Below are 71729 nucleotides of genomic sequence, written 5' to 3' on the forward strand. Positions count from 1 at the left end.
ATATCTTCCTTAGCTTTGCTCCGATTCATCTCAAATAATATTCTTGAAAACATTCAGAAAATCAAATGAAAGAAGAACGAATAAAATATTTACAAACGTTATAATAAGTGTGACGTTGATAAGAAGGATCGTTCCTTTTGTTGATGTTGCTGTTCCCCATAATAGTAATATTGATCGGAAATAAGTGAAGTGAAGAAGAAGGTGAGCTATGAACCACTGATTTTGGAAATCAAAGAAATTTGTCAGCTTTAAGCTTTAACTAGAAAGAAAATATTTTCGAAACTAACATAATCCGCTGACAAGTGCTAGTGAAGTGTCAAGGCAAACTTAAATATATTACGTATTAAATCTCTATCAAAAACCATTAGAATGTGCACGGAAGTATATTCTTTCCAAATTGGTTATCATTTATATAAAGGAATATGGGCTAGCATGCCAAAAGGAAATATAAGGTAAATGGATTCGAATAGTAGAAAAGCTATGAGTGTTTATGTATCAAGCTGTTAAATTGAATTACGGTCTTGACACGGCAAAGTATTCTGATTTACTAAATGGAGTGAGTGAATCTATAGAAAAATGAACTACTGCACGTAAAAAATAGCTCTACACATCCACATATATCTCTCGCAATAAGTTAAAACGCATTTGCCTTCCATAAGGAATTTCACTCTCTACTTTGTACTCTACATACTAACGTGTAAAGTAATCCTCCGAAGGATTCCTGTGAACTTGCTCCCATTAGACTAGTAAATCTGAAGTGGCTGCTATTCACACGTGGATACATGTAGAAGCGACGACGAATTCGACTAAGGTTCAATTATGAAGCATCACGCGATTTGCTTAAAAGGACGAACTTGACACACCTACATACATACTCGTATATGCACAATATAGATTAGCGAATCTTTTCATGGCTTATTTTCACCTCATATATTTCACAGAGTTAAGGGACGTGGGAATATTGATTTCAATTGATTTATCAAGGTTCTACCCAATTTACCCAAATGTCAATATCGAAGGGCATCGTTACTTTTACGACCTTTTTATGTTGAAGAAGCGTGTTGATACCTGATATGAAATCCTTGTTTCTGCAGAAAACTTATTAAGCAAATAACTTAGTTCAGTTGCTGGGCGATTCAACCAGGATATATCTAACGATCAAGATATTATGATTAGAAGCAATACAATTATACAGGAACGATTTGCTAGCGCCTCACAGAATTTCCCACATTTTATGACTACAGAAGGGCAAGGATCATCATCATCTGGTTTGGTTGGTTGTTTGGAATTCATAATCCTTTAACATCCCTTGCACGCATTGACTTTATTCTCTAATTCTCTATTTCCTAGGAGCTACTTTTGATAGCGTTACTTTACGTTATAATTACAAAGCTGATACTTCAGCTGTTATATTTATAATAGAAACTTTTGGTAAAAAGTAATGACTTCAAATTAAAGAAAAATATATATGAAATTTTTAAATTTTTTACACAGCTACTTTTCTAAGGTCAATAGCAATTTTTTTCGAGACTTTTGGGGATACAAAATCTTCTTCTGCGGCATTATCTTATGGTGACTCTTCAGTCTGCCTAGCTGTTGGCCAAATCCTTATTAAGGTCGGCGGAAATGCTAGACCGCCTGAGATACATCTTAGAATTTTAGACTTAAACTCTAGCAGATTGAGGTTGATGGTTTAGTAAGCCTGTATGACAATTAACTTACAATTCAGAAACAATGGAGAATTTTGTTAGGCAACCGTAAAAACTTTCTGAATCCAAGTGTGAGTTCGCTTTTATGTGTCCCACTCAGGCGAGCCTCTTTCGTAATATATTCCTAGGTATTTCATGTCCTTTGATTGAGGTATTGCGATATTGTTGATTTTCACTTGCTGACGAACTTATCTGTCTGCCTGACTTTAGTTAGCGGAAATCTTTTTCACGCTTTGGAATCATTGCCACAATTGCATTTCCCCAATAATTTGGAAAGTGTCTAACTTTCACACTAGTGGGGAATAAGCGCGCTCGCGGATTGGCCAGGCGGAACTCTGCTCTTTGCAGTCTTTGGGGGAGTACAGTCTGTGTCTCGCTGGCGACTGTTAAGGGTAGAATCTACTCGCACTACTTAGGAGCCGCGGGCCTCAGAAGGCAAAGTCTCACGACCTGTACCAAGTAAAGGATGATTTGGCCCGCATATGATTAGCCCCGATTGCGTACAAGGTTACGGTTGTCTGCATGGGTCCACTATAAGGGACCATTGTTACATCGATATAATTTTCCTAGCCGTTCTCGAGGTTTGGAAATTCAAATTTGAAATTTCAGATTTCCGTCGTCAAGCTTGGCCACGGAAGGGGCGTTGTGGCTGCCCTACTCTGCTTTGCCGCGCTACATTGTTGGGGAATTTTGTTTTTGGAGGGGAAGAACAAGAGGGAAAAAAGTGGGAGTGCCGTCGTGCAAGGATGAAAAGCGAACAAAACACCTTCGGACAATCTGAGCAGGCGATTTTATAAATACCGCTCATCTCCTCTACCGTTTTTCGATCTTTTTCCCCGGCCAGCTGGGATTTTAGCTGGTAGATACGGCTTGATCCTATCAGCTGTATGTTTTTCAATGTCCTTTGCATGTGTTTAGACAGATTTGAGAAGGTGACACTTGATCGTTTTTGAGCGATTGAGGGTAATTGTTGGCTATAGAGTGTAGTGAGATTACTACGTTCTAACCTCCGGGTGTGTTTCTTAATCATTGTGTCTATGGTGGCGCTGGGGTACCCGTTCTTCATAGCCGTGTCCATGATGTAGAGTTTTTCGCTCCGGTAGTCTTCCTCTGTGAGGCAGCAGTGAGGCAGGCCAACCTTTCGCACGAAATTACTGCATTCTCAGACGTAAAATATCGGTATCACTTTAAAGTGAAGTCCGGCGATAGTCGGCCATACTTAACACAGTTATAGAAGAACTATGTGCAAATGGAACTATCGTGGACCGAAATACTTTTATATAAAAAATCCACAAAATCTTTTATATCTGAAACTTGCGACGTGTTCTATATGTCATCATCACTCCACTTTAATTCATATTCCCTTCGACTTCAACATATGTTTCAGGATGTTTCCGGGTGTTAAGTTTGTAGCTTTTGATTCCGTTCCTTGAATACCAAAACTCAAGCATTAAGCAGAGAGCAATAGGACTACAGCATAGAGCATGATCCTGCCAAATTTGGTGAAAATCCCACTATTACTAACAAAGTTATACTAGGTCAAAACTGTCGCTTCTCTGCAAATTCAAGGCTGTGAATGTCAATATCACTTGAAAGTGGAAATTTTCACATAATGTATGCACATTTTAGATGCTACGTGCTAATAGGACAAATGCACACTCAAATCTCTTTATAAAAGAAATACACAAAACCTTTCATACATAAAGCATCTAGCTTCCGGTTTCCCGACTTGTTTTATATTTCAGATGTGGAATTTCTAGGATTTGCAATGGGGATGATGTATTTTTGGAGTGCGAGATTGCTATTGCATATTCGTGGGGTAGGGACGAAGTAGCTAACTGGTCTGTGCCCCTTGTGGTTTATGTATTGCTGTTCTTGTATGTGTTTCCTCATCACATGTGACAAGCCATAAACGACTGTGCAATGTCACATGCTCACAGCCGCATGCTCGTAACCACGTGGCCGCACACCAATGCAATACATGATATCCAATGATTTTTTTTCACTATACAACTTCAAATAATAAGCCGGGAGATGTGTATGTGTAGCCTTCTTGCAGTAGCCGAATCATACCGGAAGTTGCAAGAAAAATCGAACAATGAACATGGCCTGAATGGTCTAGAGGGCACAGAACATGTCTTATTGCTCTCTGCTTAATGCTTGAGGTTTGGTATTCAAGGAACGGAATCAAAAGCTACAAACTTAACACCCGGAGACATCCTGAAACATATGTTGAAGTCGAAGGGAATATGAATTAAAGTGGAGTGATGATGACATATAGAACACGTCGCAAGTTTCAGATATAAAAGATTTTGTGGATTTTTTATATAAAAGTATTTCGGTCCACGATAGTTCCATTTGCACATAGTTCTTCTATAACTGTGTTAAGTATGGCCGACTATCGCCGGACTTCACTTTAAAGTGATACCGATATTTTACGTCTGAGAATGCAGTAATTTCGTGCGAAAGGTTGGCCTGCCTCACTGCTGCCTGGTTCACTGATTTGATGGAGGTTCACATTTACAACCTCCCCCCAAATTTTATGTTAACAGGTGGAACAATTTCTGAGAAAAGTACGTGTAACAGACGGACGAATGGAGAAGCAGGAAGGCTCCTGACTCTCGGCATAGTGCAGATAGCAACAAATGCCCAGTATTTAAGAGAGCCTTAGAGGCAATGAAGAAATGAGGTTAGTACAAATCAACTCAACCATTGCAAAGCAGCGCAGGATCTACTCTCACAAACTATAATATCTATGAAAAAGGAATCGAAGTGGCCAGAATCATCATCATCAGCGCACAATACCCGGCGAAATAACCGGTATCCGGTCTAGGTATGCCTTAAAAAGGAACTCCAGACATCCCGATTTCGCGCTGAGGTCCAACAATTTGATATCCCTAAAAGCTGTCTGGCGTCCTGACCTACGCCATCGTTCCATCTCAGGCAGGGTCTGCCTTGTCTTCTTTTTCGACCATAGATATTGCCCTTATAGACTTTTCGGGCTGGATCATTTCATCGTCATAGCTGTAATCGGTTGCGATTTTCGACACTAGTTAGGAGAAATTATTAACGGTTTCAAAGTTGCAGTCTCCTATCTTTATTCTTCCCATTTGATCAGTGCGGTTTGATTTTATTTATTGGTTGATTTTTGGTGCTGACGTTGCCACCATATATTTTGTCTTACCTTCATTGATATGCAGCCCAAGATCTTGCACCGCCTGCTCGATCTGGATGAAGACAGGCATTGATTCGCTGTCCCACACCTTGAGCAGAAATTGATGAACCACTTGGTGTAATTGGTCACCTCCATATTTAACCAATTCAGCTACAATTTCATCGGCTCCTGACGACTTATCATTTTTAAGCCGATGAACTGCACGGACTGTTTCTTCTATACTTGGTGGTGGCAGTATTTGTCCGTCGTCTTCATTTGGCGGGACCTCCAACTCGCCGATATTCTGGTTGTTCAGAAGTTCATCAAAATCCTCAACCCATCGCTTCAATATACCCATTCTGTCGGAAATCAGATTTCCCTCTTTGTCTCGGCAGGATGAAAGTTCCGCGCCTGGTGCGGTTACTCCCTGTACCTTTCGAGTTGAAAGACATATTGTCTGTTGAAGCCGGTCTCTCTCTAATACATCTCTTGCAACGCTGTTGCATCAGCTCTATATTGGGACGAGGTATCGGTTGGACAGCTCCATCTCTGTAGAGGGAGCGCACGTTCCATGAGAAAATGCGCAAATCGTCTTTCCGTTGTCGCTGCCGAGTTCCGCTGGCAGATTTTCGTTAAGAAAGAACTCCCAGCGGGCACCACGTGGAGGTGGAAATAGGGTTTGGTAGTAGAGCTGTTGGTTTTGGTTCAGCAGGCGTTTCCCAGGTTTTGTGCTCCATCGTGGGTACCAATTCACGTTTCGCCCTGGAACCATTACGACCCTTTGACCACCAGAATCAGTCGACTGGGAGGAAGCATAGCTTACTACCTAATGACGCTAAGACGCTTTCAAGACCACGTGAAGCAAGACAACGTGTGATATTGCCGGTATGCTTCTGATGAATTTTCTAACTAGTGAGGAACGCTGCCTGTACGAGATACTTGAATCTATCTAGAAATAATATAGAATACCGATGCGGTCGATGATCTCGCTGTACCTAATTGTTTACCTCGTACGCACAGAAATCTCTTGTTATGGCAGAAAAGATTTCTCCAGACACATCAAAAACGATATCGCAATAAATTTTCTGAAATAAACTCGCATTAACTTAATTCGATTTCGAAAGGCCTCATCAATATCCCGACAAAACTCATATTGCTTGCACAGAAATATCGTCGCCTCCAACTCGCAATATCAAGCTAACAATAGCAAAAGTCATCGAAATAATTCGTAAAACTTATGATAGCTGTGGAGCACGTCACTCAAATGGCGCGAAAGGAATCAGATAGAAATCAAAATTGAAATAGTGTGGGCTCAAAGGAAATCCTCCTTGCCTCGTTCTCTTCTTCCTGCCCTCCTTCGAGTAATGTAAGGAATAAAACTAACTCCTGGTGCCCTGCTGACTTCCTGAGTGACGTTATTGCCTTTCGAAGAAAGACATCCTCTCCCATTAATAAGTTGGATTAAAAGCGAAGTAATTGAAATTTAAAATTAGAATTCAGGCAAGTGTAGTGTGAAGCCAAACGCAAATATGATATCAAGTGGTACTCATGCAATCATTCAATCGATTCTCACTTTCCGTGCTAGGCAGTGGAATGGCAGTTAAGGAGGCTTTTCGGGAATAATGGCGGTATAAAAGCGAAGCTCAAATGTGGATAATTCGTGAGTACTTATTTCGAAGTGTTTCAATCCACACGAAAGGCGCGAACGATATTTCTGTGCGGTGACAAACTAGTGGAATATGGGCTAAAGTTTGCGCCATAACTTCAGTAAAATGAGTTCACTTTTGCACGGAGCCCATGGTGTTCCGATCACGAAAGAAATAGCTGTTGTAAGTTGTCGATATTATTTTAACATTGGCCCTAAATTAAAAGATGTTATTTAAGTTGTTTTGAGACAATCCTTTATGTACATTTAATTCTACTGTCCAAACTTAATTTCTTTTTGTGACCAACCACGACATTCAGGAGCTTCGACAGCTGGTTTTTGGAACAGCAGCCGCACCGCCCAGAGGTGAATGGACCCGCACTGGCCTCACCTTCAACTCTCCCAACCAAGATTTGGCCTATGGACTTCGCAATCAACGCAATGGGACCAGAGGATTGTACACAGTTATTCAGGGATTCATCATTAAATACTTGCTATTCGAAAGACGCGTCCATGGCAAAAGGCCTAACGCAGAAGAGTAAAGTGCTTTAGTGTTTAGTGTTCTTGGTTATACTGCAATTCCTAGTTCTATTGTTTTGTTTTGTTTGTTACTGAAATATTATCCCGGAAACTTTCCGAGAAAAGTACTAGGAGCTGTGCTATAACTCTGAATTAAAAAGTGGTAGCTCATGGATTATTTCATGTTGTCTAGGTTGCTCCGACCAAATGCGCAGCAGCAGACTGAAGCACTCCTTGCAACAATGGTCGAAATCCTGATGATTATCGCGGAGAAGTCCAAAGTAACTATCGTCTTACCTGGTAATGAAGCCTATATCCCACATAGTATCAGTTATTTCCAAGATTCAGTGACGGAGAAGGTATTTTTTTCTATGAATGCCATTCAGAACAAAAGTTTTTCAACGAATTTCATTCCAGCTCCATCTATATGAGATGAAAAAACCAGATGAAATCCTTGCTTTTCTACGCAGGAACATATCACATGTATTCACCACTTCTTTCTACCCCGCTTTCATTTATTCAGGAACCATTTCTCATTTTTAGTTTACAGAAGATCCCGGACCAGGCGCGCTCTTATTTCTTTATAGTGCTGTCTTCACGCGCACCCTAGCTAAGTATTTAGAATAGCCAGCACTGCCAACATTCTCTTCGGTCTCACGCATAATGTTTTTCTTACTAGAGTTCGCACAGACCTGGATGGTTCCAAAGGGTCATATTTAGTTGGACCACTTGAGGAAGGCTCGCTTAACATAGTCACGTTGCTCTTGACGGGGCGGGCGACTCCTTACCTACATAATGGCGTTGTCTACGCTGGAGACGAGCAGAATTACGTAAGATGGCCCACTCCCAACTTTTCACATTCATAATTACGTTAAATTTCAGGCAGCGCCTCAATACGGTGTGCTCAACAGAAGTGCCTTGGGATTACTTTTGTGGGAAGGCGATAAGCGTAGTGTAAGATATATTCAAATTTTCAGTTCAACGAGTTATTAAAACTGAATCCAACAGTATTCTGGACGACAACCAGGCTCACGCTTGAAGACACCATCGCTACCTATATGGGTCACGCTCTGCGGAACCCACTACGGCATAGTATTCAACACCAACTCAGATCTTCTACGCAATTACCATGCTGAAAGTCGATTTGATCTTCATTACTACAACTGCTCTGGATGTCATGTCCTAGTAACTGTCGATAACCGACATCAACATGAGAACGCTTCGTTCATGCTCCAACGGAAAACTGTCTCATCGCAGAATCGAGACCATCCGTTGCAGCAACGGGACGATACAGGGTCGACACCTTTAGAGCGATTAATTCACACTAAATGGGAAGACGCTAGTATCAAATGCCAATCGCAGCCGATCACATTAAGTTATTTATTTAATGCGACCAGCTGAATGGCATTCGTACTGAGATAAGCGGTTTCCGCCTGTAGAATTTGCACTGCATTAAAAATTAGCAGAAATACAAATCCAATGATTCCTTCTAGGCATATCCAGAAAATATGTATAATCATAATATAGCATGGAACCCTGCCTATGTAAAAGAAAACTTTATTAAAATTGGTTCAATATCTGTCTGTCTTCTTTTTTCCCTTGCAGTAGTGAAAATCTTCCAAAGGAATTGGCTTGGGCACGCTACCCTTTCGCAGTTTGCTCTGCGTAGATCCGCTCATGGAATTAATCGCATCCCAATCCTTCTGATATATTAGCATTCTCCGCACCAGATTTTTCGGTAAAGGCATCTCTGGTAGAGTTTCCTCCAGGTTCTTCCTTTCTTCCATGAATGTTGGACAGTGAAGAATACTTGCCCACGGTCATCTGTGACTCTATTGGATTACATATTGGGTATATCTGTCTTATCTGCCAGGATGTCAATCGGCTTCTATCCCGAGATGACGAATACTGCATCATTTGAGAAAGTACTGAAGGCAGAAAACATCCTTATCGCTATTCTTCTGTAGACTCCACTCATATTATGACCATCGAATGATATCTGTAATGAAATCCCAAACTGGGGTTACATAGAGCAAGATCGAGCTCATCACATTCGGCATCATCCTCTCCACAGGCGTACTTGTGTGGACGCTTTTTGACTAGCGCACTGCACGTGTTACTTATAATTGACCTTTGCGTCTATCATTACTCCTAAGTATTTAATGGCCGGCTTGGATGTGATGGTATTTTAATGCGGGCATAATTTCTGCGCACGGTGGTTGTCAGCCAACAGAGCCTATTTCAGCTCACAAAAACTGTTCCGTTCGAAACGTCTCACCATAGGGTCAAAGCTCTTACTGTATAAGACAATGATCTTGCCAGTCCCTATGTATTCCTCGAAGACTTGGGTTCTTTGCAAGAAGAATTGCGAACTCTTGGTCCCGTTCGAGAGAAGAATGCTCCGAAGAATTTTTGGCCCCCTACATGAGGATGGACGATTTCGTAGTCTACATAACGACGAAATCTATGAGCGATACCATGACCGTCCAGTTGTGGATAAAATCCGGCTCAATAGGTTACGGTGGGCAGGTCACTTAATCCGTATGGATGAGTATGATCCCACCCGGAAAGTCTATAAGGGCAATCTCTATGGTAGAAAAGGAAGACGAGGCAGACCCTGCCTAAGATGGAACGATGGCGTAGGTTAGGACGCCAGACAGCTTTTAGGGACATCGAATTGGTGGACCTCGGCGCAAAACCGGGATGTCTGGAGTTCCTTATTAAGGCAGGCCTAGACCGGATACCGGTTGCTGCGTTGTTGATGATGATGATAATTTCTTTTACGACATTTGGTGATGAGAACACTTCTAGTTTTTTCCTCCCCCTGTGAGACCTCTCAGTACTTTGTGGTTGGCGTAGCTCAGCGCCGTATTCCTGAGATCCATCATCGGTGTCAAACCAGAGTCTGATTTCTTGTAAATTGCTATCAACAACAGCAAAATCCAGTTGAGGCTGTTTTTTGCCAATGAGCTTTCTATATTGCCATATGGTAGTAGCACACGGAAAGTGATCCCCACTGTAAAGAATAGTGAGAATTCCTTTGCTGGCTATGGTGTGGAACACACCGTTCCAAGATCGCTGACGAGTGGGTCAAGTATTGGTGGCCAGCAGAGGAGGAGTGCAAGCATCTCGGGAAGTCCTGGACGGAGTTGAAGCGCATTTTAGTGTAAATGTGGTTGCCGTCCCACATCCCACCAAGGTATGAATAGAAATAATATATCCCATTTTGTTAATTTTTCCGCCTACTCTTTCTGTGGAATGCAAGCGATAGGATTTTCCGCCCGATGACATTATAAAATCAAATACACGATAGTTCGCCGAACGTTCAGTAATTTTGATATTTCACCTCCTGACAAAACCTTGCGCGCAATTTTCTAATTCTTAAATTGGGCCTTTTTCCGGATATCAAGGGTTCGGCACTATTTTATACCACAACTTGTTCCTATGCATACTGACTAATACATAATTACGGACCCATTGCATGCCCTTTTCTCACTCTTTTTTATGTGTTTTAGTTTACGACCCACTGTATTTAACTCATTGCAATTTTGGTTATTTCAATATGTGCTCTATCTGTTAAAAGTCAAATCGACCTAATTCGTTGAGTCGCTCCAAAAATATAATATAATGTCGTTCACTATATCCCCTAAGCCATTAAATATTTTTTTAGATCTTAAAACCCAATATAAATCATACGAATTGCTGGCAACTGACTGCCAAAAAATAATACGAGTCGAGATCCCTGGGCACATCGACCACGTTCTTCCTGGGTCCTTAAGTAAATGCAACCCCGTATACCAGCTCTGCTGGGCTTGCAACAAATTCCTTGCGATTGACTGTCCGGAGGCCAAGTAAGATAAGTTGCAGGACTTGTGGCAAAGATGGACCTTTTTGTGCCATTATAGAGGCAAACGGGTTAACTACCCCGTCGGCGTAGTTAACACCAAGTGGCCAAGGAGAACCTCCAGGTGGTTGAGTTGTGGTAGAAGTTTTAGGTGGGCCTTGCATGAATTCCTTCACTCAGTATAAACCGCACAACGGTACCAGTCTCAGTCACAGCGGGGCTCTAATAATGGTCACCAAATCAATGAAGAAGTACTTCTTTGCAGAAATCGGCCAAGATTATATGTTGAGCCGAAATGTGTATTTGGAGTTGCTCCTAAGGCTCTGAACAGCTGCCTTGTCCTTCTGCGATTGTGCGAAAGCCAACGGTGTTGGGAATCTTGACCTCTGCAACACATGAAAAAGTGTGGGCAACTACGTTATCCTTTGCAGAACACGTGTTAAATGTTGGAAGTATACTGGCGTTGTTATCTATTGGACGTTTTGGACAAGAAACGACGGTAAAAGTTTAACATGCCCAAGAACCTTCTCAGATCCTTTGGACGCTGGAAGTTCGAAATCGCTTGCACTTTGATTGGGTCCAGTTGAATGGTTTCAAGGGTTGAACTCTATCCAAATAAATGAAACAAAAGTGAAGTGATGAATCTCTGAAAGATTTGCGCTGTATTCCATAGTTCAAAAGTCATCCAGGTGTGCATATTGCCATGTCTTCCGAAACCACAGAGTTTTGGTGATATGGCCTAAGTCCAAGCTCGAGAAAAAACGGCAGTCTGTGATAGAGTGCATAAAGCCGTGGATGAATAAAATCGTGTATCGATCTGAAATCGTCTGAACATTTCGACGTCTGTAATCCCCACAAGGTTTCCACTCACCCTTGAGTTTAGGGATCATGTGAAGTGGCAAAGAAGTGGCTGGCCGAAGATCTGCAAAAAATATGTTTAAGAAGTTCTGCGAAGAAAATATTAGGGAAGCAGTAGTGTTGATGGTACTGGATATCATGTTTAACTGGCTCAGAAAGACTACACTCCATAGTGATGTTGTGGTATTTATGAAGAAGTGCGCGCATGCCTCAGTCCGCGATATCTCCAAAAACTATGCGAAATACAGGTTAAGATCTCTCCTGATGACCTAAGAGAGTTTGTGCGGTCGAAAGTTGATCTGTTGTGTAAATTCACTAGCAATCCATAAGGGCATACGAGGTCTGCGCCTAAGATAGGGCTGCTGATATTCGCAATAATGAAGCGCCATGAGAACGTACGCCAAAGTCATAGACTAATATCTACTTGCCTGAAGCCATGAGTGCGGATCGGTGAGGAATTTGCCGAGAGTGGTAGAGCTTGCGGTGTTAGATGATTATTACGGGATGCAGTGAAAATCGAGACTTCAGTTCCTATATCTATTAGGTAGTGGCGTCGACTCAAGAGGTAATAAATTGTTCGATGAGAGCCCGCCAAGTTTTTTTCAGGAAAAGAATCTGGTACATTTAGTGGTATTGTCGATTAAATTTCGTTGGTACCGGCATAAGCCGGCCATTGTCGAGGGTCCTGACAACCTATTACCAAATCGCTCTCCGCAGGAAGCAAATTTAGACCGTAATCTAATCCTACTTTCCCCTGGGCTACCTGGTTGATGTGCCACACAACACCTCGCCAACCACGGCGGTGGCAGCCAACGTGTCCAGAGACCACGAATCCGCACAAGCCAAGATAGTCTACGTGCTCTCCAGAAGTCTCTGATGCCACAAAGACTGCAGCAGTTCCGTATTGAATTTGTCACCACCCAACTACTTCATTTCGCACAGCATTTGGCTTAGCGCAAGATCACCGAACGTTAAAACTCTCCGAGTAAATGATTTATCAAAAAATAAGCTTCAATTGAATATGTATTCAATATTTTAATTTATCAATGAAAAACTTTATTTTCTCTTTAGTTATGAATATCGCTCACTCCACCACAACCCTGCGCCCTATTTTATTATTTGTAGCTTAACTACCAAGCGCATAAGAAGCCATCAAACATACAAAAGAAAATTCAAGTCCTCACCAAACCGTCCACGAAAAACCGTTAAAAACCGTCCGCACTCATCCCATTCAGCATTGCTACTTTTCCTGCACTTCGTGCAGTTCATCTAATTCTCTCTCGCTAATTCAGCACGTTTTTGAAGAGACGCTCCGACCAGCTGTCAATCTTAGATGTCATTTGTCAGTTCGACGTGTTGGTGTAGATTTTCTGCGTCTCGGGGTTTTCGTGATCGTTTTATTTGGAAAAGAACGGAGTGAAAGCCGTAAAAAATGGCTCAACCAATTGAAATCCCTTTACGGGATACTGACGAGGTTCCGTCTTGCAAAGTTTTACGTATAAAGTGACTTGTTTATATTTGTGTCCAATTTTAGGTCATCGAGCTCGACCCGGAGCAATTGCCGGAATTTTCGGAGGTTATAGGCATCCTGCGCCAGGAACATGCCCAACTCAACACTTGGGTGAATGTGGCGGTAAGTAGGACTTTGGGCGGATGAGTTTGCTAGTGAACTATTTGGTGCTGTTAAATTGACGCCGAAAAATCTCATGATTCGGTTGGAATGAGGACCTAGCGAACGTCACCTTTGAGCCGGCTTCCTTCAAACTAGTGCGTCGCGTAAGGCAATTTCTCCAAATGACTCTTAGCACTTAACATCTGACGGTAACTTCCAAGCCCCCTCGAAAATAACGCCAAAGATAAGGATTTTAGGTTATCTCTCGTATTAGCATCACAAGAGAAACTAAATATTGCACACTCATATCTGCGATGCTTTTTCACTTCCAGTTGGCCTACTACAAGCAAGGGAAGACCAGCGATTTTGTCAGGATCCTCGAAGCAGCTCGAATTGAGGGCAACATCGAATATCGCGACTATGAAAAGGACCAAATGCGAACGTACGACATGCTCGCGGCGTACTACGTCCAGGAGGCGAATAAGGAAAAGTCGAAGGATAAGAAGCGGGAACTCTTCATGAAGGCGACGAACCTGTACACCACCGCAGATAAAATCATCATGTATGATCAGGTGAGTTCCTTATCAGCAATTCTCAGGGTTTGATTGTACTAATCCGGGGTCCTGTTTCTTCCTCGCAGAACCATCTTTTGGGCAGAGCTTACTTCTGCCTATTGGAAGGGGACAAGATGGAGCAAGCGGATGCCCAGTTCAATTTCGTTTTGAATCAGTCGCCGTCGAACATTCCCTCGCTGCTGGGCAAAGCGTGCATTGCATTTAACAAGAAGGACTACAGGGGCGCGCTGGCCTTCTACAAAAAGGCGCTACGCACAAACTCAAATTGTCCAGCGGCAGTACGCCTGGGCATGGGCCACTGTTTCCTGAAGATGAACAACCCAGAGAAGGCAAAGTGAGTTGGACGAGTCTGAATTTCCTTCGAGTCAATAACAAACTTCTTTCCCTTGCAGACTTGCTTTTCAGCGCGCTCTCGATCTGGATCCGAATTGTGTCGGCGCACTTGTAGGCCTTGCTATACTCAAATTGAATCTACACGAACCTGAGTCCAACAGAATTGGCGTTCAAATGCTTTCGAAAGCGTACACCATCGATTCGACGAATCCAATGGTCCTGAACCACTTAGCAAACCATTTCTTCTTCAAGAAAGACTACCAGAAGGTGCAGCATCTCGCGTTACATGCGTTCCACAACACTGAGAACGAAGCGATGCGCGCCGAGAGCTGCTACCAACTGGCACGGTCGTTTCACGTGCAACGAGATTACGACCAGGCCTTCCAGTACTACTATCAGTCAACACAGATCGCACCGCCAAACTTTGTCCTGCCGCATTTCGGCTTGGGACAGATGTACATATACCGTGGGGACGCAGAAAATGTAAGGTGCTTCTCCAAATTGTCCGCAGTTTCACTTTGTTGACTCTTATCCTTCCACAGGCAGCCCAGTGCTTTGAAAAAGTTCTGAAAGTGCAACCCGGAAACTATGAAACAATGAAGATCCTTGGGTCGCTTTACGCGAACTCGACTTCACAAACCAAACGCGACATGGCAAAAACCCACCTCAAAAAAGTCACAGAGCAATTCCCCGACGACGTAGAGGCGTGGATTGAACTCGCCCAGATCCTTGAGCAAAATGACCTGCAAGGATCGCTAAATGCCTATGCGACCGCCACAAACATCCTCCAAGAAAAAGTGAAAGCTGACATTCCACCTGAAATTCTAAACAACGTAGCGGCGCTACATTATCGGCTCAATAACTTAGAGAAAGCCAAAGCCAAATTGGAGGAGGCTTTGGACAGAGCAAAACAAGAAGCCCAGCACGACTCACAGTACTACGACTCGATCTCCGTCACGATGACTTACAATCTAGCTCGCCTGAACGAAGCCATGTGCTCCTTCGACGTGGCTGACAAGTACTACAAGGACATTTTGACCGAACATCCCAACTACATCGACTGCTATCTGCGGTTAGGCTGCATGGCGCGTGACAAAGGTTTGATTTTCGTAGCGTCTGATTTCTTCAAAGATGCGCTCCGTATAAACACCGAGAACCCAGACACCAGGTAAGTGCGGAAGTAGTCCTAAAATTTCCCAAGTCACCCTGTATTCCGAACCATTCACAGGTCTCTGCTGGGCAACTTGCATTTAGCCAAAATGCAGTACCTCCTGGGTCAGAAGAATTTCGAAACAATTTTGAAAAATTCGGCCACGTCAACGGACGCGTATTCGCTGATTGCACTGGGCAATTTCTGGTTGCAAACTCTCCACCAACCCACAAAGGACAAGGAGAAAGAGAAGAAGCACCAAGAGAAAGCTTTGCAAATTTACAAACAAGTGCTCCGCAACGACCCCAGAAATATCTGGGCGACAAATGGCATCGGAGCAGTTCTCGCTCACAAGGGTTGCATCATCGAAGCGCGCGACATTTTCGCACAAGTTCGCGAAGCCACAGCCGATTTCTGTGATGTTTGGCTGAACATTGCGCACATTTACGTCGAGCAGAAGCAATACATCGGTGCCATTCAAATGTACGAGAACTGCCTGAAAAAGTTCTACAAACACCACAATGTGGAAATCATGCAATACTTGGCGCGTGCTTATCTTCGTGCCGGAAAGCTGAAGGAAGCGAAAATGACGCTTCTGAAGGCGAGACGAGTGGCGCCACAGGACACTCTGTTGTTGTATAACATCGCGCTCGTTCTCCAGCGTTTGGCGATGGCAATTCTAAAAGACGAGAAATCAACGCTGACAGTCGTTCTACAAGCTGTGCATGAACTTGGACTGGCCCATAAGTATGTTCATAAATGGCAAACAATTTCTATTTCCAATTCACGACCCTCTCCTTTTCCAGGTACTTCCAATATTTGTCGGTGAACGGCGACAAGACACGTTATAACATTGAGCTAGCGGCCATGGAAGCTAATCAGTGCCAAGATCTTCTGTCTCAGGCTCAGTATCACGTGTCCCGCGCTCGGCGAATTGATGAAGAGGAGAAAAGCTTGCGTCGTAAACAAGAGGAGGAGCGTGCTGCATTCAAGCGGAAACAGGAGGAAGAGCGTAGGAAATTAGAAGAAGAGAAGCATAAATCCAAGGAAGTTATGCTGCAGAAGCGACAAGAGTACGTCGAGAAAACGAAGAACGCATTGCTCTTCAGTGAACCGCCTCCGGACAAGAAGAAAGGCGGACGTGGTCGCAAAGATGAGTACGTTTCAGATTCTGGTAGCGAAGGTAGACCGCGTGGCGATGATGTTGAACGCCCCAAGAAGAAACCTAAGTTGGACAAAAAGGAGCGCAAGGGTAAAGGTGGCCGCAAACGTCGTGAGAAACGCTCAGACGATAGTGACTCTGACGGTCCTCCTGAGAAGAAATCGCGCAAACAAAAGGGCGAGAAGAAAGGCAGAAAAGCAAAGGCGAAGCCTGAGAAGCCTACTAAAGTCAATAGCAGAATCGTATCGAAAGCCACAATTTCAACTAGCGAGTCAGAGAGTGATGACGGTGAAAAAGGACGCGGTCGTCAAAAGAGGGTCGCATCAAACGACGAGAGATCTTCACGTTCCAGATCGCGCTCTAGATCCAGTGCGAACTCTCGCTCAGTATCGCGGTCCAGATCAAGATCGAGGAGTTCGTCGCGATCACGATCTCCGTCACGCAGTCGATCGCGTTCTCCTAGCCAACGATCGGGATCCAGATCGCCAAGTCGCTCACGATCTAGGTCGGTCTCCAAATCAAGGTCCAGATCACCATCGGGATCGCGATCCAGATCACGTTCAAAATCTCCCTCACGCTCGAGATCACGATCTGCTTCGGGGTCACGATCACGTTCACCTTCAGGTTCTAGGTCTCGTTCAGGTTCCCGATCACGGTCACGATCTGGTTCTCGGTCTAGATCGCCATCTAGGTCACCTAGTCCTAAGTAAACGTTTCCATTTCGTTTAATAGCATGTATTCAATATAGCATATGGTTCATTGATCTTGAAGTAAATAAATGTCTTAAAAAGTTCTCGCTGTTTTTTAATTCATCTAATTCAGTCAGCTCTCCCTAGACGATCCCAAGCTCGTCTAAAAGAGGTGGGGGGCGTGGTTGAGAAGCGTCACTGTAGTCTGAACGGCGTCTAACATTAAGGCGTCTCGGGGAATGGGTTAGCGAAACCACACCCGGGCTAGTTGTACTTACTATTAAGATAAGCAGTCGGTTCCTTATCAGGAAAGTGACTCCCCTATGAACTGGGAACCGTACAAGTGCCAACGCTTATCGACGACGGTATCGGCTAGGAAGCACTCTGGCTAACTCGCCGTAACGTGAATCCAGTGCCGTATGAATACTTCCTACATTCGCTAAGCGTGCCCTCATGTCCCGTCAACAAGAATTAGACAAACTAGCTTCGATAGAAATCTAAATCTGAAATTGTGACCGTGATGAGAGATATGAGTGTCAAAGTTGGCCCTGATAACACATTCCTTAGACATCTGATGGGGAAATATCAATAGTGGCAGGTTTGCTTCTTTCTGAAACCACAAGAGTCAATGACATTGCGCTCGAGCGCTCATCACGGCTACCGCTCCGCAATGGGAAAACTATCTGGCCTATCGATCAACAGATATCTTCAGTTCCCTAGAGAATACTAATAAGCATTAGGTTATCAACAAAATTGCTCTTTTCTCCGACGTGGATCAGTTGAGATGCGCCATAAGATCTGGTTGACTTCTGGAAGCGGATCGACGACTGTAAGAAAATGAAGACTTTTTTTGGCACTGGAAATCTCGGGTCGTACAATGCAGCGGGTGCCGTGACTAAACAGACTTTGCTATTGCGCCGATCAAGGAGGCAGAATCTCTTCAAATAATAATGAATTCGGCATCTATAGCACGTCGTAATAGAAGCATCGAAGGAATTTGAAGTCCAAAGCGGAGTCTGGCATGGTTGCATTCTGTCGTCGATAATATTCCTTCAATGGACTCCATTGGACTATGTCAACTTTCATCAAACACCTCGACTACGCCGTTAAAATATGTTTACTCTTTCACCAAGTCATGGAGCTTGACCAAAGCAGAGTCGGACCGAAGATAAATACCAATAAAACTAAGTTTATCAGTCTAACGGGTCATCGAACTATTTCTGTCTGCATTAAGAGGCAGAATACTATGTATATATATATACAATTTCCGAAGATGCAGATACAGTAACACCACCAGCAAGCAGAGGTTGCTCCGCGCCAATGTTCTCTTTGTGCTATTATACGGAGCACACAAAGTGACCGCCAATGTTATTCAAAGGCTTCCAGCCTTCGCTGCCACCTGTCTCCACCGTGTCGTTAGTGTATTCTACCCCGGCACAGTCTCAAACGACGACGAACGAGCCAAGTATCGGAGCTGCATTAATTAGCAAATGGAAGTGTCGAAGGAGAAGTCATGTCTGAAGAAAGGGAAATCAGTACTTCGCTGACTATGCCCTGCAACACTGCCTTTCTATTGAGTGAAGTAGACATAGGCAGTTGTTTGCCTGTTGCCTATAACAGACAAAGGTATTCGTTTATTATCTGAGACGCAGATTGTTCTCTCTTTATTCTATGAAACAAACACAATCATTTCGTTGCTTTCAAAAAAAAAAAAAAAAAACGTTTGAGAAATCAAAAGTTGAATGTGCCAAGTATAAAAGGTTCTACGTTTTTTGTGTGAGGAATATTTGTACATAGCTAAAAAATCAAAACATCTTTCTTGTACTTCCTACAATTCAATTTTTCTAAGATATAAATATTGTGAATACAATTATTATATTCATCCTAAACAAACAAACATTGAACTACTTTTCACTTCGTATGCCACATTTCACACGGATCTTCCTGATTGTTATCCAAGTCGAATGGAGTTCCCGGTCATACTTTCGTCGTATCGGGAGCTGATTAAGTCTGTACAGGTGTTTGACAATCTTGTTGGTTGCTGGATCGATTTCGATCGCCCGCTAGAGCTTCTTCGACACGATATGATCCCATTACTTCAACTTCATTTTCTGTCCACTGCCACTGACTTTTTCGATTACTACAAATGTTTTAACACCATACTGTCGCGTAGGGTTTGTTTGCATATCGTGACTACTTCGTTTCTGTACTGTTTCGGCTCTGCTTGTCGGTGAAATTCTTCCCCGGTTTTTCCGTCAGTAAAATGTCATCGGTGCTTCTTCTTCACGCTGCGATGGGCGGTAATATTCAAATATTTTTGAGTTTTCTCGAAGTGTTTGAACCACTCTTCAACTCTTTCTTTCTCTCTGAATAGCTTGAATTTCTTACACTGCCAATTTCCTCGCGGAAAACCGGTATATGTACATGCACCAAATAAAGCTCTCCAGAGTATTTCAAAAAAACTGAACAAAGTGTATGCCAAGCAATTCTAAGCAAAAAATATTAAGTATTTTTTTCCGATTTCTTAACCCTTTGCCACAAGCATTTTAACTTCTTAAGAAATCGTTATACCACTAAAATCATAATAATTCAAAAACTACGATAGCTTGAGCGTTGGAGTAAAGATTGAATCGTAGCTAGGACTTCACTCTAGAATACGAAAGCTTGTGAAAATAGAGTAAGCTGTTTAGAAGTAATAGCTTTCCAAATGCAAAAATTGTGTTTTTCTGTCTCTTCACCGTTATAAAATTATTTCGTCCTACATTATTAGTGGCAGTTACGTGCCTGAAAATATTAACTATAAAAATATACCGAACTTCGCACAGTAAGGAATTTTAGAAGAATTCCTTCCAAAGACCTTAAGGTGTCCTTATGAACCATTTCCTTCAAAAATCATCACAGGAAGTGGTATAATGGACTTAAATCCAGTGATACTGCAAGAAATCGTACTACTTCATAAGGGCCTATCCACGGTTCACGATATTTTTCTTTGAGAAGGGATGTAACCTGCCTGAAATTATGTGTAACTGCCCCATCATCATCATCAATGGCGCAACAAATGGTATCCGGTCTAGGCCTGCCTTAATAAGGAACTCCACACATCCCGGTTTTGCGCCGAGGTCCACCAATTCGATATCCCTAAAAGCTGTCTGGTGTCCTGACCTACGCCATCGCTCCATCTTAGGCAGGGTCTGCTTCGTCTTCTTTTTCTACCATAGATATTGCCCTTATTGACTTTTCGAGCTGGATCATCCTCATCCATACGGATAAAGTGATCCACCCACCGTAACCTATTGAGCCGGATTTTATCCACAACTGGACGGTCATGGTATTGCTCATAGATTTCGTCATTGTGTAGGCTACGGAATCGTCCATCCTCATGTAGGGGGCCAAAAATTCTTCGGAGGATTCTTCTCTCGAACGCGGCCAAGAGTTCGCAATTCTTCTTGCTAAGAACCCAAGTCTCCGAGGAATACATGAGGACTGGCAAGATCATTGTCTTGTACAGTAAGAGCTTTGACCCTATGGTGAGATGTTTCGAGCGGAACAGTTTTTGTAAGCTGAAATAGGCTCTGTTGGCTGACAACAACCGTGCGCGGATTTCCTCATCGTAACTGTTATCGATTGTGATTTTCGACCCTAGATAGGAGAAATTATTAACGGTCTCAAAGTTGTATTCTCCTATCTTTATTCTTCTTCGTGTTTGACCAGTGCGGTTTGATGTTGTTGGTTGATTCGTCTTCGGTGCTGACGTTGCCACCATATATTTTGTCTTGCCTTCATTGATGTGCAGCCGAAGATCTCACGCCGCCTGCTCGATCTGGATGAAGGCAGTTTGTACGTCTCGGGTTGTTCTTCCCATGATTTCGATATCGTCAGCACAGGCCAGTAGTTGGATGAACTTAAAGCGGATTGTGCCTCTCGCATTTACCTCAACATCACGGATCACTTTCTCCAGAGCCAGGTTAAAGAGGACACATAATAGGGCACCCCCTTGTCGTAGACCGTTGTTGATGTCGAATGGTCTTGAAAGTGATCCTGCTGCTTTTATCTGACCCCGCACATTGGTCAGGGTCAGCCTAGTCAGTCTTATCAATTTCGTCGGGATACCAAATTCTCTCATGGCCGTGTACATTTTTACCATGGCTATGCTATCATAGGCGGCTTTAAAGTCAATGAATAGATGGTGCAACTGTTGTCCATATTCCAACAGTTTTTCCATCGCTTGCCGCAGAGAGAAAATGCTTGATATGTTTGCGGTAGTATCACATATTTTAGAAGGAATTCCTTCCAAAGACCTTAAGGTGTCCTTATGAACCATTTCCTTCAAATATCATCACAGGAAGTGGTATAATGGACTTAATCCGGTGATCCTGCAAGAAATCGTACTACTTCATAAGGGCCTATCCACGGTTCACGATATTTTTCTTTGAGAAGGGGTGTAACCTCCCTGAAATTATGTGGAACTGCCCCATACTGTTACAAACTTCACCCTCCTTTTTCTGTTGAGTGCCACATTTTGTACTAAATCTAGCAGAAAATCCCACATCCCGGTTTGCTAAAAGCCTTTATAAGTTGGCCCCCAATCATTTTTGGCCAAACTTTTAAATTCCATCGTTGTTGATAATACGTTTCACGATTCACTCCACCAGTGTCTATTGTGTTAATTAAAAGTTCCTTCTTGGGTAAAAAGACATTCGTTGGTAAATAAAATATTTTTAGTGCAGTTACGATTTTCCATAATTCACTCCTGCAGCCAATCACAAAAATGTACTCTACTTTGGCTTAAAATGGTAAAAAGAAACTTTCTTATATTTTATTTATAAGGCTGATTTTCAATTATGCATGTTTCAGGTTACGATTATTTTAGTAAATTAGAGTATAGCACTTAGAATTTATTGATAAATTTTATCTACTAATTTAACTTTTTAACTGTCCTAACCCCAAGTAAATAAATCCAATAACACTAAAGCGTCTTCCAAATTATGAAAGGTTTTTAACTATTTAATGTCTCTGAGTTCAGGTGTTTAATAAGTAGGTTTCCAAAATGGGGGCAAAATGATTCGTTTTTGCGAGAAAATTAGTACATTATGTATGTTAAAATTCGAGAAAGATTGGGTTTAATAGCAAAATTTTGGGAAGAAAACGCAATTTTGCATTCGGAAAGCTACTACTTCTACTTAGCTCACTTTTTTCACAAACTCTCGTATTCTAGAGTGAAGTCTTAGCTACGATTGAACGTTTATTCCATATTATGATTTTAGTGGTATAAATTGCTTGATTTCCTAGAAGTCAAAATGTCTTTGGCTAAAGGTTCCTGCCTCCCTGATTTTATGATGGATGCGGTATACTATATACAATTTTCGACACACCGTTAAATTTTCTACTCAGGACGAGGTATGAAAAACTCTCTACCCTCAGATAGCTTGGCATAGTAAGCTTCACTTCCGAACAATCCGTATCAACTTTATAGTTGAATGTCAAGCAAATACACTCTAAATGTTCTACTAACTTTAACTAACGCCAAGAACTCTAGCTCGTACGAATATGTTTTTCGATGTTACTGTTCGTTTTGCTGTGATAATAACAAGGATGCATCCTCTATTCACATGGATTTGTCTGTACCAAAATCACCAGTTGATACTCTTTCGTTTCGGGATTGAGCAGAATTAGCATCGGATTTTTAGACAATGCTGCTTTGATGTTGTTAAACGCTACTATCCCTTCACCCCGGAGATTGAATACAGCTGTCTTCTTCAGCACCGGGTATGAATTCCCAGAAATGACTCGCTAATCCATACAACCTCTGCAGTCGCGGTTCCGTTATCGATTGTGAAAAAATTATCCCATTATCAATAACGTGGCCCAAATATTATACTTTTTAAAAAACAGCAATTCTTCCCACTAAACTAGAGCGTATTTCGTTCAACTAAATCATACAGATTCATTCCTTCATATGCATCTCTGGATGGTTTAATTATACCATCTACAAACGTTAACACTAGTTATTGTCTGTGACTAGATCTCGGAAAATTACCTTGGTGACTCTCACTTCTGCAGAGACGAAACGGTATCTTATATTTCCGACTTGACTCTGCTACCGGAACATGCAGACGTATAATAGGGGACCGATTCCATAACTGTTACGATTTTGAGATTAAGATCGCCGTAATCTACTCAAAGCCTGCACGAATAATTCCTTTTTCTTACGATAAGCACCTGACTATCAAACACACTCGTTTAGCCGTATCACACCTTTGCTCATCCAACCACTTACTTTAGCTTCCTGAAATGGTGCTATTCATTTTGAGCGATGTTATAAAGGTGTCTCATCTCAAAAAAGCTAAAAAATAAAAATAAGATTTTAAATGCAATGTCCCATGTACAAGATGTACAAAAAATAGAGTATATCACTTTTTTTAATATTTAAAAATTATGAAAATTACTGAATAGTTTATCATTTATTTATAAATCTTACATGTTAAGTAATATAATTCATCGGACTCATATCTGATGTGACGTCCTTTCAGGTCAGGCACGTCAGGCAATACAATGGAACCCATCATCCTAGAATGGACGACGAGTAGATGGTGCAAATCAGTGGAAGAAAAGTACAAGCTTCTCGGAAAGTCGTGAGGGGAGGAAAATTCTGAAGCACATTGCTAGGAACCGGCAGCGATGACATGTAGGACTAGTTGTTGCACTAGCCCCGCATAGATGTTTATGGCGTGCATATTTTTATAGCCAAGCAAGTCAAACTAAACAAATTGCAAATGAAATATTAATGTGAACATATTGTCCACATTGTTCGAATACTTACCTTCCAAGCATGTGGATTATCTGACGATTTTCGAGGATTGGTTTTGAATATTGGACTTAGGACTTTTTAAACTTCCTTATTACCGTAAAAAGGCGAAATTCTTCTTTTACTCCAATGAAAAAGCAAATTTCCTTTTCTTTTCTGAATTAAAACCATTACCATTAACACCAATAATAAAAGGTATTTTTACTCTTATCATTTAAATTGAAATCTTCTGAAATTGCTGCTTGAAATGAGAAAAATACTTAGGATCTTCAATGGTGAATCGATGAAGCGAGGAGTGTCCGCACATACATATATTTACTAGAGGAAAGGCCACATTTTGAAAATAATTGGATATTTCGCTTTATCCTTTTCGTACTTTCTTCCTTGCCATCAATCCACCCAGGAACTGGTTTAAATGCAACTATCTTCGTAATCCAGAATAAGAATATGCATTTCAGATGTTCGCGGATATCTCAACGTCAATAGTAGCACCGAAATCGGTTCAAGGGGACATAAAAGCAGCAACCACCGATTTCACTGTTTTTCGTCATTAATGTCATTTAAAAATTCAAATTTGTTTTCCAGTCCCAATGGTAATAATGGCAAACGGTTGTTATTTAAACCATCCTGACTAAAAAACAGGATTCAATCGTCTACTACGTCACAATTTCCACTTCACTCTTAACAGCATTTTTAGTTTCTTACAAATTTCAAGCGCGAAAATTCGAACGAAATGCACACATCAGGAATATACTCGGAAATAGTTTGTTCATGAAATCAGTCATGTAAAATTTTGAACATTTGAACAGGCAAACATTTCTGATTAGTAGGTCAGCCGAGTACATTTCAAATCAACACGTAAATCACTGTTAGTTCGAATAAGTTGCAAATGCTACTTCATAAATCCAACAGGACTGACCTGTATATAAGCAAACATTTATTAACACGCATTTCTTACATGGTATGGGTGTGAAAGATAACAAATTATAGTATCAACTATGATGTAAACATCATAAAAATAATTCAAACTTGAGTTCAGAGTCTGTCAAGGTCGCAAAGCTGTTTGTCCCCTCTTTTCCGATTTTTCTGTTTTATCCTAATATCATAAGGAACCAAATGCAATCTCTAAAAATGCTCTTCTACTATAACTTCTTTATTGTTAGATGCAACATTTAGACAAGACTAAAACCATGAGTTTGTTGTATTGCTTGCAGCACTTTGTACTTTAATCTTTCTTTTGTTTTGTATCGCGGCAAATCTAAAAGGTTGAAACATGTATGAGCAACGGGCAGGAATTTGTCGTCATTCGTCGGTTGTATTGTAATCTGCAATGAAGGTTCAGCCTTTTATGAAAGATTTTACTTATTATATTGTTGACTCCTTGCCTTGATTGCTTTCATCCCTTGTATAGGGATACGATCGCTGCCCGTCAAGTAGAGCAAAAACTTTTTCTTCTCAGCCAAAGGGAGCTCGTGGAATACTTCCCAAAACCATCGTATCTGTAAAGAATTCGTAAATTGAGTCACATTTTACCGAAAATAAGCAAACTTGGCAATACCGTCTGATCACCAGATGTGTATCCATTCTTATATTCTGCTTCTGCTTCTAATGCATACCAATCGTAATCTTCATTACCAATTACCACTGCCATCAGCTCATGTGGTTTGAATAGCTCTAGCACTCGCCCGCCGCACACCTGAATGAATAAATTATAGAAAGTACATGAATAGAATTGAAAACTTGTCAAAAAAATAAAAGCGATAAATTAAGAACAAAATGCAATCATCCAATGATAAGGAAGATCGACAGCGACATCTCAAGATAAAGAAGACACTAATTGAACTCGGAAATACTACTCCCCAGCAGGAAGTATATTGAATTATTCATAAGCCTTTATTCGAGTAAAAACTTATCTCTTATTAGTATATATCGATCGGGAGCCAGTTGCTCCCTTCTTCAGGTAGTTTTTGAGATAATCAACAATTATTGTAAACTTTACATAAACTGCGAAACAAAAACGTGACGTAAATAAAAACTAACCTTTAACTATTTTCGAACTGTTGGATCACAAACCACAAACCGGCTTAGAATCATATTTATCTAAAGAAAAATTTTATAAAATCCTTTGCATACAACGATTTTTCCTCGAAAATTCTTCAAATACAATCGAACTTCGTCAATTTCCTATATGAAATTCACTCTCTAAATCGAAAAGCCCTTTCAGTTACAGCATTTTTTTTTAACTTTTCTGGAAATATTCCGTACATTACAATCCCTTTAAGTCGAAATCGAGGAACCCATTCCGCGGTGTAAATGACAAATCTTTCTATATTCATGTATGGAAGTGTATGTTCACAAACTAACGTGCGGCACGGAAATATCAATGAAAAAATAGTGTTCCCTGCAGAAGTTTCACTGCAGTCCCAGTTTCTATGCATGATTTTCACTCCGCGGTCGGATTTTGGTGTACGAAATTTATGCTTAAAGTGTCTATTTACACATACACGACGTCCTAGAGACTACCTTCAATATTATCCTATAATACAACTACCGAAGATATAAACGATTATTTTTTTACTAATGCTTCCCACTTCAATGCTAACAGGAGATAAATTGATTTGAGAGAAAGCATAGCCAAGAAAGCTGATTAGAGTCAACGTGGCTGGGTCAACCAAGTTGAAGTCTACAATAATAGGGACAAGTAAGAACGAATAAATTACCTACCTGTCGATTATATGGGAAACAAACGGTCATGGATGACAGAGGATATTTTTACAAGTTGGTTGATCAGTGAGGATAAGAATATGATGGGTAAAATTCAATCAAGGACTCATGGGAATCATCAGAACTTCTAAATGCATTTCCAGAAACGTAGATTAAAAAAAGTTCTGTAACTTTTGGAAAATCAAAAAAATTTCAGTTCATACTTAAGATGCCACGCCTACCATAATTACAAACTATAGCGAAGTTTCCGAGAAATTTGGGTGGAATGTCTGCCAGCGGTCTGTACTGTGTCCTGATAGAAGACGATGCGACCAACCTTAAATTCTGGAACACGTTTGCCAAATTGCAGGGAACAAGAGTGACGGTGAGAATCATAATGACGGTTTAATAAAAATATCCGATAGGGAAGAAATCATCCAATCAATCAAATTGTGTCATTGCCTAATGTACCGGGTGAAGTACAATATTCTTTACACCGAAAAGAAAATTTGTTTGATTAAAGACAGAAACAAGTCGCTCAGACAAAATAAAAGCAGATTAAGTTAAAACTTATAAGTTTTATATATATATCATAATCCATACATACAAGTACATACGTTAAATTCGCTTAACAACTTCATCATCATCATCAACGGCGCAACAATCGGTATCCGGTCTAGGCCTGCCTTAATAAGGAACTCCAGACATCCCGGTTTTGCGCCGAGGTCCACCAATTCGGTATCCCTAAAAGATGTCGGGCGTCCTGATCTATCCCATCGCTCCATCTAAGGCAGGGTCTGCCTCGTCAACTTTCATGTAGATCCCTTCTTCATAACCTATAGAATTATTTACTCTGACTTCTCTATCCTGCGGGATCTACCAACGCCAAAATCGGTGGCTTTTGCTCATGACATGTAACAAATTCCAATTGACAGCGGGAATTGCAATCTTTGATAAAGGAGATATCAGATACCACGCGGAACAGAAAATTGAAGACAAAAATGCAGTTTGTGACTATTGGTAACAAAGATGCGAAAGTCTCCTCGCCCACATCTAATGTTAAACAAGTCGGGAAACGGGAATTGGACGCTTCAGGTATGAAAGGTTTTGTGTATTTCTTTTATAAAAAAAATTCAATGGACATTTGTTCCAGTAATACCTAGTACGTAATCTATAATAAAACTCCACCGAAGCCGGTCCTAAGCCCGGTTGTGAAAGGAGGAGGGATGGATAGCTTCAGTCTGAATGGCTGTACGCCACCACAGCACAGGAAAGTGCAGGAACTTTGCAGTCTTGCAGATTACTCACTAAGGAAGCTATCTCAACACCTGGCAGCTAGGGATAAAATGCACCACCAAAAATGAGAAGAAGGAGAAATTTAAGGTCCGCTCCTACTACGAAATAACGGCGGGGGCGGATACAACATCTTACCGCCCCTTGTTGCATCAGAGATTCGTCGAGCGTTTCCCGCAATTCGCGCACGTGACTGTGCAGCGAGTCGCAGACCAGTACCGCTTCATTACTCGCAGCGACACAATCCCGGCCACCATCAGGGAACGTGTTCGACTTGAAGTCATCGGGGAAACTGGTGACCGAGAGTCGATGGGGGCAGAGGCGGCGGCATCAACAACACCACGCCGCACTGCAGGCAACAGGTTCAGTACTCGCCGAAGCACTCTTCTCCACCGTCCAGCTGAGGTTTCCGCTGAGGTTCGGGACGAATTCCAAAGAGCGTGTATAGAATTCTCGGATATGGATCCTTTGCATAGACCAGGTATTCTATGGCTCTATGCATCTCCAGCAACTCTGGGAATTCTATCTCAAATCAATGATGAGATTGCCTCTCGACTGTGTGCTGATATGTCGCTGCTGCAACTACAATCACTTGTGTATTGTGGTGCAGTTGCGGCTATCAGATTCCACGGTCAGAAGATTCGCCTCCGTGTTATTGGTCTGAGTGACAAAAGAGATCCACCATGGAAAATTCGTCTGGAACGTCGGCGGGACTCACTAAGGCAGGACATTGCTAGACTGATTCAGATCAGCACTGGCAATGCCAGCCGACGGGTGAGAAATAAAGTGCAGAGGGTTTACCGGAAATATGCCATCCCCTGTGAGACATCCGTTGTTGAAATTCTGGACACACTAAAACAAAAACTTTCTGTCATATGCAGTCGGTTACGACGGTATGGCGAAAGTTATTCCAGACGTGTCCAGAATGTAACATACGCGAGGAACCAGCGGAGCTTTTTCAGATCTCTCAACGAATCCCAACAGAGCGCCCAGACAATACAGTTCTCGGTGACGGAAGCGAAAGAGTATTGGGGTGGACTTTGGGGGTGATCTGCATGTTGAGTGGATCGCCGCCGAAGGCACCCGCCATGCCAATACACCTGGCATGAATTTTGCGGATGTTACCGAAGAGGAAGTTCGACGAGCCATAAACATCTCGAAGAACTGGAGGAGCCCAGGTGCAGAATTTCTGGTATAAGAAATTTACCAGCGTACAAAGTCGGTTGGCACGCAGTATAAATAAGGTCATGAGTCGGCCGGAGGAATTTTCACCTTTCCTCACTGCGGGGATTACCTACCTTATCCCTAAGGACACGGTGCAGGACCCCGCAGACACAACACCGATCACTTGCTTACCAACCCTCTACAAATTCATCACGTCCATTATTAGTGGAAGGATCAATGCGCACCTCGAGACTAACAATATTCTGTCCGAGGAGCAGAAGGGCTGCCGAGTTGGGTCAAGGGGTTGCAAAGAGCAACACATTATCGATTCGGTAGTTGTAGAACAAGCAACTAGAGGCCAAAGAAACCTTTTTAGTTGCTATATCAATTATGCCAAGGCGTTTGATAGCGTTCCGCACACCTGGCTAATCGACATCCTACATCTGTATCGACAGTCATGAAGGGGTGGCATATCACCTTATCGGTGCATACATCTGAGGGTGCTAATACCTTAGAGCCCATCCGTATACGGAGGGGCATCTTCCAGGGGGATTCATTGAGTCCTCTTTGGTTTTGTATGGCACTGAACCCCCTTTCATGGCTACTGAATGATGCTAGAGGGCATGGTTTTGCAATAAAGTATGGCCTACGTGCTAAGTGCGAACTGACACACTTGATGTACCTAGATGACATCAAGCTGTATGCTGGTACTGACAACCATCTTAGAAGTCTGTTGCGAATAACCGACATGTTCAACCGTGATATTCGGATGGAGTTTGGATTAGACAAATGTCGAATCCAAGCCATCCGCAAAGGTCATCACGAGCCGCATGCCGGACATAGCATTGGTGACCTCCACATCGAAGCTATGACCGAGAGAGACTTCTACAAGTACCTAGGAATTCTGCAAGGAACCCATGCTCGAGTTGATGATCTGAAGGAAGTTCTGCTGTCCGAATTTCTGCGACGTGTAAAGCTGGTGCTGAAATCCCATCTCTCGGGAGGAATAAAATGAGTGCGTTGAATGTATTCGCTATCCCTTCACTGGCTTATGCATTCCGAATATTGCCGTGGACGAAGACCGATCTGGAAAACGTCCAGCGGCGGATACGGACAACTATGTCCAAATTCCGAATGCATCATCCAAAGTCTGCCGTGGAGCGGATGAACCTGCCTCGTGACATCGGAGGTAGGGGCGTGGTTGACATGGCGGCACAACATCATCGCCAAGTCGACTCGCTGCGCGCTTATTTTTACAGCAAAGAGCAGGCGAGTCCCTTGCATGCGACTGTCTGTAAGGCAGACTGTGGGCTGACTCCACTTAACTTGAAGGATCGATCTTTCAATCCTCTGAGTGGGATGAAGTCGGACCCAGAGCGGATCGATGAATGGGAGTCGAAGGCAATGCACGGTAAACACGTGAATTGTCTTTGGCAGCCATTTGTCGATTTGCATCTGTCGAACAGATGGCTGTGTGCTGGGGAGCTCTTTGCTGAGACGGAGGGTTTCAGGATCCTGATTTGACTCAGGTACTCATTCATAGCTGAGTCGACTGGTATCCCACGTCAAATCACCATACAAATCCCACTGCCACCAACGAGATTTAAACCGCGACCTTCCGTGCGACAGCCTTGTGCTCTAGCCACTCAGCTATCCGGACACCATATACATATATTATGTGAAAATATCTACATTCAGTCTTGAATTTGCAAAGAAGCAACAACTTTGATCTATTACAACTTTGTTACTAATAGTGCGATTTCCACCAAACTTGACAGGTTCATGCTGTTATAGTCTGCATTTCTGGAATTTTGTGCTAGGATGAACTTAAAGAGATTCGGCAACCAATTACTAAAAATTTTAGTAATATACTATTTATAACTTTATTTGAACAGATATCGGCATGGAAGGTATTTGGGAGCCTAGGCACCATATAGTGGCAGCCTCTTGATTTTTTTTCAGATATTTCGGTTGGGTAGTTTCTAAGAATGAGTCCGTTAATGAAATGATCACTTTCGAACCCAACTCATCAGACGCTAATGAGGGAGCAAACAGCACCTAGCAACCTCTTCGGTCGCGCTGCTCTAAGGGCAGATATGCCTCAAATTTGACAAATGGGTTCGTTGTGTACAGGATAAGGGCGGCTTCTTTGCGAAGCATCTAGAAAGTACCTTCCACGTTCTACATATAAAAACGTCTACATTCATAGCCCCAGTCAGAAAAGTTGACCATTACCCAATACGTGTCGAAAATTTAATGAATTGAGGACAGAAGTTAAAACAAATGTTCTTCCTAATAAAGCTCCTGGCTATATGAGCTTTTTACGAGAAGAATACTGCAAGACTTGCCAGAAAAGTGCCTAATCAAACAGTTACCAATAATCAATCGAGCCTTCAGATTAAAATGCGTCCTTCGACAATAAAAAGTAGCCGAAGTTATAATATATAAACCACAGGAGCCAAGTCAAGTTATTGGAAAGGCTCCTCCTTAAGAAACTTAAACACATCATTGTGAATCGAAACCTTATACCAACTCACGAATCCAATTTACAAGGTGTACTCACCGACTTTTCTCGATGTCGCTCAGGCATTTGAGAAAATATGGCATCAAGATATGTTGTATAAATTACATCGTAATATCCCGGAACAACTTTTTGAGATCCGAGCGCCTATTCAAAATGAAATACGTACGAACGTACTTTGAACTGAAAAAAAATGCAGCTGCTGTACCGCAGAGCATTTTTTTGAAACCAACGCTGTTCCTTTTGTATACCAATGATATACTTTCATCTGATAAACCCAAAATTACGAGACTTGTGAATGTCACTGCTATTGTTACCACGGGTATAAATACCGAGGAAGCAAAAATCAAGTTACAAACAGCAATTCACCACATTGTGGAATGGACCCAGAAAAGGAAAATAAAATTAAATGAAACTTACCACATCCAAGTCCATCGAGCCTAGAATCGACTTCACAACCATGGAAGATTTTGTGTATGTTTATATAAGCATGTTTGAATGGTAATTTGTTCCATTTGTACTTAGTCAGTAATGTTTATCAGACCATTCACTTTATTATGACACTGACTGAAATAGCATTGATAAACAGAGAAAAAGAAAGATAGGGCAATACAACATTTAAACCGTTGAGAATTTCTCCTGTCTAGGTTCGAACCAGCTATGAGGACACAATCCACGCACTTGTTAGCAGTGGTCGTCATTGAGGATCTACAGCGTAGTCATTCATTTGTTTGCGCCGTTTTTCCTCTTGTATAGATTCCTTCCGGAGCCGTTCATCCTACCTCAGTATGTGTTGTTTGTTTTTTTGGTGGATGTCTGGTTGGAAGCCCATTGCTCCCGAACCGCCAACCTTGAGGACCAGGTCAATTGTTTTAGACCCCCTTGAAGAAGGGATGCGATCACGGCCCTTTTACTGAGGACAGTACGTTGCCTGAATCCCTCCTTCTTTAAATGAGCTTAGCACACATTGTCAGGCAGCTCGGAAATCAACAAAATAAATGAGTCCATTTTTGATATTATTATTAGTATTAACTTTTAAGGATTTGTAGGTGTATAATGAACGTAGCACCTAGCGTATCCCAAAAGCCTGGTGATATTGAAATTAGGGATATGCTGTAAGATTACGGCACTGCATCCCCGACGGGTCGCCCGATATATCTAGATCGTAGTCTTCTGGGACGTTCTCTCAAAGACGCTCTCCTGGATTCCTGGGCACATGAATATACATAAAGACGGAGCGGTTAGAAGAGGTTCTATTCTTGATTCCACGCTGACTGTGGTGAGAAGGGAATCCACCTGTACTACTTGCGTTACTGACTCCAGATACTAAATTGAAGATTTGGCACTCTTAGGGATAAACCCGGACATGGAAGCTTGCGAAAAATCAGACAGACAGATAAGATCACAACGATCCACGGAGTACTAGACTTGGCACACCCTACAATATACACTGCCGAAGTTGCCTCGAGAAAACTGAGGCTTTTAAAATATAGCACCAAAATGGCACATCACAGCAGTAATTTACCTACCTACCTGCAACTTTTTGTTATTATTGGTTTGATGAGGAATGGTCCTACCGCTAGAAGAGATATTTTCTACTTCCAACAAACTTCACATAATTTTCGCCTCTATCAAACACACGATGCTCACAAATTTATGCCATGATTAAAACGAGGTTTCTAGTTGTCGTCCTAAAAGCAATTAAGTTCGTGAAGGATGTGAAAAAACTTATATACGAGATATGAAATGAGGCTAAAGCTCTAAAAACTTTCAATTGGCAGCTTCATTAAACGCGTGGAGGGACTAAAACATTTATCTCCAACTGGAAATTCAGAAATTTTCCGAATGACTAGAACGACTCCTAATTATGTAGATACGAACAAAGCGGATGTCGTGGAAAAAAATCATAAAATCAAGTCGCAATCTTCAGGAGACTTAACATTTTTTTCAGCTGCAGTGTTTTGTAAGAAAAATCTAAATTGGTTAGCATCTACATAAACCAATTAATCTAGTCAGTGAAAACTTTATTCATTTACCTTCATAAATCCGTCGTGGAATGCCTGGAACTGCTTCTCCACGGACTTGTTGAATATGAAATCTATGTAAAGATCTACGAACTCTTTTCTGTAAAATTAGATATATCCAATATCCAAAATTTATAAAAATGAACAACACAACACCTCACCTATTGTCACGTGTTACTGGGATCTCACTCCCATTCGGTTTTAACTCAACCACATGTGATTCCCCGAAAATATCCCGAGTTACTTCAAAGTTTAGGCCGAAAACATCTTGGACATCTTCACCATTATATTCTAATATATTTTTCAACGAGTTCGCTAGAACTGGCGACAGATCTATCAGATCATCCAAATCCACCGGTTCCTTAAGTAACTTCTTATAAAGCGCAAGTGGGAATGGCAAATGTATTATCGTAAAATTATATATAGCCAGGCCACAGATCACGCCTATCAGATAATACATTTCTACACTCTCAAATGAATGATCGGAGAACCATATAGCTCGTGAGTCTTCAAATTCTTTGAACATTCCATACTTTGGATCCAGAATATCTTTCAACAGCAACATGAAAAATTCCTTACGAACTCCGCCAGCATCTTCAGCCTCCTCCCCGTGGAATTTCACCTTAACAATGTACAAAACACTTGTTAGTTTAATTGTAAACTTAACATGGTTCCAAACATATTTACTTTGAGTGGCTTCTTCAAATCACTTGCACCGTAGTGTGAGATCTCACGGAAGGTGTCTTGAACAAGATTCTCCCGCGTTACATTCAGTACCACAAATTGTGAAATTGCGACAGGTGCACCCGTAAACATGTAGTATAGTCCCTGCAAAACTCTCAGTTAATCTAATTGTGATTTGTTTTGATATAATTACTTGAGTGGCGGCATTCTGCATTGCGCTCTGCATTTGAATTGCTTGGTCAGTTTGGAGCAGTAATGTCTTTGCTTCCGCATTGAACAGGAACGGATAATTGCACAAATGGAATGTATGTGGCTATGGAAGAAAGTAAAGTTTACTTAAAGTTGGGAACCTCGAAAACATGCCGCCTTACGTTTTTATCCATTATCCATTGCACATAATCTTGCTGGATATCTACAAAGTCCATGAGCTCTGGCATATAAAAAATACCGTAGGACACCCTGTCTTTCCGCTGCAAATGGTTTATTCGATGTAAATAAAGCAGGAAGTTGAGAGCTAGAGTCAAATTAGGTTCGTAAACTAAAATCTACACAGTATAAAGACAATCATTAGGGTATGCATCTCTAACACAATGACTAGCTACTCTACCCTTTTATCGTCCTCTCTCTTTTTGGCAAAGTTGAAGTTTATTATATACAGCACGACACTTTTGTAGTTTGTTACAAGGCCCTCGAAAAATTCGGCAGGCAGTGATGCCCACCATTCTGAAACTATTTTCCCTGGTATTGCCGAAAGTTTGAACACAGCCTGACAAAATGGTGTATGCAACCTGAGATAGTTTTTAGCATTAACAAACTCGTGATATAAAGGCAAAATGACGTAGATTCGCAATGTTTCTACGTCCGCTGGCGATGGCACCAATGTTTTCATTAGGTCATTTGTGACACCGTCCCATATCTTAAATACAGAAAGCAATTATAGAGATAAATACAACTAAGAACCACCAATTTAGCGTACAATTTGTTTCAAACTCTCATTTTCAATTCGTCGAATGTTTTTGAATATTTCTTCAGCAGCAGCAATATCAATTCCATGATGCTTCGAAGTACAACAATAGTGCTCATCATTCGGGAGTAGACACGAACCATTTATACACGCTTGGCTTTTAAATATTAATTCTATGTTTGACAGTAAATCTAGGTCAACGGACCCTTCGGCAGGCACTTCAGCACATGCTTTCGTCATTTCTGACGTCAGGCACAATATTTGGGTTTTTGAACTGTAAAAAGCAACATCATAACTATGTTTACCAGATATTCGTATGACATCTGAAACAGAACATTTACTCGTGTACACGGCAGTCATCCGGTGGTATATTATCAGAAAATTCTGTCGTCGATACAAAGCACTGGTCGCCACCTGAAAATATTCGTCTTATGCTCATTGTTGACACGTCTCTAGGACTTTCTTCGCCATTCAATAAAGATGTCCCGTTGGGAGAAACCTGCAAGCAAGCAGGCGGTGAGTTTTGTTGATAACGTTCATTTGTAACTTATACCCAAGGTCCCAGAACAACTTGTGGAATGAAAGAATTATTTGTATTCCTGGCACCTAGTTGACCTGAACATCCTAAACCAAAACCATATACTCGACCTCTCGATGCAACCAGTGCCAATGTATGTCGGCTACCACAAGAGATTTGGGTTATGGTACTCCCCATTAACTCCAGTACCTAAAATCCCAAATAAGCAGATCTTTTCCATACATTTCTCTTCAATGACTTACCATTCTCGGAAGAATTTCGTTAGAAGCAATACCGTGTCCCAATTGTCCATAAGTCCCTGAGCCACATGTAAAAACACCTCCATCAACTGTTAAAAATACAGAAAAGTCGTCACCACATGAAATGTAGCGAACACCTAAACTACGCAGTGTTTTTAGTTGTGTTGGATATGATCGAAACTGTTCGTCGTTTAGTCCTAGTTGACCGCAACTGTTTTTACCCCAGCCAAAGACTGCTCCGGATTTTGAAATGACAAAACTATGATTTGCTCCGCAAGCAATGAAAGCTATTGGTATTCCCGCTAAGGACTTCACTTCCGTCGGTCTCATCACCTTTTCGCTTGTGCTTCCAATACCCAATTGACCGTAGCTATTCAAACCCCATGCAAACAATTGTCCATCTGCAACGAATTTAACGAACGACAATAACCGCCACAATTCTTGAATGTCTAAGGTATAACTTACTATTGCTAAGAGCTAAGCAATGATTGTGACCACTTGCGATTTGAACGATGTGCTTAGTTGCCAAGAGTTTTATGATTTTTGGATGAGGTTGAAGGCTCCCATTTTCCAATCCTAGTTGTCCAGTGCTGTCCGATCCCCAGCTGAACACTTGACCCCATTCGTTTAAGGCTAATGAGTGAGCTATACCGCAGCTTATCTGTGTGATTACGTAGTTTTCAAGACCAGCAATCGGTTCTAAAAACAAAGGATATTTTCCAAAATGAATAAAATTTACTTATGAATTAGGGATAATAATAATAAGCTCTACTGCATGCAGACATCGAAATATCATTAATAACTTACAGATTGGCTGCTTTAATCAAAAGGTGGATACAATCAAAGGTAGTAAAAAGTATTTCTACTTTAAAAGCTAGTTCATGAATTTTTGTCGAAAAATTAAATCACAAATAGCAATCAATGGCATTTCGTCTACAACTGCGATACACATTTTCAAATGCGATTGCTCGCGTCCCGCTGAAGCGATGAAGCGGAACTCGCGCAGTTTTATGGAGTGTGCAGTCCCCTCAATTAATGCATCCACCGTTGTGGGTGACAATTAACACTCCGCTCTATTCCGAATGGTGGAAGCTCGTAGTGTTATATAAACCTGTGTGTCCCCATAGTTAATTTTAAAGTGATAAAACTTGTTAGCCAACCACTTCTAGATTTCAACTCCTATTTCCTGGATGTTCTTTTTTCCAAATTGCGACGATTTATTTTTTTTCGATGTACACTGCTTCACTAGTGCAAGTGATTTGATAAAATTCAAGTGGTGTTGGATAGTTCTGCGCCCTCATTTTTAAGGTTTTGTGTAAACACAAAACCTTTTTAAAATCTGTCCGTCTGTCTGTCCGCCACACGCATTTTTCTCGGAGACGGTTACATCGATTAACACCAAATTTGGTAGAAAGCTGGAAACTGTGAACAATCACACATACAGTGAGTTACATCCTTTTACTACGAATTTAAGAGGAGGTCCCCATACATACAAAAGGGAGGTGTACATTTTTTTTTCATCAAATATAGTCATGTGGGGTATCAAATTAAAGGTCTGGGTTAGTACTTTTCGAAGCCGGACTTAGTTTTGAGATTTGTTGGAAGGGTGGGGAGTGCGGGGGCTTGAAAGTGGCCATTTTTTTAAGAATTTTTTGAGGCCAACTTAGTAGCACAAAGAACGTTTTGCATGGACCGGAAGAGATGGTAATCACTTGGTGCCAGATCCGGAATATACGGTGGGTGCGATAGGACATCCCATCCGAGCTCCCGTAGCTTCTGGCGGGTCATCAAAGATGTGTGAGGCCGAGCGTTGTCCTGGTGGAACACAACACCATTCCTATTGACCAATCCTGGCCGCTTCTGGTCAATCGCCTATTTCAAACAGTCGAGTTGCTCACAGTAGAGGACCGAATTGAGGGTCTGGCCATAGTTGAGCAGCGTATAGTGGATGACTCCCTTCCAATCCCACCAAACACACAGCAAAACCTTCCTGGCCATCAATCCGGGCTTGGCGATGGTTTGAGCCGGCTCGCCGCTCTTCGATCACGATCTTTTTCGCTTGAGATTTTCGTTCGTGATCCACTTTTCATCACCAGTCACCATCCGCTTCAAAAATGAGTCGAATTCTTTCCGTTTCAGCAGTGCATCGCAGGCGTTGATTCGGTCCAAGAGATTTTTTTGCGTCAAGTCGTGTGGCACCCAAACATCCAGCTTTTTTGGAATCCAATCTTCTGCAAACGCTTCCAAACGGTTTTATGGTCCTTACCCAGTGGATGATTTCGACGATTTTATCGGTTTCTACGACGATTTGCCTATCAAGAACGAAATCGATTGAACCAACGTTGTGCTGTCCGAATCGTTACAGTATCGGACCCATAAACTTCACAATTTTTTTTGGCCGCCTTCGTTGCATTTTTACCTCAGGTAGTAAAAATGTAAAATATGACGAATTTCTTGGTTGGTGGACTCCATCTTTGACGCGCTGTAACTTGAGACTGAAACGATCATAAAACTGTCAAAGAGACACCTGTAGCCCAGATTGTCGTCTTTGCCTTGCGTATAGTATGACCTGATGCGATAAGTATAACACAAGATATGTTTGAGTGTCGCCATCTATTGACAAAATACGACATTAATTTTTCCCCAACCTAATATATGCATATATTACGTGCTACGTACGAAGAAATACACAAAACCTTTCGTATCCCAAGCGTCCAGCTTCCGGTTTCCCGAGTTGTTTAAGGTTTTGTGTGAAATAAAACCTTATTAGTATCGATTCGATGTCTGTCTGTCTGGCACACCCGATTTATTCGGAAACGGCTGGGCAGATTGTCACGAAAATTTGTGAGAGCATGTGGTCTGATGTTCCCTTTGCATATAGCAAGTGGCGTCATTTTGTGTTAAGTTTAAGGATGGATATGGATGGAGGGTGCAAATTTTTTTTATAGAATATAGTCATGTGGGGTATCAATTGAAATGGCTCAATTAGTTCTTTTGGAACTGGTGAGATCGGGTGAAAGGTAGGGGAGTGAGGGCTCAAAATATGTCCCACAAAAATTGTAACAGGTCTCTTTTTCAGAACCAATCCAACCGAAAAATCTGAAAAAAATCACGGCGGTGTATCTAAACGAAATCTAGGCCTCAAAATACATCCCGTTCCGATATCTGCATGAATAAAGTTAATAATAGTATATTAGCATATTTTAGAAATTTTGCCGGAAATCCCCCTTAAGTCCATGCTAGAACTACAAAATTGCATTTGTATAAAGGACGACATAAGGCACAATTTGGATATGTACAGTATTCGATAATAGGCAGTTTGTTTAGGGTGAGAATAATATCTATGTCTGTAATATGTACGTATAAATTGTAGTTTGGAAAAATATGAAGGAATATGTTGGATCTATAGCGGATGGAGAAATGTGCGTAGAAGTTTCTCACTTAAAATGATCACGAAACCTTTGTGGGTAACACGAGGGTTGAAAATGATGATTTCTTTCACAGACCCATTCTCAGAAACTACCTAACCGAAAAATCTGAAAAAAAATCTAGAAGCGGCCACTACATTGTGCTTAGGCTCCGAAATACCTTCCAGACCGATATCTAAATAAAGTTAATAATATTTATAATATAATTTTTAGTTATTGATTGTAGAAGCCCCTTAAGTTCACTCTAGAATTATGAATTATGCACCAATGTAGGCTGTGATATGAAGCATGATCTTCCCAAGTTTGGTAGAAATCACAACAAACAATAAAGTCATAATAGGTCAAAGTTGTTGCTTATGTGCAAATTCAAGACTTTAAATGTAATTATCACGCGAAAGTGGATGTTTTTCTCTAAATGTAGGCGGTTGTGGTTTGAAATGAATGACATTGATTAGTATTTTCTGAAACAGGTTGTAGTTTTGAAATTAACTAATTAATTAACTGTAACGAATTAGAGATTGAAGAAACGAAATCTGCAGGCTAAATGTGAGAAAAATACATTCAAAAGAGCTATAAATTCAAAAAATCGAAAAAAAAAAACAAAATTTAAGTGTTAGAATACATATGTTACATTACCGATCTCCTCAAAAAGTTACCAAACATATTCAGCAAGTAACATCAGCGCCTTTTGGTTATTTAAAAGATTGTATACCTTAAATATGTTTTATTGATTGTCTAATAAGGAGAAATTTGTCAAGAAAAAACATGAATCGCCGCCTATCTATAAAATCGCAGTTTTCTATTCACCTGTTGAATGAGCTCATCATTCTGGATTCTCAGTATGCCAATACGATCTTCATCATGAATTGGGTATTTAACCTTTCCTTGACGCATCATTCTAGTTATATAAACTAGACACAATTTCCGACGAGTTTGGGCAGGATTCTTTCGCACATAGAACTTAAATGGCAAATAAATCGTTGCAACTGGCGGAAGCTCATTTTCGCGACCACTGTTAGACAACACTCGCAGTGATTTCAGAAATTATGAGCAATGGCGCTGCTTCCGTTAAACTGTAAAATTGTGGATGGGCTTTACTTTTCAAATATGCTTAGTAATAAAATATTACTACATTTTGGGAATTTACTGGAAAAATCCGTTAAGTTCTACCTAGGAGTACATAATTTTGCAGAAGTAGAAGTCAAAATGCAGGCTCTGATCATTTCCGTGCAAATTTGACTATAAATCACAAAGCCATAGTAAATCAAAGTCATGTCTATCATGTGAACTTCTGCTTCCCAAGGAATCATAGATTGTTAATATCAGGAATAGTCCAGCGTCGAACTATAGGTCTATGAATTTTTTCAAAAACTTCTTCTGACTTCGTTGAGGCCGCACAGCATATGGAACACTTCTATTCTTATGATTAGAACAGAATAATGCCTACTAGCGACCGAGTCGTTATGGAGTGATGGCGGGAATACTTCAAACAATCAATGGAAAAAATTTTCCATTTCCTACGAGTTCAACCTTTCAAGACATTTCCTTGGTCTTGATAACCGCCTGAATATCAATTAGAATAGCACCATTTTGTCCCCTATAGTTCCATTGGGTTTTGAAGGAGACATAGCTATCTATGGCGTATAATTCCGCCATAGGTCGCTGCCACGCTCTCTCAGCTTGCTCTGTTAGTCCAACGTGTTTGAAATTCTCGAAATGAAATTTCATTGTCACGCTATTCCTTTGTATCACCAATTCGAAATACGGCATAGTGTCGATTTCTTTTTAGCTTTTCTTTCTTAGCAGCTATCCGCCTCACTGATAACCTTGGGCATTCTGAAGATTGCCTTTTTTGCCTACATTCGTATGTAAAAATGAATAGGAATCCCAGAAGAAGCTTCAGGGATGCCGTTGGGCACGTCCCCATTGAACCAGTAATACACATACAAACCAGTCCTTGAAATGTGTTAACTCTTTGGCTGTTGTGCTGATTTCGGTTTTACCTGCCGATATTAGCACCTCATAAGTAATCATTTGCCTTGGTAAAGCAGTGTATATCCCACGTAGTATTTTCGGGGTGCATTCGCATTTCTGTCCTGCTGTTCACCTGCAAATTATCAAAGCCCTTTTAACTTCTGAAATATTCCCAACATGTGTCGTCGTCCAGAGTAGTCTTTGGTTTAGCATAATTCTCAAGTATTTGACCTTTATTTCACGTTTAACTATCATGTCGAAATATCCCCATATAGCAGGAATCGTAGTGACCGTCGTTGTGCACTGCCCCAGAATTTCCGATTCTTCGATTGCGTCTTCTAATCCCTGACTCCAGAGAAATAATGCGCTATTCTATTGAAACTACAAAGGCCAACGATTCCCCGGTTTTCCCCACTGGCTTTTGTCTTTGAAGTTTTCTATCGAGTACCTACTTAAATATTGGAATATTGCTTATACGTTGGATCATAAGTCTCCATCACACTTCGCCTCGATAATTCTTCGTCTTTAAAATACATTAAGCATTTTTTTAGAAGCTAGAGTGTTTTGCCTTCAAAGCATAACACAAGTCTTACAATTGATTAATACGAAAAAATTTTCGTACGCTTGCGTTTGCGGTGGGCCTCCAAAATTATCAGGATGGGATAGCACGCTCTATCAGTGAGAATTAGACTCGCTAAAATTGCTCACCAATTGTATGCGTAAACTAATAAAATCGTCTCCATGTTCTCGATTGTGATGCGATGGTTGAGGGGGCAGAGCGCCAGCCTCTAAATCTCATTGTTCTGGGTTTGAATTCCATGGCTGTCTGTGTTTGTCTCACTGCTGTGAGCTAATCACTTGCACCGCATTAAGTGTGATGATAATGGAATCGAAGCGTGGCCTCATTGAAAAATGGAGGGAAGAAAACAATAACACAATAACAATGAATGCTTTGTGTTATTATTTGAGTTTAGTTTTCGTTGATTTGTAGCATTTGCTTGCTGCCTTTTGAGGTTAATAAAGATTTCAGTTATGATGAAATGGATCGTGATGATGATATCGTCTGTGTAGGCCACTATTTGGTTGAGGCTGTACAAAGGCATGCCTATGGCATCTACGGTTAGCTTCCTTACGATGTGCCCTAGTGCCATAATTGAATAAAAATGGATCTAGTCCATCATCGTGCCCTAGTTAGTTCTGTGTTTCGAATGCATTCGATAGGTTTTTATTGATCCTGGACTTGGTCGTTGAGTTACTAATAGTTATTCTGGTAAGTCGGACAAATTATACTAGGACTCCGAAAGCATTATCTTTCACAGAATGTTCTGTTCCATTGTACATTGTCCTATACCAGCTCAAAATCCAAAAATAATTGGTGTACGTTCATATTTAAAAAAAATCAATAAGATGTACGGCAATGGGTGAAGAGCCTCGGAATGGGTTGGTAATACGAAAACGACCACACAAACGAGCAACTTACTATGCTTTTGAAGCTAGCGACGCGAAGTTACAAGCAGTTTCCAAAAGTGGGAAACTATCAGGAAAACGTGTGTTTGGAGTCTTAGTGTCTGAAGCAACTGAAGAGAAGTACAATGAAGTTGAAGACAATTCCTATGATCTGGAAAGATTTTTTGATTCACTGCCACCAAATGATATAGTTGGCATCTTTAACGCAAAAACACAAAGACAAAAACTGGTGGCCACAGTCTTCATGATGCAACTTATCATAATAACCAGCACCTCATTGATTTCGCATTTAGCAGAAATTTAAATTCGACAGGCTTCCCAAATAAATGCATCCGTATAACTACCTGAGCATTCGCAGAGCGCAGAGCATCCCCTCTACTCTAGCAACCTTCATGTTAGGTCATATCAAAAAGCGAACTATGATGCCGACGGTACTAGGTTAAAACCATACATAGGTGCCCGTTGCCGACTCATGGAATAAAAATCAAACTCGTCCTTAAATTCGAGATACAAGGCCTGAAAAACGAGACAGCAACCGACTTCGATGCTGCAAAATATTCCGAATGGAAACTTGAAAAAAATGAGACATAATGACAGCAGAATGAAAGGAAAAACAAGGACAAAACAAGAGAACTACGACAAACGGTTTGCTGATCCTGTCTTCATCGCGTCAGCAAACAAATTTCAAACTTGCATCTCGTAGTTTAGATACGTTCCCGCTGCCAGCTCATCGCTCTCGGTGCAATGCGGTTGGCCAGTGCAAACTGCCACTTGGAGTGTCAAGTCAGCGCTCTGGTTTTTTCAGGCAGAATCAAAATTCTAAGTGCATAGAGTAAGAAGCGATACCACATGCTATCACCTGATGATTTCTACCCTAGACCCCGATACCATCTCTTACGTGTCGGATAATATGCGCTCGTCGCTTGAGACGGGCAAGTATGAAACGTTAGAGATGGTTATCATCGTCCGCCTTACGGAGTTACGGGACGCACAACTACACAAGCTGCTTACGAACGTCACGCTTGGGGACAAACTTACGATACCGTCACCTCCTCGACAGTCTCACCAGTCTTCCCATGGCCTGCACGCTCGAACCGGCTACACGGGTTCACACCATTAGCGCTGCCTCATCTTCATAGACACCTCGCGGCCTTTCAGGGGACAAATAGAGGCAAAGTATCCGACAAGTGGCACGCTACAGGTGACTACTGATAACTAAATACACCCCGACTGGACGAGTCCCTCCCGAGGACATCTACAAACGACCGTCACCACGCCACCATGCAGCTCAAACCCTGTAGCGGATTTTTAGTTATGTCTTTATAAGGCTACACTTCGGCTGATGACACCCTGCTTTCCTCCAACGACCCTGAATCACATCAACATCGCCATGAAAAACTTCATTGGCTCCTACAGGCAGCCAAGCTCCAGGACAACTGGGACAAATGCCAAATCGGCCATTATGAAGTCATATTCGTTGACTAACACATCGGCAAGAAGGATTTGCCTCCACAACAGCCCAAAATCCAAGCAATCTTCGAGACGAAAGACGAACAACTCCCCCACCTGGTCGCAAACCCCCGCCTCAAGTTTCATCAACTCGAGTTGGACGGCCACATTGCTTACTACACGGAGTTCAATAGCACGATCTAGCCATATTTACCAGTTTGACTGGCACATCTCAGCGGCCGGACCACAGCTAAACCTGTGGTGGCTAGGTTCTTTTGACCGAATATCCGCAAGGACGCCTTGCGCTGGTCCAAGCATTCATATACCGGCTTGCATCGAATAATCCAAAGTGTGACCACCGCACGTTCGTAGTAGAAGTAAACGGTGTCCCAAGAACCCTCTCTACGGACCACCATCTTAGCCGTCACAACCACTGCCTATTATTTGTAACCTTCGACTCTACAGCTGATTCCATCAGCCCTTGGGCAACTCCATCACAACATCGCGGTCCCCAAGAGGAGAGTCACATTTTACATGTGGTGCACCCGACGCTCCCGCTGCCAGCTCAGCGCTTGAAAGCAAGCGTTGATCCCCAGCGTAATCTTCGTCTAAAAATCGGATCCATCTTAGCAGTCTTTAGAGATAGTCGCGCTTTCCTACTTTTTGCTTCTGATGTCTTTAACATCGATTTTCGAGATCATTCATTTTTGCAGTTTAATTTTCTGATTATCACCAAATAAATACTATTAAGCAGAAGTACTAAGTTCTTTTTCCTCATAAACTTGAACTATACCTACATCAATGCATGTCACAATAGTACCAGTGGAAATAAATCCCGAGTGGTATCAAGTTGGCAACACTGCGCCGATTTCGGTGGAATCATCAGAGAACCCCAGCTAATCTCCCCGGGGCAAAGCGCGACCGCAGAACTTCAGAACTCTAGAATGCTACGCTACTGGCATGCTTCCCAAGGTCTACCATCAAAACAAGATGCAAAACTCCAAAATGAACAAAACGACATATGGTGGGCAATGAATTTAAGTACATACTAAATATGGACATACGTGGCCTTTTCCTAGACAGGTCGTGCCCCAGTTGTCCGTGATCATTGCAGCCGCACGAGAACGTCTTTCCGGCCTTCGTCAGCAGGACCGTGTGGTTGCAGCCACATGCGGCTTGGATCAGACCCGGTGCTTCTGACCATGTCATTTTCCGAGGTGTCAAGATCTGAAAAGAAAGTGAACAGGAAATGCATCTTTTTAGTGAGGACGCTGTTGTCTTGGCAAATTCTTGCTACTTTTGTTTGAAGTAAACACTCAGAAGCGTACATTCATCAATTCACTCTTCCATTGCAGCTGTTGCGTGTATGGAAAACAAGCATTACATTCATTGCGTTTGGCTTGCGCAATTACAAAGGGTCTACTTACAAGCTCGTCCTCAATCCCGCCCAGGCCGAGTTCTCCATGTGATGTGTTCCCCCAACAATATACAGCCATGGCTCAAGTAAAATCCTGCAAAAGAAGTAGCTTACTTCTCTACACAAAATAATATTAAATTTGTTTATTATTCTAGAAAAATCACTAAATTGACAAGTTCGGGTATGACAACTACAATTCAGGCTTTGTTCACAGAACGAACAAGCTCTTGGCTTATTTCGCACCGCTTACCGTTCACTAATTAATTTAGATATAACTCAATGCATTGTAAAGATAGTATAACTAGCATTTAGTGTGGTTCTTGGCTCCTTAATTTGTCTTTCACTCCGGATTTATTTTCAGCGAAATTTGACAGTTGAGCAGAATGCAGTTGGAAGTGATATGTGCATTCTTTCTCACTGAGTCCGTTCACACGCCTCGATTTACCTTCCTTTTGCGTTTCTTCTTCTATCCAATCCAGCAATTCAGCTAATGCAAATTTGAAATTCAAAGTCATGAATTAATGGCCGCATTCAATACTCGCCAACAGGTTGTTTCCGAAAATGAATCCTATCTCGCTTTAAGTTTTGACATTTTAACCCTTTAGTCGCGCATTTTGCAATTTACGTCAAAACTAAAATTTGACTGTGAAAGTACTAATTGAAACCTTTCATTCACATTTGAAAAAGTCCTCCTTCAAACTCTGCTGATACCTATCCCAGAATATGCAGCAACAATTACAAAGCGAAAATCATGCTCTTTTAGATTTTATGAGCGTAGAGCCGAGCGATTATCGGGTACAGGCTCAGGCTCAAATGTCCAAGAGGTAATCACTTTATGTCCTTACGTAAACTTGTATCTACGTACATAACGTATATATAAATACTTGGCGCCAGTGCCTTCTACGAATGCCCCAGCAGGATGTGCCACTAGCGCACAGTGCCAGAAAGCAAAAACCTGCATTTACGCATCGCTAACCACACACTCAAGCCGAAATCAAACATTAAATACCTGGGAATCTCCCTCAACAACAAACTCAAATCCAACCCTCACGTCAGATCTGCTATTGCCAATGTGTCTAAGGCCTCAGCTGCCTTAAAAAACTTCCTCTCATCCCAGGTCCTGTTTCCTGCCACCAAAACCGTTTTATACAAAACTCTCATTCGTCCAATCCTGACCTACGGTTTCCCAGTGTGGGCTACCATGTCATCGAACGAAGCAGAAGCCTTCCAACGCTTTGAAAGAACGATACTCGGGAAATGCACGGCCAAATACAGAAGGCCCAACCTAAAATTTCACCAAAACTCTCTTCTGTACGACCTCTCCGGGGTTTGCTTCATAATTCCGCACATGATCAAGTTGTCGCGCGCCAGACTGAAAAAGTGGCTGTCCGACCCTAACCCGCTGATAAAAAATTTCGCTAAACGCAATGCATTGTTACGCGAGCAGAGGTACTACGTGTCAGGGCTGACTCTCCTCTCGGACAGTAATTCTGTTCTCAACCATCATGTCTCCGCTCCCTCCTTCATCCCCTTCTTTTATCAAAGTTCCTCTAAAGCTAACCGCGTAAGTCCAATGTTCCGGCAGTGAATCCCCGCGCAGATGTAGATCACCTTTCATTATTTTTCTTTACTTAGTCCAGATTAAGATAATAAACATTAATTAGCCTGTACAATATGTAATATCTGCAAGCATTAACTTCTTCTCTAAATTAAGGTCCTTCTTTCTACCAATTAGGCTCCACAATACATGCCCCGCAATCCCACAGTCCTCTTCATCCCTCCCGCCTTGGGTCACTGTCCTTGCACAGGTCCAAATCGAGCAAAAGGTAGCCCTTTCTCAGAATGCTTCCACCATTGAGAAAGGACTGCGCTTTACTCAAATTCCGTCGATCAATCCTGTTCTCCGGTGCCTAAAAATTCCGTTTTTCCCGTTTTCCTGTACGGAGTACTATTTTGTGTTGTTTTGTGTTATGTTTCTTTAGTTGTAAGATATAAATTATTCTTAGGCTTAAGCACATCTTATGTCAAATGAGCATTGACATGCATCACTTTATAACATGTAACCGGCTAGGCCGCATATTTCCGTAGGTTAGCGTTACACACTTAATTGGTCACGCTTGAGCTTTTAAGTTATTATTCTTTTTGTACCGCGCATGTATTTCTTTTCTTTGCTCAATAAATAAATCTGGAATTTGAAATCTGCCTTCTATGAATGCATTTCCTTTTTTTTGTATCTGTATTTTGTTGGTAATTACAAATGAGAAATGTCTTCTAATCCGAAAAGCGACTTTTCGAACAATTCTTTTTACAAACGAGTTTTTCCCAAATTACGTTTACATATTTATGGGAGTTCAAATTCAAAAGGCGATAAACCGATCATTATAAAATATTGAGATATGATTCTTCATAGAATTACTAAAAATATAAATAAATATTTGACACAATATCACATATTTAATGGTGCTCTTTTGCATTATTTGTATAAGAAAATGGTGAAAATGGAAAATTTTTGTTTCAGCAGCTTCTTTATTTATAAGATCAGGGTCTGGGCCTTCAATTCCCACTAAATATTGGCAATAGGCACTCTAAATTTAACTTTTTGTAAACAAATTTATAAAATTTGTCTCATCTACGATCGTTTGTGGACATCGAAATCGCAACCAAGATTGTTGTTTCGTGCGCCAGGGATCACAGATTTCTACATTGAACTAACCGGAATATTTAAACAATTATAATAAGGGAATAGAACATTTTTCCAGTAAATCCCTAAAATGCAAAGATAAGCTGATTACACGATAAGATCTCCACCACTGAATAAACTTAAACTTGGGGCTGGGAAATCATTTGCGATCGATTAGTACAGTCTTTGGTAGCACACTCCACACTTCCTGCAAACTTTTCGGCCTATCGTTCCTACCAGCGCATGCTGCTGTAAAAGGACCGACATTGAAATGCCATGTCAATTGCTTGTGTAAGAGGCGACTAAAAGGGATATAAATTTGTGGGCTAGCAACTTGTAGATTTTGAAACTTTATTCCTGCGCTAACAATGCCTCGGATAAGGGCTGACTTCGCGCAGAAAACCTGGTTTGTGGAAAGTGCGCATGTCGCATGTCGACGACGGTATCGAGGCAGATACACTGAGTGACTCGTCTGAGAATATCGATGACCATTGGGCCGCCATAAAAAATGTTCTTTATTCGCGTGTTACGCGGCATAAGGAGCATTACGCTACGCTGCTACGTGGAAACGAATCGATGAACGAAAGGGGTTGGAGGCTCTATTGACCGCTGGGAGTGATAATGGTGTAACTCACTCGAACTCAGGTACCAAGCGAAATGCTTTTAGCATAGCGCGCTGGTCAGGAAAGCGACAGAACCACAGAACGCAATGATTTCAGAAGTGTATATCGCATCACAAAAATACTTGGATGCGATCGCAAATCTTTCGATGGTCCTGTGAAAGACGTTAACGGATGACTCCTCATCCATGATGACGAGCAGCTGAAGGGGTGGAAAGAACACTTCACCGTCGTTCTTAGCCGTATTATATACGATGCGGTTCTTCCGGTTTCATCCATCAGAAATTGCTAGTTACCATAACATACGAATGCAGATTATTCCTCCAGGCAATCAACACACTCAAATGGAGTAAAGCCGCTGGGTTCGATATTATCCCACAGAGTTATTTATCGCTGCACCTGCAGTTACTGCTGATCTGGGAGAAAGAGATGATCTTTAAGATACCAAACCATCCTGGAAGAAAGAAAGAGAGAAGAACATCTCGAAAGCTTAATAGACAGAGAGCAGGCTGGGTGCTGCTCTGGATTCTCTTGAATTGAACACATCATCATTTTGGAACAGTGTGCGAAATTGAGATCTTTGCGCCACATGCTCTTCATCGATATGGAGGAAGCTTTTGATAGCGTGAATAGGGAGTATATCTGATGTGCTTTATGCAGGAGTTATTATCAGAGGGACATACGATGGCGCACCAATATTATTCCTTCTTGTTATCGGGGAGTTTTTCATGTAGCCTCTTCCGGAAGACGTGTAGGAGTTAAATAGCCAATGACATCTTTACTCAAACACCTAGACTACGCTGATAACCCTTGTTTGCTCTCTCACCTTTCTCATGGAGTCATGCACCTTGGCCAAATAGTTCTGGATTTGGAAAGAGAGACAAGTAGAGTTGGACTGAAGATAAACATCAACAAAACCCACTCAGTCTGACTTGTTATCGCAAATCCCCGATCTGTATTAATGGACAGAGCATTGAAGGCATTGATTAATTTGTATATCTAGGAAGCGTGGTTTCTGCAGACGGTGGCACCGAACTGAATGTTGCTCGATGCATTGACAGCGCTAGAACCGCCCCGCTACTTTGCCTAAAATCTGGAAATGCAGTTATCTAAACAAGTTGAGATTCTTCTATGCTAGTGTTCTTTCTGTGCTGCGATACGGTAGTAACACATTGAAAGTGACCCACACTATCTTCAACACCTGTCTGCATCTAATCATTGGAATATGCTGGTATGATACTATTATAAATGAAGAGCTTAGTTGGCACAGATTCCTGGCACGCGATATGATCAGAAGGCGGAGGTGGCAATGGATAGGTCACACCTCAAGGAGGAGCGATAATTACATTGCTGGCTACATAATGCAGTGGAATTCACTCTCCTAATATGAATTTGATCATCAGGAGGTTCACACGTGGGCACAATATAGCAAAAACTCAAAACCTACACAGAAAACCTCATTGGGGAAAAATAGAGCGACCTTACAACTAAACACATGACCGTCACTATAAAGCAGGTACTTGAAAAGTGCTGGAGGTTCAAAGTCAAAGTCTATTAACTATTCGTCGACTACAAAAACATACGACAATATCCATTGCAACGTACTGCACAAACTTTTACTTTAGTTAGGTATCCAAAAAAAAATAGTTCGTCTTACAGTACGATTGAAAACAGTTTGAATAATTAACCCTTTAACCCTTGAGCACACAATAAAGAAAACACCAATTCATACTCTTTAAATCAATACAAATACAATAGTAGTGTATGCTGATCACATCAACAGCCTGTCGCACCTTCCTTGAGGCCAAAAAAGCCTTTGTAAACTTGGGCAATGAAGAAGATGAAGAAGGATTACAAGTCAATAAACGAAAATCCAATATCATAGACCAAACTCAAAAAGAAGGACCAGCTAAAGAAAGCATTACGATTCACGACTACGACTTGAAGGACGTTGATAGGCCCATTATAGCCAGCTATGTTCATCGAACCGGCGATTGGAGATAACCTTTCCAGGTTAGGAAGCCAAAAAACAATGGGTGGACTCAACCGACGGTAACAGCACTTCAATATTAAATGTAAAAAAGTCCCATTGAGCAGATATGATTGGAACCAACGCTTTTGGAAAATCATGGCTGCAAATGAGCTATAGCAATAGAGAAGTAGTAAATTTACCGTCTAAAAGTCAAATACCTAATAAAAATAAAAAATTCGGAAATAATAAAATCTTCTTTTGGGAAACTATGTATTTTATGTACAATATAGGATAAACAAAATCAGTAACTAGGGACATAATTCCAGGTATGGCACTCGATCCAATAGCTAGGCTGTAACATTAGAGAGGACAAATGTTTAATCGATATTTGTGTTAATTTGTAATTCAGTTGAATACTTGAAACTCCTTCACAGTTCTCATAGATCGCATAGAAAACAAAAGCCGAAATGGAGGTAATGGAAGAAGGCAACTTAATGGACCGTGTTCCAGTTCTGTTGCAAAGGGATCTCCAATATTATCAGGTAAAAAGCAAACATTTAGCTTAACCTTGCACTTCAGCAACAGCACAAACTTTACAGGAATTTCAGAGTGTGCTGCAGGAACGTCTCTGTCCAGGGGTCGTTGGAGGAAAACTGGACTTTCCTTTGTATGCTTCCTTTGCGGCAATAAAAATTGTTCTATGGTAGCCTTCTTATAGCCTTTAACTAACGTTCCTACAGAAAAGTACATTTTAGGTGGGAAGATGAATACTTCGCCGCATACAAAAAGTACTCAGGACTATTACATCACAGTCAAACAAGTGATAAGCATCCGAAAAAAGAGGTGAGAAACTCATCCTTATCATCACCCTGTTATTTATGTACTATATTTTATCACTCATGTGATTAGTATAAATATTGAAAACAGCTATTTCAATTTGGTGGCCATTTTGCTATAAAAGTCGAGAATATCTGAATATCGACGGGACGAAAAATAATATTTCAGGTAACTGGTGAAGTCATTGTCAAGAATTCTGATCCCGAGAAGTTCGTATCATTGATTACCAAATCTGCGGATCAATTCCTGGAACATCTTCATTGTCTGAGTCAGGAATCTTTGGATCACGCCGATTTATCGGTACTAACAGCTACAATTGGAGCATCTGCTTTGGTGAAAAATTGCCTCTGGGTCTATTTACAATCTGTTACGAAAAATATTTGTCCTCCTAAAGGCAATGATAAAGGAGGGTCATTGAAGGTAATGTGATTCCGTCCAAGCCTGACTAAATGAGCAATCAACACTTTCACAATTTCTTAGCTTAGCTATAAACAATATGCGGAAATGACTGAAGCACTGGCTGAACGATTATTAGACCTGCATTGCCGTTTACTAACGCTTTATATAATGCAGGACGCGGACAGCTTGCATTGGGAGAATATGCAGCCTTTCTTTGAATCTGAGCGTGGCTCCTACACTATTCAGATGTGGTGGTTGTACATGAAAGGTATGCGTATATGAAAAAATGCTGCGAACTCAAATATCAGAAAACTATAATCATTTTTAGGAACCAAGCAAGATTTATGGAATTCGGTTCCTCCCAAGATGGCTCAACGGGTATTCTCTGGAATGTTGAACGAAACGCTTACCGTGCTGACGTCGCGATATATTCAGGTAATTTATTTTATTAGTGAACTAATCCAATTTGGATTTAGACTTTGAAACATACTAAAGTATTTCAGTAGTGGTACGCTAGCAAGTACTCATTCATATCTGAGTCGACTGGTAACCGACATTCAGTCACGCCACAAATCCCTCTCCCACCAATGAAACTTGAGCCGCAATCCATTCAAAGTGCAATACCGATGGCATATATTTCCTGGCCCTAACAAGTTAAGGATTAGTTCTGCCTTTCGCTAGATTCATATTATTTTACCTTTTCGGAGTACCAAAGTACAGTGCTCCTTTTAATAAACACATGGACTGAGCGGTCTCCTCGCTAAATACTGCGTACATCCCCTATAATTCTCGTAAAACTGCTACACCGGTTTTTTTTCAAAATCCTAGAAAACTTAGATATTTACCAGATAAAGGAACAGGTCAATAATATATCTTTCCTCTATTTTCGAACTTGGAGAGTTTAATCGGTTGCTCAACTACGGGAGCACCACCAAACTTTTCCTGTCAGAACCAAATAAACATACTGCAAAGTTTATCCTATCGAAAAGCAGACAGACTTGCAGGAGTATTGTGGGCATTCTGACCGGTCATGATTCACTAGCCTGGCATATGTTCAGAATAGGAATACTCCAAGATAATAAGTGTGCATCCTGTAATGAGGAATTGGGATCCACGAAAAATTTTCTATGTAAATGCCCCGCCTATGGATGCATCAGATATCTGATTTTTGGTGCTGATGAGCTCCAACTGCAACGGGTAGCATCATACCTACCAGCGGGAATACTGCGATGCATAAAAGAATACGGGCTATTCTGTTAGACGAGGGAATCGAGTACAATGGCCCACTAGGGTCTGAATGCTAATAGGTTTTGCTTCTCCCCCGCCTCATATACACACGTACACACACCATAAGCTCGACAAGAAATCGCATGAAGTTTTACAACCAACTTGGTAGACAAACTCTGTGTGAAACAATACTACTATTAGGCGTATAAATATTTTTTTAGGATTTTTTTCGTAAAATTGAGAGTTTATTTTGACAAAATAGTTGCAATGTGATTAATCCAAATATGGTCCATCGTCAGTCACTATTTTTTTCCATCTTTCTGGTAGCATAAAAATTCCCTGCGAAGGACTTTGCTGCCTTCAACTATTATAACAATTACCTCGTAACCCAAACAAATCATTATAATATTTAGTAAGATATAATAAGTGGCGATCTTATAATAGACGACCACCTCAATACCAAGCATTATTCCTGGTTTTCTACATGATCGAATAGGAACGAACGATAAGCTCCAAATCAGCTCAAACCCTAATATTAACCTGCCCCAATTGAGTTCCCGCCACCGCCTTCAACAAACAAAGTACCACAAATACGTTGACAACTTTTTCTTTCCTTGAAATAGTCGCTGCCATCAACGATTACGATGCCATCATCCTAGATAGTGAACTTCCAGAAAGGGCCTTTTGTCCTTAATCACTTTTGTTTTCTGAGAAAGCAAACTGGAAACGTATCAACCAAATCCTCAAAATCAATCCTATCTAAACCTTTTCTAACATTAAAGTGTCCAGCATTGTAGTAGACCAAACAGTTATATATTGGAGTGTCCAGATAGCTGGGTGGTTAGAGTACAAGGCAATGGGATTTGTATCGTGATTTGGCGCCGGATACCGGTCAACTGTGAATGAATACCTGAGTCAAATCAGGGTCATAATCTCGGGCGAGCGCAATGCTGACCACATTGCCTCATCTACCAAAACGAACCCCTTCGCTTCAGAGTTAAAAATGCAGTTCGCATCATCAGAGAACGCGATCCTAAGAAAGCATGTGGCCATGACAAAATTATAGGCAAAATGGTCAATGGCCCCTCTCCATGCTATCAAGCACCTGATTGAGATCTTCAACACCATGTCGCTTATTGGTCACTTCCCGAACATGTGGAGAAATTCTGTTAGAATTATAGTCGCAAAACCGGAAAAGATCCGACGTAAGTACCATCGTACCGTCTGCTTTCTACATTATTAAAATTATTTGAAAAATTGCTAGTATCAAAGATTCTGTCGTTCCTAACAATTCGCAATATACTCTCCGAACATCAATTCAGCTTCCGAGAAACGCATGGTACAAAACAACAGGTTAATCATATCGTTTCGGGAATAAGCCAAAAAAATATTGTTTCTCCGTCTTTTTCGATATTGCCATGGTTCCCACAAAGTGTGGCACAAAGGGCCGCACAGGATCAGAGAAATTCTACCGGCAAATATATATGATATCTTCAAGTGATATCGCATAAGGTACAAAAGCTTTACATCCAAACATCATTCTATCTCTAAGTATCTGATGCATGTTTCCGATCTGCCAACAAACCCAGCCGAAGGTCCCTCGAATAAGAGCAATCAATGCACGTTGGTTAATCAATCATCTCGTAGATGACGAAATACTTAATCAATCTAATAATTGTCGAGAAAAACTGAAAAAACACCCAAATAGTCTAGCCAGAAATTTTTTAAAAAAATTCTCATTGAAATTGTCAAAATTAATCTATCCTTTACATTACCTTACTGTTAAAAAATAATAATTGGCACAACAATCCATATTGGATCAGGGCCTTGAAGTGTGTTAGAGCACTTCATTCGAGACCGTGACGGTACACTACAGTACACTGTAGGGAGGCAATGTGGTCAGCATTACGCTCGCCCGAGATTATTACCCTGATTTGACTCAGGTACTCATTCACAGCTGAGTCGACTGGTATCCGACGTCAAATCGCGATACAAATCCCACTGCCGCCAGCGAGATTTGAACCGCGACCTTCCATACGACAGCCTTGTGCTCTAACCACTTAGCTATCCGGACACAAAGACCTTACTGTTAAAGCTAGCCAATAAAATCCCACAAGTCCCTTAAAGGGCTAGTTCCTTACAGACTGAATAGTGCTATTCCAAAAAAGAACTAAAACCATCCTCAACATACCATTATATCCTTATCGAAACTCGTATCAAATACCAGCTCAGTCATAATTTCACAAGGCTCTGTCCTATTAGCCACCGTTTTGTCATTGTATACAACAGCTCTTTTCAACCCTTTGTCCGACCCCAATCCGACTAGAAATATGTTTCCGGGAAAGGCATTGTAAGCTGTCAATCAACAAAATGACGATGGACTTAGCTATCCTATCTCTTAAAATAGAAAACAACCCATTACCACTGAAAACAAAGTCACCTGCCTAGAGGCTAATATAGATTCCCACCTCTCCATATTTAAGGCAAGTACAATAACCCTACTTCTTAAAAAATTAAGCTGTTTTCATATAAAGAGCTTGTTTTCATATTTTTAGCTTTTTGGTCCGATTATGCAAATGCAAAATCTTCGACATGTGGGCGATTTCCTCACCAAATGTCAGCCCTATCCTTAGTGTAAAGAGGGAAATCTCCTCCCTGCCCATCGGTGTTCCCAAATCCTTATATCCCCCTCCCTCCACCTGAGGAATTTCCACAGTGGCAGTTATTTACAGCCCCGGCTCACCAAATCTCTCACCGCCAGCATCGCTTCTCGCTCTTAATTCACAAAAACCCTCCCCGCGAGATCTCCATCCCTCACCCCACGCATACTCCCTCCTAATACCAGTGAAAAATTTATTTTATATAAAGGCACACCTAGATATGCGATGGACAGACGAAATAATAAGAGATAAGAAAGAATTAACCACGAATGTTCCTGCATTATCATTTTTCCAAACCAGATATTCCCTATTAGAAAAATGAGGACAATATCCGATTGTCTTAGCTGCAAACATTACTATCTTTTTTAGACTGTTCCAAGCCCAGCACGATCTCAACTTCTGCTAGCAGACATATGCAACATTCTTCAGTGTGTATCGGAGCTTCTCCTATTCGTTACCGAAAAAGCTGATGATTATATAGGTATTAAACTGAATTTACTTTCTTCAATTCCCTCTAACCAGGATCTCTCTAGGGATGCAGCAGTTCAACCAGAGCAAAATTATCAGAGATATCCATGCAAAATGTCATGAGCTGTTCTGTTGCCTTCTGTTACGTGGAGTACCACTTGGTGTACTATTTAAGGTATTCTAATATTAGAAAGGCCTCAATACTTGGATAAGTAAGTGGATTTCTTCACATCAAGCTGCTGCGAAAAGGAACATCGGCAATGGACTTGTTTTCCCCTCAGCAGGAATCGCCTAGCCCATGGATTGTATTTTCCCTGCCTGAACTCTTTACTGCTCAGCAGACAAATTGCTATTCGTTGCAGTCGTCCCACTATTCAGCGAACGCGGCAATAACTTTGGAGCTGAAAATTTTACTTTCCGCTCCACAAGCAGATTGGTCGTTCCTTCTTAAGGTAGTGTCCATTGTGAACCAAAGAGATGCAATTTATTTTTGTCTACTTATTCAGGTGTTGCTTATGCGTGGGGCGTCTTTGAGTGTTATCATCATGCATAATTTGCTCACAAACCTACCAACACCAGACAACTACAAGCCTCCCTCTGAACAGCCATTTTCAGAGAAACACTCACAACCTCAATGTGGAGGATTTTTATGCGCTGGAGAATGTTTCAATGTTGATCAGATGACAAAGTCAGATATTGGTAAGTATTTCGGTTTCGGTCCTTCACCTCGCTGAAATAGGTAAACTAATTTGTAACATTCACAGATCCTGTGGGGCAAAGTAATTATCAAGTCGTATTGGCTCTAACTTACTTGATTGCTGCATGTGGGAAATCTTCGGATATGAGTGCTACTTTGATATCTGCATTAGATAAAAATCAAACTCCACATTGGGCTGATTGTCTCGACAAAAGGCAGGTAAGAAACAAAGGAGAAATCTGGATACCCTAATAGGGGAAAAGGGTAAACCGGAAACTAGGTGCTTAAGGTGTGAATAGCTTTGTGTATTTATTATTTAATAACAACTTCTAAAAAATATTTTTTGAGGATGTCTTGCTCTGAGTTACGTGCTTTCCTCTTGGCAGAAGGTTAAGGTAATCTTCATACCTAAGCTTGGGAAAGAAGACTATTCAAATCCAAAAAAACTTCAGACAAATCCGCTTAACATGATTTTCACTGGAATATTTGGAGAGATTGGTTCAGCGTCACATTCGAGAGAAGCGACTAAGGTCGCATCTACTAAATGAAAACCAATACGCTTACCAGCGTGGAAAGTTCTGCCAGTCTGCCCTTCACCCTTTGCTTTCAAAGATAGAAGACGCAATTTGAAAGGCGAGTAAGCTGGGTGTTCGTGTGATTTGAAGGAGTATTTGAACGTTCGCCTTTCCAAAAGTTCTATGATGCCGCCAAAAAGCATTGTATTGATGAAACTTTAATTAAGTGGATCTATGTCATGCTAATATAGAGATTGCTGTGTGCTGAAGTGGATGTCGATCGGTACATAACAACGGAAGCGACGAAAAGCTGGAGATGTAGTACCGCCACGTATGTGGAGTATGCGGATGACGTAACTGTGCTAGTTGTTGGTCGAGATCTCGCAACGGTGTTTAGCAGTACAGAACACGCCGTTGATTTGATTGATAGTTGGTGACTCGGCCATGGAGTAAATCTAAATAGAACCACAATGATATTATCTACAAAAAGGAGGAAACTGAATGATCTTTGCCTTCCAGAGATGAGTAAAATCCTTCATACAAACGAAATGAAATATGCTTCGAGCAGAACACGACTTCTCGCATTCGTTGTCCAGCTGCCCCATTCGAGAGCCCTCACGTTAAAATCCCCTTCTATGATTTTCAACCCACGTCCTCTCACATGTAAAACCAGAGTTGTCAGCACATGCTGATATTCTGCAAGTGTAGCGCTGGATGGATGATAGCAGGTATATATGTGAATTCCTTTCACTTTTCCTTTGAAAAATCTATCCTCCGGAAGCTCCATTATTTTCTAAAAGGCTTGTTATCCGCAATTCTACAACGCTATTTGTCCCCCCAAATGCAACTTGGCAGTGGTTCAAATTGATTTTGTATTAACCTCATTGGCGATTTTCTTTGAAGGTTCTCCTGTATTTCAGGCAGCTGCTGTTGCCTACAACGAGCAATTTCGGTCAACTCCACAGTCTTTGCTGATATGGCCTTCCGCTCCACATCTCCTGCTTTGTTTCAACCTGTAATTTGAACTGGTGCATGCCTCCGTAATGGGACCGAAGGCGAACCATCTAAAGCATCGATTCAGTACTAAGTGCTCCCTAAGCCGACACGTAACCAGGCCTATTCTTACTCTCCCTGCTGCCAATAGTTTGAGTACTGCCTCCACCGGTAAGCTGATAATATCCGTTTGTGTTTAACTTCAGGCTTCCCTTAGCGCTTCACCGCTGACTCTTGTAATATGATAAGTTTGAATTGCTCCTTCGCGGTAATCTCATCTGTCTGACTACAGTGATCTCCGGCCTGCTAGCTCTTATAACGGTCTTATCTTCTACCGATCTCTCCTTTTCTAAGACGCCATCTTTCTCCAGGTCTCCATATCCTCCTTGTGAGATCCAGTCCCTTTCTCCATAATTGCAGCTACGTGAGTTTCGCTGGCAGCTTCAGCCGACTTTTTCTCTTCGGGATCTGTTACGTCACTTGTGTCGCTTTTTCGCTTGACGCCTACACTCCTCTTTCATTCTGGGCCTTACCGTACGCCAACCAGATGCCTCTTATCATGGCCCTTATATTCTGGTGAATATTCTGTCGTTTCTTGATGAACTTACAAAGCTTCATGACCTTGTTACCCATTGCGATAAAAACAGTTGGTTTGGCGCCAAGGTTTCTTGTTTGGCGCCTTCGATCACGGGGGTGGCGGAGTAGAATCGACCTTCTTCTGAGCAAGTCGGTCGATGGAACTAGTTCTAGTCCCTGCAGTGCACTAGTAGCATTAGATGCCGCCAAAGTGTATGACGACAGTGAACCAACTGAGGTACGAAGAGCTCATATATCTATACAAAGGCAGTATGGGAACATCTTATTTTGATTTTTTTAGCCAAATATCTAGGATATCAGTTACAGTTTCTCGAGAGGAGACATACATATATATGTATATGAAATTTGCGCGTAGTGGCCAATTGAGATAAATATATATGTACTATATACCTTCAATGCGAGTAATATTTGCTTTGTGTATGACGTAAAGTGGAATTATTCAGGCGCGTACGATCAATTTAGATCGGTACATACATGTTTTTGTATATATGCATCAGTAAACGGTAGTGGGGAATGATTGTTTGTTTAAGATGGCCATAATAATAATGCCTTCAATATATACAGACATCCATATGTATATCTTGGAATTTTGAAATAGATGAAAGTAGTAGTAGAAGAAGAGGCACGACCGAAGAGACAGAACCACCGCAACCACTCCGTTCTGAATGAATTTTAGCGTAAGTCCAAATGGGTTGAACTAATGATTTGTACAAAAGTACCTTATTTTCTAATGAAAAGCTAAAATTTCGGTTGATTAGCCAGTAGATACTTTTCACTTTTAGCTTCAATGTGTCTTCCCCAAATGCCACATTGATCGAACTGAAAGCCAGGATACCTGACATTGTCACTTGGTGGAATGTTGATCCCGTTTAATGAAATGGGCTGGCACGATTTTGAATTTAGAATGATTTCGTTTTCCGCGAATTCTCCATATCGTTAGCCATTGTCCTAGCTTTTTGAGATTGACTTCCAAGGTGTTCCAAGCGTTTCTGTAAGAATAACAATCGTTGATATACAATAATGATCCCAGTACGTTTCCTTCGGAGAAAATTGCTTTGAGAGAATGCTTTTTGAATGTGAAGCTTCTGTATTTGAATCGGAACGACTGATTATCAATATAGAATTTCAAAATATTGTAAATGTTTTCCGGTCGGACCTTTCAAATTTTATAAAAGCATGGGCTATGTCGAGAAAGATGGCGAAAGAATGTTTATTTTCGTTGAAAGCGTACCTTATTGCCGAAGCGATACGATGAACCTGTTGTGTTCTGCCATGCTTTTCTCAGAAGCCGAATAGATGGTGGTGAATTATATTGAGCAACGACAGAATGCTACTTACAGCGGATCTTTTCCAGGTTTTGCAACAGTAATTATAACTGACTTTTCCTCATGTCCGGGAAGTAACCAATACCTGTCATTGCGTTAAAGATCTTAATTAAATGCTTGATGGCATGAAAAGGGAGTTCTTTGACCATTTTGCTTGTAGTTTTGTCATGTCGACATGCTTTCTTAGCATCGAATTTCCTAATGATAAGAACGATATTTCTAGCTCTAAATGGGATGTTTGTTTTAGCAGATGAGGGAGGAACATTCGCTCCCAACAAAAAATTACAAACTGTACATCATTCACGACTCCTCAATCAACAACTCCAGTTGTAGGTTATGCATTGCGAAGAGGAGACCATCCAACACATAATATCTCCGTGCAGGATGTTGAGCAGTACCGAGTACACCAATCGTCATAACTCGTCTGCAAGATTCTCCATTAAAACCTTGCGTTGAAGTATAACTTAGTGGCAACCTACCATACTTATTATAAGTATACTGGGATCACACTATTGCCACTGACCACAGTATTAATCACAACAGAGCCGATCTAGTTCTGCTTCTCAAGGAAGAACGAGCGTGCTTCATAATCGATGTAGCCGTACCGTTGAACCGGGACACCGTTGGAAAACAGCAAGAAAAATTTCGGAACTACAGCCCCATGGCGGACGATATGAAGCAGACTTGGAGACTACAAAAGATCGAAGTAATCCCAGTGGCAAAATCGGCGACAGGATTAGTCCCGGAAAATTTACATCCTTGCAACCTGCGCTATAGTTCGAAGAGTCCTGTCAGGTGACAGTTTGGGCTAGTGGACTAGTCTTGATTCGCACTGTCTTCGATTTAAAGCCTTTATATCTCTGCAATTTAAAACCACCGCGCCATTACTTGAAGAGTTTGCGACAATCGGGATGTAGGAATACATTTTCGCATGGTTACATGCACTTTGGGTTGAAACGCATCATCGCTATGATGCGGTCCTTTGAATGTTGCCTTCAGCCCATCCTAAAGTTGGCTGCCCCTCGGTCCGGTTGGGCGGGAAGAGGGTCCGTGGACTTCTTTTAATTATATATACATATACAGTCAAAAACCCTCTACTCAAAAACCGGGGGGCCAACCTAAAAATGGGCTGAAGGCAACATCCAAAGGCCTGTATCACAGCGACAATGTATGATGTGTTGCTTCATCCATATTACAGGCAAGTGTCTGTGACCATGCGAAAACGTATTGCTACATCACCGATTCTCGCAAACCCTTCAAATAGTGGCATGGCCATTCCTCACTACAGAAACATATATATTGTAAATAGAAGACAGTGTCAATTAATAATAGAACCCACTGGGCTTCGGACTATAGAACAGATGACAAGGATGACCTTTTGGCTTTTCCTTGTATAGTCCGCCCCTTAGATCGTACGTCCTTAGCGCTTTATGTAATCCTACTACTAATCCTGTCGCTGCAATCATGACTGAAACTGCTTGGATCGTTTGTTGTCTCCATGCCTACTTCATATCATCCGCCAAGAAGCCATAGTTCGTTGCGCCCTACACACTGCTCTATGCAGATGATGTTTTCCTAGCATCTCATAACAAAGCTAATCACAAGCAGCTTACTCAAAAGTGAAATGATCGCAGACCAACCAAGAACTCAGTGATTTAAATACCTCGGATGATTGACTTATCAATGAATGTTTCAAATCCAAAGTTTACCGTAGTGTTATTTGCCCTGCTCCATTTTATGATACCGGATGCAGGTAATGGGGACAAAAATTTTACGTGTGTCGTAACACATTATGATCACATCCGAAATGAGGACTTCTGCGATCGATATGTGTCGATCGAGTTTGTGGTAAAGAAAAAAAAAGTAAAAGTCATTGTAAAGTACTTAAACGCACAATTATAAAAAGAAACACAAAATAATTCCGTCACTTTGTCTTTATTTCTCAAGATCTACACTCTTCTATATCTTCTTCTATTCAACTCTTTCACGGCGTATCTCCGAATGAGATCCTTTCTTATCTTAAAGCGTAAAACTGGACAAGTGGAAGGGTTTCAAGCTAAACCTGTTTTCACACACACATATTCACCACACACATGTATTATTGGAAGATCTCCGTCGAGATCTGTTCCCAATTTTCTCATTTGTGTAGGATTGCAAGCTATGGCACCAAGTTAGTACGTCTACTAATTGCGTGTTACCATGCTCGTCCTACACGTTTAACTAAACCTCTTCCACGACAATTATTACATAGTTTTCATCCGATTGCGCATTGATAATCAATGAGTCGGAGACACTTTAACTCTCATTGCACATTCCGAATAGGAAATAAGTGAGATACATAGAGCTCATATTTTGTCTCAGTTTTAGCTTTTTACACATTTCGATTTCACCACTTAACATATTCCCCGGGCAGCAGTGCCTCTATTCATTTGAAAAATTGATTGAATATTATATTTGTTATTTTTACTGCTGCGGGAATTGATCTTTTGCAATAGCGATATTATCTAATTCAATATTGACCTTGCTTTTTTAATTTAATTTAATTATTCAAATTAAATATCTTTTCGCCAATTTGTTCATTTTTTTTTAAGGTTTTGCGTATTTAACTTATTGTTGCGCATAGATCTGAGTATTCAATATTTTCATCTACTTAAGTACATATATAGTTTTAGGGAATCACCCATTAAAAAGACATAGCGTCGTCGTAATTCGCCCTGAATAAACAAACAGATCATATCATATTTTTTTTGTTTTGAAATACATTTTCACCGGTCTAATATTTTAAATTAATTAAATTAAATTTCATTCTATTTCATACAAAATTTAGGGAATTATATTATATGCTTTTAAGGTATTTCATTCATTTCTAGCTCCAATAGAGTTAGCTTCATTAGTTCAATATAGTCTCAAGGAGAATCCTTGGTTACCGATCATTATTTGAATGCCGCAAAAAGACATCAGTAATTTGACGATTTACACTCACAACTGAGGAAATCCTACTTGGTCTTACATGATTTCAAGCAAATTGCCCATGATTTGATTGTAAGTTCAACTTTAAATTCTCTATATAATCATATATCCTTCCTTCAACTCAAGTTATTTTATTCTGATCACAAAAAAGTAAAAAACAATGATTTAAGATCTTTTCCTTTTTCTAATTCACTTAATACGTTCGAAAATAATTGTTGTTGTATGTATTTTATTAGTTTCACTTCCACGATTCTTAGCTTGCTCAAAATTGAAAATTAAATCGACATTTTCAAAGCTATGAAAAATCTCAAAATGTAAACTAGAATCCCTTTTGTCTTTGAAAAGCAAGAGTACTTCTTTAAAAACTCTAAATTATCAATTTGGATTTTGTTGAACTTGAACTACTTTTTTCAGTGTGGGTCAACTTTGTTTGTACGAAATTTTATCACCTTATATAAAATCCAAGACTAAAAAGTCTTTCAAAAAATCTGGACCATTCAACCACATTTTATTTTTAATTCTCTTTATTGGGGACATACCTCTACTAATATAATCAGCTGGATTCGCCTTGTGCTTGTAGAATATTCGTACCTTTGTTCAGGATTAGAAATATTCAAAGTCCCACTATGTTATTAATATAAATATATTTTTGCAATACTTCGAATATTATTCGACTTAATGGAATCATATTAGCCAAACATAATGAAATCTTCAGATCATGAGTTAGACTTCAAATTATTATCTGCTTAATTAATAACACTTCATTATGTTAAGGCACTAAAAGAAATCAATTAGAAGTTTTAACTGAATTTAATAAAAGAATAATCAAATAAAATTATTCCTTAGAAAACTTTTCTGAGAACCAACGAAGGCAGATCTGCTGTTCAGCATTATTTCAACGAAAAGAAAAAAATAATTGATTAATTACAGAACCACCTTCAGGAGATTCCTAGTCTTTAGAATTATGAAATGTATCCAAACCATCCAAACCGTCTATAGTATAAAGTTGACTCACAGCAATTTGTGTATAAGTTATCAAACTTAATCATGTAAACAAATGAGATTCGCGAATATTGCAAACACAAATTGACTTCTCCTATTCCGTTCCTCATTCGCCAGTTATTCAAATTCTTTTGTATAATAAAGGTTGACATTCTTTCATACACTATTGCTCACTTACGGAAAATTGGTGTGAGCAGAACCTTGCCAAAGGACAATGCAGAATTTTTTATGAACATAATTAAGAATTTTACAACGTAAGGAAAATTTGTACATGTAAGTGATGTTCAACAAATTAAATGTTTTATGTTGTTCAAGTAATCAAGACTTTGCTATTTTAAAGCTCATGGGGAGTCTGCCCAAGCGCTTCACAATATTCTTTGACCACAAACAGCCAGTTTGATTTGGAGAAGAATCACCAACTCAACAGCTAAGATTAGAACAAAAATTGCCAGCAAATAATGAATTGAATATACGTTATTTAGAATGGATAATGAAATATTTAAATTTAAAACGGATGCGACTAGCATCGCATCAAAATGATATTACTGGCTATCCTTTGCGACATCATAGAGTATCGCACCCTTCAGCAGCAATTAGACCGAAGGGTGGTTTTAATGCATCCTGCATTTCATCTTGTAGTCATTGAATAATTATTTGCTATTAGGCCAACATTTTTGAATTATTGACATTTACCTTTGATAGCGTGGGCGTTGCAACGTTTACAATCGCTTGCTATTCAAATAAAAAGAAATACCCCCAAGAACGCCAAATTATAATTTCTTGTCCTTATATAGACGATTTATCAGCAGAAGCATATTCTTGGAGCAATTAACGAAAACAAAAAATAAAATAAAAAGTATTCCAAAGAAACTTGAATTACGCAAGTGATTTTTGAACTCTTATGAAATAGTAAAGAACATTTCACATATGGGATTTTTTTTTTTGATCTACATCCAAAAGTACTAGGCGCCTTCATGGAATGTCTTGCATGAGTATTTTGGCTTTCCTAATTATTATTACCATGATCAACAGAACGATGTTAAGTAAGATCTCAATTATATCTGATCCAATGGGATTATTTGGCTCCAACATCTTTAATGACAAAATATTCAATGCACCAAATATGGAAATATGAAGCAAATAGGGATAATAGGGTCCCAGCTGAATTTCTAAAAACTTGAAACATTCTTAAGTGTTAATTTATAATTTTAGAAAATGTAAAGATTAATAGATCATTTGAGTTGAATGAGTTCGAAATTGTTGATTTAATTTGCATTGATTTGATTTTCGGATGCATCAACAATGTACTATGGCGGTTGTGTGCATATAAACAGATATCAAGATTAATTGAGAGGAAAATTATCAGTTGAAGTTAGTATCTAGCATCGTTCTCTCTACTTAAATAAGAATTAAATAAAACTGGGTTGATATCTAAGTATGTGGAATCCTATTGTTATTTAATTCTGTATTTGTATGGCTGGTTACCATCCAGTCGAAAACGATATTTGGAAGCAGTTACCCCTGCTAACCAAACCTCTTCTAAAAATTCACAAACTCATACGACGTTGAACAAAAAATTAACAGGAGTCAACATACATCAACAATATATACATAAAGGAGAGAACGACGTGAACACAGAACCCCCTTTTTTTTTTAGTCCGTTGCCGCTGCAAGGATCCAACATAGCGGAAGGAACTTCACCACAAATGCGATCTGCGAGAAAATTGGCCCAACAAAATCTCGCACGATTCAGCCTACTTTTATTAGACAGCACGATTCTTGGCAATTTCACAATCAATATATCGTTCGGTTGTAGCTCCTCCTCTTCTGCTAAAATGAGTTGATACACACACGCAAGCAAATAATAGTTGCCTATCTGGAAATATAATTTAATCGTTGAAACATTCCAACTAAAAAGTAAATTAAATTTAAATTGTCGTTGACCACTTTGTCGACTATACACTTCCTGAAATCATTTTGTTTTCCGGGTTTTCCAAATTGGTATCGTCCATCCTCCCACGGACATCAGGCCGCGAAAGAAACAAAACACCATAGACACATATGTATGCTCTTCTGCTGCCTCTGACTTGACCTCTTCCGCGTCACTCGACTTTGCTTTCTGTTCGAAGAGACTGCGAGCAGCGGTGGTGGCACTCTGGGCTTGCTTCATGGAGACCTCTGCCTGGGCGAGAAGCGTCGCTTGGGTGGAAATCAAGGTCACCAACCGGCGGATCACTAACGACAGAAATAGAATCCAGATGCCGAGCAAAAGCAAGAAATATGCATGCGCCTGCCGACCTAACATTGCTAGAAACCGCAATCTAAAAAATCGTTGCCATCGCGATGGGCTGGCTACCGGCAAAACGAACAACAAAACTACACCGATTTCAATGGGATTCACGAATATTCACGGACTAACGGCCCGCAGATAACACTCACAGTAAACTGGAACAAACACGGTGCTGAGACGCAACTACTTTTATAGCGCTGCACAACTTCGCAACAAGACTACGTGTTCCTCGGCCACGAAAGATATCCACCATAGATACGGAAGACGCCTCTTGCGCGTCAATCTTCACAGTAAAATTTTCGATGAGACTTTGTTTTTTCATTGCGAAATCACTTCCATCACTGATTTTAGCCAATAACAGTTCCGAGGCTGCAACGATAGAGGCACAATTGCAGTTGTCACGCTATTTCACAACCCGCGATAGCAATTTCGGAAGCTGTCCTTTCATAATGTTCTGTTGTCTTCGAATTTAGCACCGCACTCGAGACAACAAGTTACACGACTTGGTCAGATCCCAACATAAAAGTAATTTTTCGACCAAACTTAGGAATTCTTAATTCAACAAAAACACAAACATTCAACATTTATTTAACCGCAACCGACACCTCATTGACTTTTATCAATTAATTTAGTTACACGATTGTTTATTGCTGATGCGATATATCCGGCTCGAAGGACCAAATGTAAAGTACTTAAACGCACAATTATAAAAAGAAACACAAAATAATTCCGTCACTTTGTCTTTATTTCTCAAGATCTACACTCTTCTATATCTTCTTCTATTCAACTCTTTCACGGCGTATCTCCGAATGAGATCCTTTCTTATCTTAAAGCGTAAAACTGGACAAGTGGAAGGGTTTCAAGCTAAACCTGTTTTCACACACACATATTCACCACACACATGTATTATTGGAAGATCTCCGTCGAGATCTGTTCCCAATTTTCTCATTTGTGTAGGATTGCAAGCTATGGCACCAAGTTAGTACGTCTACTAATTGCGTGTTACCATGCTCGTCCTACACGTTTAACTAAACCTCTTCCACGACAATTATTACATAGTTTTCATCCGATTGCGCATTGATAATCAATGAGTCGGAGACACTTTAACTCTCATTGCACATTCCGAATAGGAAATAAGTGAGATACATAGAGCTCATATTTTGTCTCAGTTTTAGCTTTTTACACATTTCGATTTCACCACTTAACAGTCATGGTGCCATTCACATGCATCGTTCAACTCCAATGTGACGAAAACATAAAAAAATGGCAAGCATCTATTAAATTGTGTTCAAAAGGGCTAGCTTGTACTTTAAAAGTAGCAATCGGTACAGTAGCAAACAAAATCACCTCAAAGAGCAATAGAAATAGGTAAGGAGCACATAGCTCAAATGAAGAATGCACACACTCATCCCTAATTACGATCCCCATTCAACAATTTTATTATAATATCTATTTTTGGTAATTACATTTGTGAATTTTCTTTAGGTCTGGAATCAGAAAAGGCCTCCATGGCTAGAAGCAATATTGCACTTCGTCTATCCAACACTAGACTGTGTAGTGCAAATGCTGATAAATGCAGCTGAAACTGGAGCCAGCATGTACCAAGCAATGTCCTTGGCTATAACATGCCTTTCCGAAATTTGGGATTGTATCCCAGATGGGGTTCAGAAGATCGCATTGCTTTTGGAAGAAATCGTCCCTGTGTCTGTGAAGTTATTGGGTGAGTTTTCAGTAATCAATTCAGATTGATATTTTAAACCTTTTTTAATATATTTTTTCTTTAATTTCACAGGCGATTCTGTTCTGATGCAAATTTTGCTTTCTGCTCTATATACGAGGCTACTAACGGCAGCAGAAAATGAAGCTGATAAAAATCTCTCTGAAGAAGGTAGGGTTTTATTATTTTTCTTTTAATATTAGTAACGAAGGTCGCGTAGATCCAGCTTCCCGCGCAACTCTCTACTACGCTTTGGCAGAGGCAATTTGCTCAATTGACGAGGACAACAAACACACTGACCAAATTGTTTTGCTATTGAAACAAATAAGAGAAAGCAACTGGAAGTATAGTTTTGCATCATCGTGGTTGCATGACAATTCCGATATGGACGCAATGGACACCATCAAAATCGATGATCTGGAGGATGGACTTCAAGAGACCTCAGTATTCCACCTTGCCGACGACTTCGATGTAGAAAGTGCTGAACATATACCACAGCTGCTAGCGAGTGATGTACTGATCTCCAATGTAGGGAAACAATGTTTGAAGGTATTCCTAGATTGCCATGATTATAAGGATAGTAATATAGTATTTACATCTTGCAGATTTTGTACACATATTTGAAGAAGAATCAAAATTGGCTGCTACATCAACTGGGAACCACTAGTGAATTCCATGAAGTTGAATTCTTACCTGGTCAGAATATCCCGAATAACGACGGCAGTTTACTTAGGACAATGTTCTATATTGGCCATAACTCATTCGATCAGGTTAGGACTTTATTAGCGCAGATAATTCTCAATCAACTAGTTTCATAACTATTTTAGTTGCTGACTGGTGGCTGCAAAATTGACTATTTATCATGGTTACAAACACCATTGTCGTTGACACCCGAACGTGCGTGGCTTCAAATATCCCAACGAAGTGAATTTCAAGAAGGTTCAAAACTGTCCATTCATGAGACAGCTATGGTGGCTTTTATAACAAATATAATGAAAAATAATTAATAGGTACACATGTCGATAGAAAGATGTGAAATATAGTTCAGCTATGCAAGTCTAAATTATCTACAAAAATACATAAATGTGACACTGTTACAATCGTTAAGTCGAAGGAAACTGCCACCAAATACTTTACAGAAAGTAGCAAAATCAAACTAATTTCGTATTCCCCTCCCCCTGAGCACGGAAGGAATCATTCCTTGTCACCCCTCTCGACAGACCTGCATATAAGTCTTTCAAGGCTTTATAGTCTGCAGGCCTGACGAGGAGGGGGTGGAAAGAGGGTTTACAATTATGCACTACTAATTTAAACACAATTTTATTTAAGTTCTATCAGATTAACCATGATTTTTTTAAATTAGACAACATATTATAATAAAAAATATGCCTGTTATAATCACTAGGTGAAATATGAATTTTTTTCTTTCACGGTAATTACTAATTCAGCCTCGTAATTACATGCAGGCCAAGCATTTGATAGAGCCAAATGGCGAAATGAACGGGACAAAGGCTGAAGAAAAAAAATCATTAATTCAGCTTGTCTTAAATTTCAATGTTTACGCGAATCAAAAATGAAAAATTAAAAAATATGTTCCTCGGTCGACAACTGCTTGGAACCGAAACCAAGGGGCTTCGGTGAGAAAACCCGTGGCGTGGTTACTCAACAGCCCGAGAAGCGAGCAGATTCGAACTGTATTCCCTCGATCAATAATCGTGAGGCAATATTTGTAGCCACGCGCAAAAGGTCTACAATGTCAATGGTATGGTTGGAAAGCGCTTTGTTGGCCTAGAGAATACACCTACACCTTTCTTAACAGGCCTAGAGACCTTAAACTTCTGGCATGCGATGCACTCTCTGGCTTCTCTTGTTAGCAATTAGCCGGTTCGTCATTCGAATGTCGAGGTAGACAAGATTGAGCACGGAGCCAAATACTTCCTAACGGAAAGCGTGCGGAATATATGGCTTAGGCCCCTGTTCGGAGATCTCGTAGAAAGTCGACTGTGGCTGAGTTGTTGATTTCTGAGATCCGGGAAAAAGCGTGAGCAACTAAGTTGTCTTTACCGGACACATGTTGAACGTCCGATGTAAACTGATTTATGAAGGCGAAATGCCGAAGTTGGCGAGGGAAAGCTTTACCGGGTTTTTGCAATAAGGCAAATGCGTGAGACTTATGGACCTTAGATAAAATGAACGGAAACGGAATTCAATTACTTAAGGAAGAAACTCAAACAGGTTCGGGACACCTTCTAGTGAAGAGAAGCGCCTACTGCGATATCTGAGGTATCGACGAACATGGTTAGGTATGCATCATTTTGAGGAAATGCCTGGTGGTGAGCGACTTTGGGCAGGAAATCAGTAGAAGTTTGTCAAGCCGAAGAACCTTTTGACGGTTTTTACGGTTCTAGACAGCGGAAAGCTGGCAATCGAACTAAATAATGATCAAGGAAACATTTGAAAAATGCACTCGAGTTCTCGCAAATGCTCGGACTGAGTGAAGTAGGCGACAAAGCATCATCCAAGCAGTAGTCAACTTTCGTAGTACAGAGTAAAGGAATCTCTAAAAAGGTTTGTGTTTACGTCTACGTCCACTTGCCTGTAGCCGTAAATTTGTATGGTGTTGCGGAATCAAATCTGCTGACAGGAAGGAGTCTGACCTCCACACGGCTGTTCACTAGAAAATGACACCTGCTAAGGGAATCGTATACTGTTAGGTGACGTATCGCTGCATTTCGGGTAGAGATCCCAGCGTCCCCCGGCGAACATAGATGTTGTGTCGCGAGAAACGATATGCTTCCGCGATCAGGTCAGTCAGTCGTCGTAGCCAACGTCTCCAGGAA

The 71729-nt window shown here is 40.8% G+C and overlaps 4 protein-coding genes across 9 annotated transcripts; 3 read left to right on the forward strand and 1 right to left on the reverse strand.

Moving 5' to 3' along the window:
* The first annotated feature begins 6453 nt into the window (after nt 1-6453).
* Nucleotides 6454-8582, forward strand: LOC119649063 (inactive ubiquitin carboxyl-terminal hydrolase MINDY-4B). Its single transcript, XM_038051050.1, has 8 exons — nt 6454-6692; nt 6829-7046; nt 7221-7386; nt 7445-7510; nt 7571-7641; nt 7707-7857; nt 7910-7981; nt 8036-8582. The coding sequence occupies exons 1-8, from the start codon at nt 6636-6638 to the stop codon at nt 8426-8428; spliced, it is 1194 nt and encodes a 397-aa protein (XP_037906978.1). The 5' UTR covers nt 6454-6635; the 3' UTR covers nt 8429-8582.
* Nucleotides 8583-13043: 4461 nt separating this feature from the next.
* On the forward strand, nt 13044-17354 carry LOC119647882 (RNA polymerase-associated protein CTR9 homolog). Its single transcript, XM_038049169.1, has 8 exons — nt 13044-13203; nt 13264-13362; nt 13674-13913; nt 13982-14250; nt 14309-14732; nt 14792-15417; nt 15478-16146; nt 16206-17354. The coding sequence occupies exons 1-8, from the start codon at nt 13162-13164 to the stop codon at nt 17269-17271; spliced, it is 3435 nt and encodes a 1144-aa protein (XP_037905097.1). The 5' UTR covers nt 13044-13161; the 3' UTR covers nt 17272-17354.
* A 7616-nt stretch (nt 17355-24970) lies between these two features.
* Nucleotides 24971-46331, reverse strand: LOC119648819 (probable E3 ubiquitin-protein ligase HERC4). 5 transcript variants are annotated; one of them, XM_038050672.1, is made up of 18 exons: nt 46171-46331; nt 45931-46014; nt 45832-45858; nt 45568-45730; nt 36651-36884; nt 36189-36586; nt 35962-36135; nt 35750-35907; nt 35421-35682; nt 35052-35360; nt 34816-34989; nt 34638-34757; nt 34448-34588; nt 33922-34382; nt 33773-33860; nt 25614-25751; nt 25441-25554; nt 24971-25380 (listed from the first exon to the last, which is right to left on the reverse strand). In XM_038050672.1, the coding sequence occupies exons 2-18, from the start codon at nt 45997-45999 to the stop codon at nt 25228-25230; spliced, it is 3183 nt and encodes a 1060-aa protein (XP_037906600.1). In that variant the 5' UTR covers nt 46000-46014; nt 46171-46331; the 3' UTR covers nt 24971-25227. The 5 variants fall into 5 exon arrangements, with proteins under 5 accessions (XP_037906600.1, XP_037906599.1, XP_037906604.1 ...); XM_038050671.1 differs by having other exon boundaries at nt 45553-45730; XM_038050676.1 differs by lacking the exon at nt 46171-46331 and having other exon boundaries at nt 45553-45730; nt 45801-45858; nt 45931-45986.
* A 5273-nt stretch (nt 46332-51604) lies between these two features.
* On the forward strand, nt 51605-70278 carry LOC119647992. Of its 2 annotated transcripts, XM_038049377.1 has the most exons (16): nt 51605-51734; nt 51792-51895; nt 51948-52035; nt 52198-52449; nt 52510-52696; nt 52757-52863; nt 56685-56796; nt 56849-56958; nt 57020-57235; nt 57290-57482; nt 57548-57699; nt 68658-68892; nt 68965-69060; nt 69110-69438; nt 69495-69659; nt 69717-70278. In XM_038049377.1, the coding sequence occupies exons 1-16, from the start codon at nt 51660-51662 to the stop codon at nt 69894-69896; spliced, it is 2601 nt and encodes an 866-aa protein (XP_037905305.1). In that variant the 5' UTR covers nt 51605-51659; the 3' UTR covers nt 69897-70278. The 2 variants fall into 2 exon arrangements, with proteins under 2 accessions (XP_037905305.1, XP_037905306.1); XM_038049378.1 differs by lacking the exon at nt 52198-52449 and having other exon boundaries at nt 52603-52696.
* Nucleotides 70279-71729: the final 1451 nt, after the last annotated feature.

Source organism: Hermetia illucens, chromosome 2 (genome assembly GCF_905115235.1).
Source record: "Hermetia illucens chromosome 2, iHerIll2.2.curated.20191125, whole genome shotgun sequence".
NCBI classification, from domain to species: domain Eukaryota; kingdom Metazoa; phylum Arthropoda; class Insecta; order Diptera; family Stratiomyidae; genus Hermetia; species Hermetia illucens.

Excerpts from the sequence above, each read along its gene's own strand:
- LOC119649063 (XM_038051050.1), top strand. The coding sequence starts at position 6,636 with ATGAGTTCACTTTTGCACGGAGCCCATGGTGTTCCGATCACGAAAGAA. Across the intron at positions 6,693-6,828 it reads TCACGAAAGAAATAGCTGTT|GAGCTTCGACAGCTGGTTTT; the intron begins GTAAGTTGTCGA and ends CACGACATTCAG. Across the intron at positions 7,511-7,570 it reads TACGCAGGAACATATCACAT|TTTACAGAAGATCCCGGACC; the intron begins GTATTCACCACT and ends TCTCATTTTTAG.
- LOC119647882 (XM_038049169.1), top strand. The coding sequence starts at position 13,162 with ATGGCTCAACCAATTGAAATCCCTTTACGGGATACTGACGAG. Across the intron at positions 13,914-13,981 it reads AAATCATCATGTATGATCAG|AACCATCTTTTGGGCAGAGC; the intron begins GTGAGTTCCTTA and ends TCTTCCTCGCAG. Across the intron at positions 16,147-16,205 it reads GAACTTGGACTGGCCCATAA|GTACTTCCAATATTTGTCGG; the intron begins GTATGTTCATAA and ends CTCCTTTTCCAG.
- LOC119648819 (XM_038050671.1), bottom strand. The coding sequence starts at position 45,999 with ATGGCTGTATATTGTTGGGGGAACACATCACATGGAGAACTCGGCCTG. Across the intron at positions 34,990-35,051 it reads AGAGAGAGGACGATAAAAGG|ATTTTAGTTTACGAACCTAA; the intron begins GTAGAGTAGCTA and ends TATACTGTGTAG. Across the intron at positions 34,383-34,447 it reads ATTTGAAGAAGCCACTCAAA|GTGAAATTCCACGGGGAGGA; the intron begins GTAAATATGTTT and ends TACATTGTTAAG.
- LOC119647992 (XM_038049377.1), top strand. The coding sequence starts at position 51,660 with ATGGAGGTAATGGAAGAAGGCAACTTAATGGACCGTGTTCCAGTTCTG. Across the intron at positions 51,896-51,947 it reads GCAATAAAAATTGTTCTATG|GTGGGAAGATGAATACTTCG; the intron begins GTAGCCTTCTTA and ends AGTACATTTTAG. Across the intron at positions 56,797-56,848 it reads AAAAGCTGATGATTATATAG|GGATGCAGCAGTTCAACCAG; the intron begins GTATTAAACTGA and ends GGATCTCTCTAG.